The 57,816-nt window shown below is 39.3% G+C and overlaps 1 protein-coding gene and 1 pseudogene across 2 annotated transcripts; both read right to left on the bottom strand.

The window, feature by feature from the left end:
• Nucleotides 1-818: 818 nt before the first annotated feature.
• Nucleotides 819-56,999, bottom strand: NUP107 (nucleoporin 107). 2 transcript variants are annotated; one of them, XM_015152173.3, is made up of 28 exons: nucleotides 56,904-56,999; nucleotides 54,895-54,986; nucleotides 54,328-54,414; nucleotides 53,279-53,422; nucleotides 51,593-51,737; nucleotides 46,334-46,437; nucleotides 42,413-42,540; nucleotides 40,484-40,532; nucleotides 34,299-34,370; nucleotides 33,519-33,607; nucleotides 30,738-30,816; nucleotides 28,787-28,900; nucleotides 24,752-24,842; nucleotides 24,529-24,605; nucleotides 23,022-23,081; nucleotides 22,205-22,350; nucleotides 22,039-22,087; nucleotides 18,416-18,485; nucleotides 17,598-17,716; nucleotides 16,832-16,870; nucleotides 12,273-12,423; nucleotides 11,815-11,927; nucleotides 10,454-10,556; nucleotides 9,597-9,757; nucleotides 8,376-8,501; nucleotides 7,867-7,980; nucleotides 1,492-1,659; nucleotides 819-1,137 (listed from the first exon to the last, which is right to left on the bottom strand). In XM_015152173.3, the coding sequence occupies exons 3-28, from the start codon at nucleotides 54,397-54,399 to the stop codon at nucleotides 1,030-1,032; spliced, it is 2,691 nt and encodes an 896-aa protein (XP_015007659.1). In that variant the 5' UTR covers nucleotides 54,400-54,414; nucleotides 54,895-54,986; nucleotides 56,904-56,999; the 3' UTR covers nucleotides 819-1,029.
• Nucleotides 36,421-37,433, bottom strand: LOC114670889 (keratin, type II cytoskeletal 8 pseudogene; annotated as a pseudogene).
• Nucleotides 57,000-57,816: the final 817 nt, after the last annotated feature.

The raw sequence follows: 57,816 nt of genomic DNA, 5'->3' as shown, positions 1-57,816 counted from the left end.
CTCCTGACAACAGATGATCCGCCTGCCTTGGCCTCCCGAAGTGCTGGGGTTACAGACGTGAGCCACTGCACCCAGCCACTACTTGTATTTTTTAATGACACCTTTTAAATGTACTTATGGTATTTCCCCTATTAGAAGAGCTGGATTTGTAATCTCCAATGTATTCAGTGCTTACTATGTGCCAGGTACTATGCTAAGTCTTTATATGCTCTTGTTTTGATAGGAAGTTTGCTAAATGAAAGCTAAACTAGAAATGTCTTCAAAATAACTAAAATAATAATAGCATGTTATGTTAGAAAACATTCTTGTTATAGTCTTACTTTTAATATTCAAAAAATACTACATTTTATAAAAAATTACTTACCTGGCTTAAAAATAAATCTACTTTCCATCATCTTTATGATTTTATTTTATTTTTTATTTTTTTGAGACGGAGTCTGGCTCTGTCGCCCAGGCTGGAGTGCAGTGGCCAGATCTCAGCTCACTGTAAGCTCCGCCTCCTGGGTTTACCCCATTCTCCTTCCTCAGCCTCCCGAGTAGCTGGGACTACAGGCGCCCACCACCTCGCCTGGCTAGTTTTTTGTATTTTTTAGTAGAGACGGGGTTTCACCGTGTTAGCCAGGATGGTCTTGATCTCCTGACCTCATGATCGGCCCGTCTCGGCCTCCCAAAGTGCTGGGATTACAGGCTTGAGCCACCACGCCTGGCCCATCTTTATGATTTTAAAATATCAGAATGCTTATGATTACAGAAAAAACTAGAATAGAAAATTTAATTTTCTCATAAAGAGACAATCCTCGAATTTGTAAAAACAAAAATTTTAGTTTTTATATAGTTTTATTAATAAGCATACAGAGAAACGCTGATATATATACATTACATGTTCAAAGTGTCACGATAATATTCTGAAACGTACAAAATTCAAATGTCTAAATTTTATATGGCAATGCAAAAGAAAAAATTAATAACAAGTATATTTTATTAAAAACTTCATTTATCATGAAAATTAGTGAGATTACAAAGATTAAACTATAACTGAATTTCATACCCTAATGGGTCAAGTCCCTGGTCTAGGAGCATTAGAGAGGACTCTCTTAGCTTCTGCAGCAACTTCCTTAGCTCTTCCTTAGAAAATACCTGATTTTTAAAAAGAGAAATAAGAATGAGAACAAAGACAAGTATGAACTTAGTTAGCTAATCAATCTGATTAGCTTCATATAAGAAGAAATTCCTCTTTAAGATTTATGTAGCCAAAGGCTAGTAAATTAGAGTGGTTCAGGAATTTCAAGGCGAATTCTCAGAGTCAGTCTATATATTTCTAACTGCTTACAAATATATACACATTTTGGGAAAAAAGCACAAACATTAAAACAGGACTATTACTTTAAGAAAATCCAAGAACAATTACAAATGTAAACACATCTTCACAAAATATTACTACAGCGCATATCAAATCATTAAAATTTAAAACTACAATGCTCTAGAACTTACCAGGTACAGTTTGTGGCGCTCAGAGGATACCATATCTGCTAACTGTAGGCATTCCTGATACTGACCAGTACTGTGCAATATTGTATGAAGCAGAAAACACAACATTGGCAGACAAAGCTTTCTCAGTAAAACCATTTGATGTGTTCTTTCATGGTCTTCTTCAGCATCCTACAAACAGACATCAATAAATCATTTTAACAATTTAAGCTAAAGATCCTTACAAAAAGAAAAGCTAAGTACTGAATCAAATCCAGAATGTAATTGGTAGATAAGATTTAACAGCAAAAAAGTATGAAGATGAATAAAGTAGACTACAGAGAGGTCAGAGGTATGACAGTGAAAATAAAATGCTTCTGCATTTGTATTTCTAATAAACTTACTGTGTCCTGAATAAAAACATGCATAAAAAGAATGAGTTAGAAACTGAATATCATTAGAGCAAAAATCAGAACAGAAAACAATCACCACTCCCTTGGATGTTCACACAGATAAATCAAGATAGCTCTAAGGAGGCCTGAGAGGACACACCAGACTGACAGCAATGACTGTTGCTGGAAAAAAGAGGATATGGGGAGGGGCACACAGGGAGGGTCAACTTCACTGCAGACTACTTTTCTTATAAACAAGGAAAATGGAATTTACGATTTCTTCATATAGTTTTTAAAAACAGAAAAACAGAACCTATAGACTTGAATAATACAATTAATGAGTCAGAACAGATATATGAGGAAAACAAGTAGGAAAAACAATTGTCATTCCTTTATACATACATGGATCTTTCTTAAAATCGATGTGAACAGTAAAAGTACAGAAAAAAGAGTAAACCTCTTATGCCCACTACATTTACTTACAACAAATTTGAAAATTAAAATAATTAAAAAGTAACCAAACACATAATTTCTTTTTTTTTTTTTCTTTTCTTTTTTTACCTTTTTCTTCTTTTTTGAGACAGTGTCTCTCTCTCTGTTGCCCAGTCTGGAATGCAGTGGTACAATCATGGCTCTCTGAAGCCTTGATCTCCGCGCTCAAGCGATCCTCCTACTTCAGCCTCCCAAGTAGCTAAGAACCACAGGCATGTGCCACCATGCCTGGCTAATTTTTTTATTTTAAAAAAATAATAATTTTATTATTTGCAGAGATGGGGTCTCCCTATGTTGCCCAAGCTGGTATCAAACTCTTGGGCTCAACTGATTCTCCTGCCTGAGCCTCCCAAAGTGCTGGGATTACAGGAATGACACACTACAATTTCTGAAATAATCTTAAAAACAGAAAGGAAATCAATAGCACTAATAGTGCAGAAAAAACAAAAAACATAAAAACAGGATAAGCTAAAATAATAACTGCTCCTTTGAAAAGCCTAATGGAATATCTAAAAATATCTTCATGTGAGAGGCTATATTAAATTGCTAAAACATTTTTCAAATGAAGATGTAAGTGGAGGGGTTAATCAACAACAAAATATAATCTGGTAATTAATACCAAGGAGTAATTGTACTAATTTGGGCTAATTTAAGTCAGGTTTCCACACATAGGAAAAATTACTATTGATATTTTGATCCTGTTTGAAGCATAAATACATAAAAGCAAATATTAAAGTGCTTCTTTACAAGGGAAGCACCTGTATTTCTTTCCTCAAATAGATACTTGCTACCTTCAGAGGTGGATTTTAAATACTTCAAGGTTTTATTTGTAAATCATATTAGTGATCCCAACCTAGAACCCAGTAAGAATAAGAGGACTGCTTCTTTCTGGACCTTTCCATTTGTGCTCCAATATAGTCTTTCTGTCTATGTTAAAGAGGCCGGGTGCCCCTGGCTTCTGACTCCTTGTTGCCTGAAAAGCAGCAGGTTACTTTTTCATCTCATAGGATGGACACAGACTTGCTTTTCCTAAATCGTGTTGCTGCCATAATATCAGAGTGTGCTGCAGGTAATCTCTTCTGCTAATTATAATGAATTCTGATACTAGCGGGCAGGATGCCAGCAACCATCCAGGGTAATGGCTGACAGACCCAGCAATTTGCTACAGGGAAAAGTAAATAAACAGCTCTGCTAAAACTGAAGACATTTTTCTCATCTGAATGAACAAAACCTTTGAAATAGCCCGTAAATATGTAAAACAGACAGATTATTTCCACTAGGGATATATAGTGTCTTGTATGTGAGAAAAACTCATTACCTAATATGTGTTGATAGCAAGAGTTGATTGGTACTGTTATTACAGCTATTCCTAATCTGAAGACAGTACATTAACCTCAGTAACACAATTATCATTCATTTACCAAGTACCACTGAAAGCCTCTCATGTGCTCAGCATTATTTAAAGTGCCAGAGTCAAAGAAATAAAGAAAACAAGGTTACTCCCTTCATGAAGGTTATATTCTAATGAGGGTAGACATAAAAAAGCAAATAAATTAATACGTATTATATCAGATTGTGCTAAGTGCTATAAAGAAAACCACTGCAGGATATGGAGATTAAAAGGGACAGGTGTGTGTGTTATTTGTGTGTGTGTGTGTGTGTGTGTGTATACACATGCATACATGCTATTTTAAATAGGGTGGCTGGGTTGGGGAGAGGTTCTTGAAAGAGATGACATTGGAGCAGACTGCTGAAAGAAGTACAAAGTCATCCATGCACATATCTTGGCGAAGGAGCATTCTAGGCAGAGCGGAACCAGTGAAGAGGCCCAGAAGGCTAGGATATAGTGACGGGAGAGCAGTAGGCCACAAGATTAGGGGGTTAGTTTAAAAAAAAGAACAAAACAAAACAAAAGTATGTATACTCTTGTACATCAAGAAAAGAAAGATTTTATTCCAAGTGCAATAAGGCGGCATCAGAAAGTTCTGAGTAAGAGAGTCGCATATATTCCATTCTGAAAGGGTCACTAGTCCATCTGCGTAAGGAACAGGTTGTATAAAGAACAGTGAGAAGCCAGGGAAGACAGCAGAGGCTTGGACTAGAATGTACTAGAGGTAGAGGTAGTGAAAGGTAGGTAAAGATGACCTGCCTGCTCCATTTTCTCTGCCATCCCTCTGTGCCACCAGCCCCAACACTAAGGGGACTATTCCAGTTATTTAAAAACTTGAGGGGTAGCTATATAAAAAAGCACATAATGCTTGGGCTATTGCATACAGCCATGCCTTGTACAAGGGTGGCTGGCCAAGCAAGTCAGTGGGGCTGAAATCTAGCCTGTGTTCTGTTCTATATGCTGTGTGCACTTGCCATGGAATCTATCTATGTAAGGGAAGGGAATTAAAATTTTTTTTTTTTTTGGGACGGAGTCTCCCTCTGTTGCCCAGGCTGGAGTGCAGTGGTGCAATCTTGGCTCACTGAAACCTCCGCCTCCCTGGATTCAATCGATTCTCCTGCCTCAGCCTGCCTAGTAGCTGGGATTACAGGTGCGAGCCACCATACCCGGCTAATTTTTTTGTATTTTTATTTTATTTTTTTGAGACAGGCTCGCTCCGTCACCAGGCTGGAGTGCAGTGGCACGATCTCAGCTCACTGCAACCTCCGCCTCCCAGGTTCAAGCGATTCTTCTGCCTCAGCCTCCCAAGTAGCTGGGACTACAGGCACGTGCCACCATGCCTGGCTAGTTTTCTGTATTTTTAGTAGAGACAGGGTTTCACCATGTTGGCCAGGATGATCTCAATCTCCTGACCTTGTGGTCCGCCCACCTTGGCCTTCCAAAGTGCTGGGATTACGGGCATGAGCCACTGTGCCCAGCCAATTTTTTGTATTTTTAGTAGAAACGGGGTTTCACCATATTGGTCAGGCTGGCCTCAAATTCCTGGCCTCATGTGACCCACCCTCCTCGGCCTCCCAAAGTGCTGGGATTACAGGCATGAGCCACCGCTCCCGGCTAGAATTACAATTTTCTAATTCACATACAAGTGACATGTGTTAGCAGAAGCCTTGAACAGTACCCTACGTCATCGACCATATAGGAGTATTAGGCTCAACAAAGGTGATTAAAATGTTATTAATCATTTAACTGTTCAACAAACCTCTTTTCTGGATTAGTTTTAAAGAAATAATTGAGACTGAATATTGATTTTTAAATCCCTGATGAAACAAAATGGCATATCATTCATTGCCTTCCATCTCAACTCCTTTTTTTTTTTTCTGAGACAGTGTCTCACTCTGTCACGTAGGCTGAAGTGCAGTGGCACGATCTCGGCTCACTGCAACCTCTGCCTCCTGGGTTCAGGCCATTCTCCTGCCTCAGCCTCCCCAGTGGCTGGGACTACAGGCATGCATCAACATACTGGGCTATTTTTTTTGTATTTTTAGTAGAAATGGGGTTTTGCCATGTTGTCCAGGCTGGTCTGAAGCTCCTGACCTCAGGTGATCCACCCGCCTCAGCCTCTCAAAGTGCTCGGAATACAGGCGTGAGCCACCACGCTTGACCTCAACTCCAATTTTACGAGACCCCAGACTATTTTGTGGCTTTCACTACCTAATCTACTTAATTAATAATTAGAATAGCAAAGATTTATATATAAGTAAAGCACTGAAGTCTTTTCAAAATTTAAGTGACACTTAATTAGCATTTTACAACATTACAATTTTATCTTCAAAAGAATCAGCACGAATCAGATGAGAAAGGTTTTGCCAGAGGAACCTGTGGAAGGTTTAAAACAAGTCAAGGGAGTTCTATTATGAACGTTAGGATAAAAAGTGGAGACTCGGCTGGGCACAGTGGCGCACACCTGTAATCCCGGCACTTTGGGAGGCCAAGGAAGGTGGGTCACCTGAGGTCAGGAGTTCAAGACCAGCCTGGCCAACATGGTGAGATCCCATCTCTAATAAAAATACAAAAATTAGCTGGGCATGGTGGCAGATGCCTGTAATCCCAGGTACTTGGGAGGCTGAGGCAAGAGAATCTGGGAGGCAGAGGTTGCAGTGAGCCAAGGTTGTGCCATTGCACTCCAGCCTGGGCGACAAGAGCAAAACTCTTTCTCAAAAAAAAAAAAAAAAAAAAAAAAAAAAGGTGGAGACACAGTGACTCATGCCTGTAATCCCAGCACTTTGGGAGGCCAAGGGGGGAGGACAGCTTGAGGCTAGGAATTCAAGACCAGCTTGGGCAACACAGCAAGATACAGTCTCAAAAAAAAAAAAAAAAAAAAAACAGTCAGGCATGATGGCGTGTGCCTGTTGTCCTAGCTACTGGGGAGGCTGATGCAGAAGGACTGCTTGAGCCCAAAGGTTTGAGGCTGCAGTGAGCTATGATCAAGCCACTGTCCTCCAGCCTGGGTGGCAGAGCAAGATGTTGTCTCTAAAACAACAACAAAAAAATAAAGTGGAGACATTTGAGATAATTACTCCCTCAGTAATAGTGGCAAATAGGGGCTCAAATTTAGTTCACTGTCCCGCCTCTATTCTTTTTCCTTCTGGTCAGAGAGGCTAAAAAAAAAAAAAAAAAAAAAAAAAAGCAGCAGCTAAAATTAAAGAAAAAGTATTAAATAGATGAGAGTATGAAGAATAGCAAAAGGAAAGATATCAAGAACACTCCTATCATTTTCTTTGTTCAAAATAATACATCGAATATCCAAGAAGCCAGCATTTCCAGTTCTCAGACAGCTCATCAGGTCTACAAAGGATAAACTAAGCTACTCATTGTTTCTGTCATGCACCAGGGTCAGGCTGCAATGTCTTTCCCTTATATGACTATTATCTCAGTATCCTTCCTTTCCCCATCTCAGCTCATCCAAATTCTACCAGTATGTTCAAGATTCAGTTAAATGTTATACATTTCAAGCATACTTTCCAGTTCCCTTTCAGGTGGAAACAATCTTTTCTTTTCTGGTACTCAGAAAATACTTAACTTGTGCCTTTCTTATGGCACTTAATACTTCTGTAACTGGTTCTCAACACAGGCTATATATTACATTAAAGCACTCCAGGTGATTAAAAAAACAAAAACAAACCCCTGCCCTACCTCAGACCAATTACACCAGAATCTCTGGGAGTAGAACCCTGTAGTATTTTTTAAAAGTTTGCCAAGTCATTAAAATGGACAGCCCAGAGGTGAGAGCCCCTACCTTAGCTATGCCTTACTGATACTACTCGAGTTATCTTTATATCTGTAAATGGAGTCACATACATGTATAATTAAATTTTTAGCTCCAGAATTTTTAAAAATTAGATTTTTGTATCCTGTGTGAACACAGTAAATGTGAACTAACACTTTATCCAAGAATCAAATATTCCCATTCCCTAGCTAGTATTTTCAGTTTAGCTTAAAATATGGGATTTAGCTATATCTACAATTATGTAAAATCTGTAGATGCTTCCATTTAGAGACAGAACATTTTAAAAAAAACATGGTGACTGTTTCGGTTTTTGGCTATAAACAATGCACACAGCTTACCTCTCTAACATCCACCATCCACCCTCCATCAACAAACAACAAGACGTTATACATTTTCTCCTTCACATCAGCAGTTAGGGCATCCAAATGCCCTTTCCAAATACCAAAATCCATCTGCAAAACAAACACAAGGCAGCATATAATGTATAAAACCCAATAAATAATGTATTTGTAAAGTACAGACAGGAACATACATATAGAACATCATTCTAAAGAGTTGACGTTTCAGTCTGCCAAATACAAAAATAAGTATCAACAGACTGCAGTTAAATAAAATGCTAAAATGTTAACTTTGTAAATGAATGTTCATGTCACCTGAAGGCATTTTTCTTGTTTGGTTAATTACCTACAGAACAGTAACTAAACAGATTGTGTCTCCCAAAGCAGGACATTAACAGGAAGATTACCTGTTATGATAGAAAGATAGTGCTGAAGAAATGATCTATTTAAATATACAACATACATTTATAAGATGCAATAGGCACATCCCAGATCCATATTTAACTTACTTCATATTTCCTTTCTTTGTGTTCATGAGCCACTTTCTCAGTAAAAGTTGGTTGAGGTATCAAAGTAGGTTTTTGTGGAACTGAATTCATATGCTTAAACCACTCATTAAAGGTTTCATGGGCTTCCTAAAATGTAAAATAAAGAACCAAAATATAAAATAACAAAAGTTTTCACTTTTATCGTTTCACCAAAATTTTTAACATTTGATTCTTAGAAATAATTTTGCAGCATCAAGAAATAAAAACTGTTAAATATATATATTTTTTGCCTCCAAAAATTCATATCATGAATAAATGTTTTGTCAAGTGACAAACAAGGTATATATATTGTGTTTTCTGGCATCTTCTCCAATATCAGCACCCTGACTGTGTATGTATCTTGACATTTATCGCTCTGTAACATAGGCATGTGTACTTGTCTTCTTAACTAGCCTATTAGTTTTTAGAGGGCAAGGATAGGGTGCTATCCACAGATTTGGCCCTACTACCTAACCCACTATAATTACATAATTATTTATTGAATAAATTTTTTTTTTGTTTTTGAGACAGGACCTTGCTCTGTCACCCAGGCTGGAATGCATGATCTAATGAAGATAAGGCATGATTTCCGCTCACTGCAGCCTCAACTCCCTGGGCTCATGTGATCCTCCCACCTCGGCCTCTCAAGTAGCTGGGACTACAAGTACATGCTACTATGCCTGGCGAATTTCGTTTTTATTTTTTTGTAGAGATGGGGGGGATCTCACTGTGTTGCTCAGGCCAGTCTTGAACTCCCAGGCTCAAGCGATCCTCTTGCCTTGGCATCCAAAGTGTTGGGATTATAGGCGTGAGACACCGCATCTGGCCTTGAATGAATTTTGAATGAGTATGTTGCTATTTCAGTCATAACAAACCTACAGCATCTTGCTTTTTCTCAGTTATTGATAAAAGCAGAAATTTAAAGCTGAGACATGCGTTCACAAAATCTTAAGAAAACATAACTTCCAGACATCATAGACACTATCTACCATGTGAGATGATCTTGGTTGGTTAGCATCGATTAGAGAATCATGCTAATGAAGACAAGGTCATGTCAGTCCCCTTGTGGATGACTCAGCACTATAGTCACAAGAAAGGTAAGATGAACCAACACTACTTCTAGAAAAAAGTTCAAACTCTGAGAGTGAATCCGAAAAATCATCATGAAGATAGGCACATTTGTGGCTTTCTTTACAGTCTCACCAAATAAGCTCTGATGCACAAATGTTCTCTGATAGCATTATCATCTTCAGCAGGAAGTGGACTTTCCATTCCTTGTTCCTCCCACTGATTATAGATTTCTGCTATAGAATCCTGAGGAATTTTCACAAATACTTCTTTTGCAGCTTCGTGCTTTTTTGATGCTGTGAAAAAAGACACACAATTTTGAATACCCGTGGACTTCCCTGTAATGGTTTCTAAAGGAGTCAAATCACTGGTTTCCAAATTTTACAGTGACCTGTATCTATTTCAGGGCCCAAAGCACTCTGTTAAAAGTCTTGGTGATCTTTCTACCTGATAGACTGGCTTTTTCCTATCCCAATGTGATACTATCACAAAAGGATACACCAAATGCAGTTACTTTTACATACTTCTATGTCTTGAAGCAATTAAGTTTTCAAAGTCTGATAGCCTTGCGATTATTTGCAAAATTGATTAAGATAATGAAAATTCACCGTTAAAATGTTTTGTTTCATAATATCATGTTTGATAAAGAGTGGCTGGTTTTTCCCTCCCCATGGAAGGATCAAAAACAACTCCCCCAAATTCAAAAACACATGAATTTGAATAAAAACGTTTAAAAAAAGAATAAAAAGTCTGGGTGTGGTGGCTCACGCCTATAATCCCAGCACTTCAGGAGGCCAAGGTGGGAGGACTGCTTCAAGGCCAGGAGTTCGAGACCTGCCTAGGCAACATAGTGAGAACCCATCTCTAGAAAAAAATGTTTAAAAATTAGGTGGGTGTGGTGGCAGGTGCCTGTAGTCCCAGCTACTTGGGAGGCTGAGGTAGAAAGAAGAATGGCGCCCAGGAGTTTGAAGCTGCATAAAAATATAGCATACCTAAGAATTTTCTCATAATTGCATTGCCTTGTTTCAGTGCTTCTGCCCTCTGCGCTGGGTCAAATACCAACCAGTCAATTACATCAATTTTTAAACGATCCTCCTATTTATGAAATGGGAAAAAAAGAAAAAGTAACATCAGGGTTTTTTTTTTTTTTAAAGATATTCTACAAATTAGTAGAATTAACTTACACCTGTACTTCCAGTAAACATCATTTTCCCTCAAGTTATACAAAATTATGAAAGCATCTAACTTTCCTTAGTGTATTTTCATATTTAACAGCTCTCTATTAAATTATAGAAAATACTGCTGGGCATGCTGGCTCACATCCGTAATCCTAGCACATTGGGAGGCCAAGGAGAGCGGATCCCTTGAGCTCACGAGTTTGAGACCAGCCTGGGTAACATGGCAAAACCCCTTCGCTACAAGGAATACAAAAAATTAGCTGGGCATGGTGGCACATGCCTGTAATCCCAGCTACTCGGGAGACCGAGGGAGGGTGGCTTGAGCCTAGAAGGCAAAGGTTGCAGTGAGCAGAGATAGCGCCACTGCACTCCAGCCTTGGTAATAGAGCTAGACCTTGTTGTCTCAAAAAAATAAAAATAAGGCCGGGCGCAGTGGCTCAAGTCTGTAATCCCAGCACTTTGGGAGGCCAAGACGGGCGGATCATGAGGTCAGGAGATCGAGACCATCCTGGCTAACACAGTGAAACCCCGTCTCTACTAAAAAATACAAAAAACTAGCCGGGCGAGGTGGCGGGCGCCTGTAGTCCCAGCTACTCCGGAGGCTGAGGCAGGAGAATGGCGTAAACCCAGGAGGCGGAGCTTGCAGTGAGCTGAGATCCGGCCACTGCACTCCAGCCCGGGCGACAGAGCAAGACTCCGTCTCAAAAATAAATAAATAAATAAATAAATAAAAATAAAAATAAAAATAAATTATAGAAAAAACTTATTGGATTATTAATCTGGAATTATATATTGTATGCTCACCAATTTAACCATGTGATTCTTTTAAATGCTACTCTAAGATAGTTTTCTTAGATATAACTTTCTATTTCTTTCTGAAAATATGAGTAAGCAAGCTACATAAGTTAGTGATTCAATCAAGTATTTAAAATAACCCGATGAGTAACAAGCCAAAGCTGAGATTTTTTTTCTATTAAAGAAGCTCCTTTAACATACTACTATAAGTAATCCTTTATGTAAGACTTTAAATTTAAAAGTTCTGGGCTGACAAAGAGACATTCTTAAAAAAGAAAAACTAATGTACTACTTCTTTTATGAAGGGAGAAGTTCAGCAAGGAATAACATAAAAGATTATTAGAAGTTACACAACACCTCTGCCCCCCATCCCAAATTACCTCAGTAGTGCCAGTATCTAGGGCTGGGGCCAGGTCATGATGACTAAATTCACCATTATCTTTCTTTCGAATATTCTCAACTACAGTTTTTGTTATTGTTGCAACATCCAAATCTAAATAATTTTTTGAAGCAACAAAAAACAGAGATTAATAATTGATAGTAATATTTTCTAAACAGTCACAATGATTCAGTAAATTTGGAACAATAATTCCTTAAAATAAAATATGTAAAATATGAAAGATATTTATACAAAAGAAAATGCCAAAATTAAAAGATATTTTACATATGAGTTACAGCATAAGTAACTTTAGTCCTAAAACAAAAATTCCCTGAAAATTTTATTCCTTTTTTCCCCTCAACAGAAATAAGATTTAAAACTAGAAGGATAAATGTTACTACAGCCAAAATGAATATTTGCCTACAAAGGCCAAAAGACAAACTTTTCAACCATTTTTACCTGCTTCTTTAGCCAACTCCAGGCAATGGTGGCGCTGTTCAAATTCTGTAACACTTTCCAAAAACAATGCATACTGGGCAACAGCTAGGTCTTGAGGCAAATGACAGGTATAAAATGCTATGAGATTTGTATGTTTTTCTCTTATTAAAAGCTAAAAAATAGAAAAAGATCAAAGTATGTCATAATAAAATAAAAAGTTTACTTTAAAATTTCAAATGTATTCAGGAAAGGTTCATACAGATGTGGATTTGTGTTGCTAACAGAATAATTTTATTTTATATTTATTTATTTGTTTGAGACAGAGTCTCACTCTGTCACCCAGGCTGGGGTATAGTGGCACGATCATGGCTCACTGCAACCTGTCTCCCGGGCTCAGGTGATCCTCCCACCGCAGCCTCCCCAGTCGGTGGGACTACAGGTGCATGCCACCACGCCCTGCTAATTTTTTGTATTTTTTAAGTAGAGACGGCTTTTCGCTATGCTGCCCAGGCTGGTCTCAAACTCCTGGGCTCAAGTGATCTGCCCACCTTGGCCTCCTAAAGTACTGGGATTACAGGAATGGGCCCCTGTGTCCAGCCTAGAATAATTTTAAATTCCAAAAAGTGAGTACAGTTGGCTCTTAAACAGCACAAGTTTGAACTGTGTGGGTCCACTTATAAGTGGATTTTTTCCAATAAATGTATTGGAAAGGCCGGGCGCGGTGGCTCAATCCTGTAATCCCAGCACTTTGGGAGGCCGAGATGGGCGGATCACGAGGTCAGGAGATCGAGACCATCCTGGCTAACACGGTGAAACCCCGTCTCTACTAAAAATACAAAAAACTAGCCGGGTGAGGTGGCAGGCGCCTGTAGTCCCAGCTACTCAGGAGGCTGAGGCAGGAGAATGGCGTGAACCCGGGAGGCGGAGCTTGCAGTGAGCTGAGATCCGGCCACAGCACTCCAGCCTGGGTGACAGAGCGAGACTCCATCTCAAAAAAAAAAAAAAAAAAAAAAAAAAAAAAAATATATATATATATATATATATATATATATAGGAAAATTGGCTGGGTATGGTGGCTCGCGCCTGTAATTCCAGTACTTTGGGAGGCTGAGGCAGAAGTATCACTTGAGACCAGGCCTGGTAGCTCCTGCCTGTAATCCTGGCACTTTGGGAGGCTGAGGCAGGCGGATCATCTAAGGCCAGGAGTTTGAGACCAGCCTGGTCAACAAGACGAAACCCCGTCTCTACTAAAAATACAAAAATTAGCCAGGCGTGGTGTCACAGGCCTGTAATCTCAGCTACTCAGGAGGCTGAGGCAGGAGAATCACTTGAACCTGGAAGGTGGGTTGCAGTGAGCTGAGATCATGCCACTGCACTCCACATTCCAGCCTCGGTGACAGTGAGACTCACTCTCTCAAAAAAAAAAGGTAGTATCACCTAAGGCCAGGAGTTTGAGATTAGCCTGGCCAACATAGTGAGACCCAGTCTCTAAAAAGAAAAATAAAAAATAAGTTTGCGCCGGGCGCGGTGGCTCAAGCCTGTAATCCCAGCACTTTGGGAGGCCGAGATGGGCGGATCACGAGGTCAGGAGATCGAGACCATCCTGGCTAACACAGTGAAACCCCGTCTCTACTAAAAAATACAAAAAACTAGCCAGGCGAGGTGGTGGGCGCCTGTAGTCCCAGCTACTCGGGAGGCTGAGGCAGGAGAATGGCGCAAACCCGGGAGGCGGAGCTTGCAGTGAGCTGAGATCCGACCACTGCACTCCAGCCTGGGAGACAGCGCGAGACTCCGTCTCAAAATAAATAAATAAATAAATAAATAAATAAATAAATAAATAAGTTTGCTGGCCATGGTGGCGGCATGTGTCTATAATACCAGCTACTTGGGAGGTTGAGGGGAGAAGACTGTTTGAGCCCACGAGTCTGAGGTTACAATAGGCTATGATCTAGCCAGTCAACTCTAGCCTGGGTGACAGAACAATACCCTATCTCTAAATAAATAAACATATTAATTTAAATATATATATATTAGAACATTTTTTGGAGATTTGTGATAATCTGAAAAAAATTCACGCTTGAATCCGAGAGGCGGAGGGTACAGTGAGCTAACATTGCACCATTGCACTCCAGCATGGGCAAGAGAGTGAGACTCCGTTTCAAAAAAAAAAAAAAAAAGACTCACAAACAAATTAATAGCCTAGAAATACTGAGTAAATTAAGAAAAAGCTAGGTAGGCCGGGCGAGGTGGCTCACACCTGTAATCCCAGCACTTTGGAAGGCTGAGGCTGGAGGATCACCTGAGGTCAGGAGTTTGAGACCAGTCTGGCCAACGTGGTGAAACCCTGTCCCTACTAAAAATACTAAATTAGCCAGGCACGGTGGTGCACGCCTGTAATACCAGCTACTTGGGAGGCTAGGCCAGAGAATCGCTTGACCCCTGGGAGGCAGAGGTTGCAGTGACAGTGAGCCAAGATCATGCCACTGCACTCCAGCTTGGGCATCAAAGTGAGACTCCGTCTCAAAAAAAAAAACACACACACACACACAAAACAAAACAAAACAAAACAAAAACAAAAAAAACTAGGTATGTCATAAATCCATTATATGTAGATTCTGGTTTACTTTATCACTTACTACTATAAAATATATATGAATCTATTATAAAAAGTTAAAATTTATCAAAACATACATACACATTTGCAGACCATACATTGTGGTCTAGAGAAATGTAAACAAGCATACAGATGCCGTATTAAATCATAACTGCATAAAACTAACTGTAGTAGGTACTATACTACTGTAATAATTTTATAGCTACTTCCTGCCACTACTGGGGTGAGTTCAAGTGCTGTGAGTATCCATTTAAAATGCCGTGTGATGCTAATCATCTCTGAAGAGCAGTTGGTCTCTTCAGTTGCACACTGCAATAAAAAGTAATCTTTCCCAGGTCTCCTATTTTTTGAGTGCAATACTAAAAACCCTTAATAACACCATGGGAGCCATACAAAGTGCCAGTACTGATACTGGAAGTTCTCCCAAGAAGCAGAGAAAAGTCATGAGATTACAAGAAAAAGGTGAATTGCTTGATATACTGTAGATTGAGGTCTGTAACTGTGGTTGTCCATTTCAAACAGACAATTCATCTTGTAAACAGACAACATAAACTTACAGTATTAACAGGTACAGTATAGTACTATAAATGTAGTTTCTCTTATGATTTTTATTATTTATTCTTTTTTTAACTTAGGAAAAAAAAAAAAAAAAAGACAGGTCCAGGCCAGGTGTGGTGGTTCATGCCTGTAATCCCAGCACTTTGGGAGACCGAGGAGGGTGGATCATGAGGTCAGGCGTTCAAGATCAGCCTGGCCAACATAATGAAACCCCATCTCTACTAAAAATACAATTAGCCAGGCATGGTGGTGGACACCTAGATACTCAGGAGGCTGAGGCAGGAGAACCACTTGAACCTGGCAGGTGGAGGCTGCAGTGAGCCAAGATCGTGCCATTGCACTCCAGCCCAGTTGACAGTGCGACACTCCCTCTCAAAAAAATAAAAAGACAGGTTTTCACTGTTGCCCAGGCTAGTCTCGAACTCCTAGGCTCAAGTGATCCAACCACCTCAGATTCCCAAAGTGCTGGGATTACAGGCACAAGCCACCATGCCCAGCCTGATTGGTTTTTTTTTTTGAGATGTTCTCACTGTCACCCAGCTGGAGGGCAGTGTTGAGATCATAGCTCACTGCAACCTCCAACTCCTAGGCTCACTCAATCTTCCTGCCTCAGCCTCCCGAGTAGCTGGGTTTACAGATATGAACCACTGTGCCCGGCTAATTTTAAAACATTTTTCGTAGTAGAGAGAGGGGTCTCCCTATGTTGCCCAAGCTGATCTCAAACTTCTGGACTCAAGCAATCCTCCCGCCTCTGCCTCCCAAAGTGTTGGGATTACAGGTATGAGCCACCTCGCTGAGCCCCTTATGATTTTCTTAGTAATGTTTTCTTTTCTCTAGCTTACATTATTGTAAGAATACAGTACAGTTCAGCTTTTGAAACGGGATTGAACTGTGCAGGTCCACTTATGCACAAATTTTTTTCAACTCAACTTAGAAAATACAGTATTATCCGGATGTGAAATCTGCAAATATGGAAGGCAGATTTTTCATATATGCAGGTTCTGCAGGGCCAACTGTGGGACATGAGTACACAAAGATTTTGTTATATATGGGGGTCCTGGAGCCAATCCCCCAAGTATACTGAGGGGATGACTGTATATAATACATGTAATATACAAAATGTGTTAATTGTGTGTTTATGTTATTGGTATGATTTCTGGTCAGCAGTAGGGTATCAGTAGTTAAGTTTTTGGGGAGTCAAAAGTTATAGTGAATTTTTTATTGTGCAGGGCAGGTGGGTTGTTTTCCTAATCCCTGCATTGCTCAAAGGTCAACTGTGCTGATAATTAAAAGATCACTTATGGATTCTGATGCTTTCTTACCATTGAGAATTAAAATAGTATCATTCTGAGTTTTGTTTTCATTAAAATAGTAAAAAACAATCAGGTTGTAGGTTCTCAAAGTTTACCTGTATGTATGTCTTTAAAACTTCAATAGAAACTTCTTCCTTCGTAGGAAAAAAAGACATAATTATAAATACAACTGCTTATATGAAAGAGTAATAGAATTTTTAATACAAATTCCACTATTAAATAATTCAATAATTGTAATGTTTACCACTGAGCAGTAAGTATACACCAAGCTAAGTGCTTACCAAAATTCATCTACTGCCTGATTTAACCTTATCATAACTCTTTTTGGGTAGTTACTATTATTGTTCACATTTTACAGAGGATGAAATAAGACAAGGGAAGTTTTATTTACCCAGAGTTACACAGATCGAAGCTGCTGAATAAGGGTATAAACTCAGGACTCTTACTCCAAAGCCCAAGCTTTCAACTACTTTATCATTCACTTTCTATATGTACTCTGACCAAAATGTTATCTTCCTTTTTAGAAAAAAAGCAACAAAACAACAACCAACAAAGTTTTAAAATCTCACATAGCACTCACTTTGTTTAGTTAGCTTAGCTGGTTGATTTAAAGTTGGTACAGACAAGGATAAAGTTATGAATCTATTAAAAACCAGTTAGCCAACAGCATTCTGTGGCCACAGACTAGAACCCTAAAGGGCCACTCCCAGTGAGTTATCATTGAGTGACTATACAAGACTATATAAGACTTTTGATTCCTTATCACCATTTCTAGAAAACAATAACAAAAAAGTAGTGTTTTCTTGACAATAGGTATATAGCATCAACATTACAGAGAAGAAATCGTTCATTTTTATATACCTTGGTCTGTAGTCCCAGAGTACGGAAAAACAAAATGAGGTGAGTCATAAAGCGAAGGAGGTGTCCAGGTAGATTGTTTCTGCTTTTGGAAAGCCATTTGCTAAACTCATCCATCAAACCTACAAGCCATCAAAGTGAAGATTCAACGATAGGAATAAAATCAAAAGAAAAAAATAAACATTACCAAGAATATTTACTTCACTCCTATAGTGCTTTAAAGTCACTGTCTCATAATTAATAGCCATGATATAACTCTACACCCTCTTAAACAGAGTCTGGGTTCAATCCAAACTTTATTTTATAAAAACCAAATGAAAGGTCACCTCTGACATAAAGTAAATAGTTGCATTCAAATAGGTTAATATTTAGCAAGATTAAAAGATATGGGAAGTCATATGCATTGTTTGGATAAATTTTAAAAATTACTGTAAGACAATGAAGAACTCATAAAGAGTAAAATAAAACTGGCTGGGTGCAGTCGCTCATGCCTGTAATACAATGTCTATAACATATAGCACTTTGGGAGGCCAAGGGGGGCAGATCACCTGAGGTCAGGAGTTGGAGACCAGCCTGGCCAACATGGTGAAACCCCATCTCTACTAAAATACAAAAATTAGCCAGGCATAGCAGTGCATACCTGTAACCCCGGCTATTCAGGAGGCTGAGACTGGAGGATCTTGTGAACCCAAGAGACAGAGGTTGCAGTAAGCTGAGATTGCGCTACTGCACTCCAGTCTGGGTGACAGAGTGAGACTTTGTCTCAAAAAAAAATAAAACAAAACAAAAAAAACACAAAGTAAAATAAAACCATATCTTACCATCAATGTCTCCCAGGATAAGAAACTTTTGAACTATATGATAATGTTCTTGATTCTCTTCCAGAACTCTCTGAAAAAAAAGTTTTTAATTTTCCATAAATCTTCTAGTAGTCATTCTGTAGTATATATTCATTGTTAAACTAAAAATGTTAGAACTTTTGAAGGAACATATAGAAAGAAAAAGCTGGAAATGAAGGGCCTTAGAAAGATCAAAACAAAATAAAACATGGAAAGGATACTGCCTTTGGAATATACTCATAGCTTACAAATCCAGAACTGAAAAGCATCTTTGAAAGTAGAGACTTATGTTATAACAATTTAATCTCTCAATGGTATTAAACTTTTGTTCTTATATTTTATTCCTGTTTACCTTGGCACTACACATAGTGGACCAGAAAGGAAGAACTCATGTGATCTAAGCAAAATAAACTATTAAGATTTCTTTCAACATGAGCAGCAGTACTTGAAAGCATTCTTTGAGTATTCTCTTCTGTACATGGCACCAAGGGTGAAAAAAGACAAAATAGTGATCAGGTACAGAGTAGAGAAAACCTTTTCTAACTTATTTGCAGCTTGATTTTTTTGAAGAATATAGTTCATTTTTTGTTGTCAAACATATTTCAATTTTTATTTAGTTGGATGTCTAAATTTTCTTTCAGCATTTATTCATTTTTACATTCAAACCTTTGCTCTACCTGTAATTTATTTTAGTTACATGGCATGAGGTAGGATCTAGCTTTGTTTTCTTTGGATGGAAATCCAATTATGCCAGCACCATTTATTTAAATAAACCACCCCTTTCCCTCTGAAATGAAAGGTCACCTCTGACATCTGTTAAGTTGTCATATATACTTGGATCTAGTTTGGACTTTGTGTTCCACTCATCTATTTATTTTCATGTCAGTTCTATACTGTTTTGTTGTATCTTCATATTAAGTTTTATTATTGAGTAAGGCAAGTACCCTCTATTTTTTTTCCTTTTGAGTGTGGTTTTTTGTTTGTTTGTTTGTTTTTGAGACAGAGTCTCACTCTGTTGCCCAGGCTGGAGTGCAGTGGTGCAATCACGGCTCATTGGAGCCTCTACCTCCCTGGGTTCAGGTGATCCTCCCACCTCAGCCTCCTGAGAAGCTAGGACTACAGAAGCATGCCACCACACCTGGCTAATTTTTAAAATTCTTTTGTAGAGATGGGTTTTGTCATGTTGTCCAGGCTGGTCTTGAACTCCTGAGCTCAAGTGATCCTCCGCTTCAGCCTCCAAAACTGCTGGGATTAGAGGTGTGAGTCACCAAACCCAGCCTATTGTTCTTTTTCAAAATGCTCTTGCCATTCTCAATTATTCTTTTACTTGACAATTTTCTGTCCAGAAGTAATACCCCACAGCATTAGGTTTTTATGCTAATTCTGGAATGAGTAACATTTATATTAAATGCTCTCATCCAGGAACATGATATATCTATTTATGTCTTATTTTATGTCCTTCAGTAAGATTCTATAGTTTTTTAAATGAAGGGCTTGAAACCCTGGATTAATTTTTTATTCCTAGATCTCTTTAATTTAAATGGAACTTTTGGGGAGGGGGTACTAAATCCTTTTCTAAATAGTTATAACAAGTAAGAAAGACTGACTTAAAAAAAAAAACTTTGTCTTGTATCTAGCTACTTTAACAAATTCTCTTATTAATTCTAGTAACTTACTGAGCTTTAAGTTTCTAGACTAATATTTTTATCATATGTAAATGTTCTTCCCTTTCTAGTATTTATATCTGTTCCTTAATTTTCTTATTTTATTTCATTAGCTAGAATCTCCAAAATAATAGACTGGTAATAAACACTTGACAGAAAAAGCATTAATTTCCTTACTATATCAAGTGCTCCCATATAATAATAAGAAAAATATAAAATCCCAAAGAAAAATAGCTAAAAGATATGAACAAAAAATTCGCAAATGGTCAATAAACATAAGGAAACATGCTTGGCCTTATGAACAGACAAGAAAATGTGAGTAGAATAGCAAGATTACTTCCCACCTATTCTGACGGACTGGCAAAACATAAAAAGTGTGACATTTAAGGCTGATGAGAATGTATAATTCAATAAATTACTTGTGGAAGTATGAATTAACTGCCACAACTAGGTAATACATTATTTTTCCATTTCAATTTTCTTTTTCTTTCTTTTTTTTTTTTTTGAGACAGAGTTTCGCTCTTGCTGCCCAGGCTGAAGTGCAATGTTGCGATCTTGGCTCACTGCAACCTCCACTTCCTAGGTTCAAGCGATTCTCCTGCCTCAGGCTCCCAAGTAGCTGGGATTACAGGCATGCGGCATCCATTTCAAAATGTTTCTTTACTTACCAACCCACCTATCTATTTAATTTTTCTTTTTTCTTTGAGACAGGACCTTGCTCTGTTGCCCAGGCTGAAGTGCAGTAGTGCAATGAGGGCTCACCGAAGCCATGACCTCCTGGGCAGTAGTACAATCACAGCTCACTGAAGCCATGATCCTCCCACTTCAGCCTCTGGAGGAACTGGGACTACAAGTGGGTTCACCACCATACCCAGCTAATTTTTGTTTTAGAGACGAAGTTTTGCTATGCTGCCCAGGCTGGTCTAAACTCCTGGCTTCAAGTGATCCTCCCATCTTGGCCTCCCAAGTGCTGGGATTACAGACATGAGCCACCATACCTGGCCTTTTTATTTATTTTTATTGTATATATTTTTAAGGTATCAAACGTGATGTCTTCAGAGAATTCATTCAGAAACACTGTATATACGTATATACAATGTATAAAGCATATACTTATTTATACTCCTTAACCCGGTAACCCTGCTTTCAGGAAACTTATCCCAAAGAAATAGAAGGACTAGTAGCTAAGTATGCACACACGTAAGTTCATTACAGCACTAGAAATAACCTAAATATTACCCAAAGGGGAATAATTGAAATAAATCATACATTATTCTAAAGAACATTATTTATTAAGAAGAATAAGGTTAAGTGAAAATGAATAAACTAATTTGGAGATTATCATTAAATGAAAAAAAAAATCAAGCTATAGAGTAATATATGTAGTACAATGTGAAAAACACAAAAATCAAAATTCTAAATTGGAATATCTACGTTATTTACACATAGTTGTAAGATCATGGAGAGAAATATAGAAGGATACATATCAGTATGTTTTATCATATCAGGGGAATAACCATAAAGGGGTAGATAGTACTATAAAGGTTTTATTTATACATTCTTAAATTATTTTACTGTTACAAGTACATACAATATTACTATAGTTGTTTAAGCATTTTTAAAAGAATATAATTTTTAGAAAATTAGATTTTAAGATCTAGGAAAATAAAGTCTTAATAATTTTTCAAAATGTGTTTTAAATTTTAAAAAAGGAATAAATATAGCTTATGTGCATATATGTAGATGAAATTAATCCTAAACAAAAAACTAAAAATGATGTATCATTTATGTAATTGAGTTTCTTCCTTTCAAAGAATGATTCTTATTTTAATAGGTGAGAAAAAGGGAGAAAGTTCCACCTTTTTCCTTTCAGCTACAGTGCCCAACAGAATAACACTGTTTCCTATTCCAGATGTCTAACATATTCCTATTAACATTTACCTTTTTATCTGTAGCTTGAAGTTCCTCAAAAACCTTTTCTAAGGTCCAGCTTCAAAAGAAACAACGGGAAAAGAATAATATTAATAATATGAAAAAGGGCTGTAAAATGAAACATCAAAGAGCATGCTACAAATCACCATGACTCAAAACAATCCAACAAACTCACTTTGCTTCCAGATATTCTCTAGGGAGTTCTTCAGTTTCATCCAGAGTTACTACTGATGTCTGGATCTCCTGTTCTACCAGACTATCCACCATCACCCGGAAGTAGGCCCAAACTGTGTCTTCCCAGGTGTCACAGACAGGAAGCAGCTTTTTCCCCATTACAAAACAGAAACATATAGACATATTCAACAGAAAAGAAAGGAAAATCAATTACATCCAATGATACAGACTATAAAATCACTTTATAATGATATAAAACATGGCGGATTTAAAAAAAAATTATGCCAAATAAGCTTTCCCCTGCCAACTACATCTTGTAAGATGTTTGAACTGTTCAGATTTTTTCATACTGTTAACAACAACATGTTTTCCAGGCTCATATGACATTTCAACTGATTAGTGTAGTATCCCTAAAGATAGCTATAATATGTGGGGAGTATTGGGTTGTGAGAAAAACATGCGTATGTAAGACAACCCAAGGACTCACTGTGCCTTTCTGGCACATTTCTGCATACAGCTATGAGTATTTTAAGTCATCAATAAATGTGTGTTGGAGTTAAGTTTACAATTCTTAGTTAAAAACTGAAATCTGATTTCATTCATTAAAACACCATGTATGTTATGGGATACATCAAATTAAGCACAACGAGTCACTATCTGATTCATGATTATCTCTATCATTGCTACACTTAAGTATGTACATACATACTTAAGTATATACACTTAAGTTTATATTTGTTAAATACAATTGTTAGAATATTTTATCTATTTAATTTTATTCCACAGAAAAAATTTAAACATTAAAACAGATTGCATACCTGCTTAAGATTCCCACTTAAAGCTGCATAAATTGCTCTCTCGTATCTATTAAAAAGCTCCTAAAACACAATGAACATAAACAAATTTGAAATACTGTTTTTCTTAGTATGTCAATTTTCCTCATAATGTGGAGTCTTGCAATCTCTTCTAGACTGAACCTATTCACCTGATAGTTTTTAAACTTTAGTGAAAGATCTAGTGGGGTAATAACAAGGAAGAACTTCAGTGTGATGAAATAATCAATGCTGAGATCTGGAGAAAAAAAGTAAAACATTTAAATGCCAAATATCGGGTGAAAGCAAATCCAACTCTAGTGGATGCTTTGAATATTTAAAATCAAATTTTATTCCAGAAACAACCTATATATTATTTTCTCCTAGAATGTTTCTCAATACCTGATACTCTCTGATATTGACCTGATACTCTCTGATACTGACCTATGTACAACATCAAAACAAGGCATGCATTAGTTTGCATCTAATTTCTATGTAGAACTAATTCCCCATTTTACTTTTGGTATTTCCAGTTTTCTTATCATCCAAACAAGAGACTTCAGAGACTCTTACTGCATAACTGAGTCCACCTCTGCCTTCTGTTTCTAATCACTGCTCCTAACCAGTGTCTCTTCCTTCCTTTCCATTCCCATCAATACTATCCTAGGTCAGACCCTTATGACTTAGTGTCCAAATAATTCTGACAGGCTCCTAACTACTTTCTCAGCCTTTTGTCCATCTAATTTTAAGTATATTTTTCCATTGCCAGGCTGATCTTCTCAAAAACACTTCTGCTATCTGCGCTAAAGCTTCTACCACCCTGACAGCCAATTCCACAAGCAAACTTTGGGCCTTTTTCAAGGTAAAGTGCCATATTTATTGTAGTATTTATGTATTTTTTAAACTGTTTGACAGATGTAAAACTGTGCTACCATTTTTATTAACTTTTTATTATTTTACGTATCACTAATGAAGTTTTTGAGTATTTTTGTCTTAACTCCATTTTCCTGTTAAGTCCTATGGGGTTTTCGTACAATGCTGCACATTGTGGTGACTTTGAATACCTATGTCATGTTACAACAGAACTGACAGTATTTCCTTTATGAGCATTCTTCTCCAACCTGGTAGACCTACCTTACTTTGAGTTTCCCAATCTATGTATCCTACCTAGAATTCCTTCCTCTTGTTTTTCATTCCCCAAAACGCAAATCCTACTAAGTTTTAAAAGTTCAATTCAATTCTTTCCTTAGGGAAGCCAGCTTTAAGCTTTAGTCCAATACTTTTTCTCTAAATTCATTTGGTACCTCCTTTACATTTCTGCCTTATATCAATGCTTAATTCTTAGTACATAGTGTTTTAATAATTCTGATAAGTTGTTAAGCCTATTCCTCAATTTAATTGGAAGTTCTTTGAAAACCAGTTTTACACTACTTTCAACGTTTCATAGCCCCTGAATAGGCTTTCAATTAATTGGAGTTAAAAACAGTATCACTGAATATTTTATTTATCTTACATCTTCTGCCATTCTCCAGCAACTTATTTTCCAAATGCGTCTATATGGATTCCCTTCAACAGGTTCTAATTCTGTTCCTATAAAACAGTAAAAGAAAATTTCTGGTTTAAAATGAAACCTTATTACAATCCTTTCTAAAAAGAGAAGCTATAGTTCACAAAGATTGGCATTTAGAGCGAAATGCCTTTGTCCTCAACTGTCAATATAAAATCTACTAAAATACCTCCATTAACATTAGGGTCATGGTACAGTTTCCAGCCTTCAAGTGTTGCAGCTCTCCATGCTTGACCACAGCGTTTACAGAGTCGTTGTGCCTTAAGAAACAAGAAAAAGCAGTCAGTACAATAACCAGGGTACTTTAGAGTAAAGTATAACCAATATATGACAAGTTTAGATAACTTATGGAACAAATGTTACAAGGGATGGATGTAGGCAGTTAATAATGGCATTCTGGCTGGGTGCGGTGGCTCACGCCTGTAATCCCAACACTTTGGGAGGCCAAGGCAAGTGCATCACCTGAGGTCAGGAGTTCCAGGTCAGCCTGGCCAACATGGTGAAACCCCGTCTCTACTGAAAATAGAAAAACTAGCCCGGCGTAGTGGCGGGCACCTGTAATCCCAGCTACTTGGGAGGCTGAGGCAGGAGCATCACTTGAACCCAGGAGGCAGAGGTTGCAGTGAGCCAAGATTGCGCCACTGCACTCCAGCCTGGGTGACAGAGTGAGACCCTGTCTCAAAAAAAAAAATAAATTAAATAAATAAATAAATAATAAATAATGGTATTCTATTTTTAAAACATATGTATGTCTTTCTGTGGCTTCTGCCTTTATTTTTCTTTCTTTTTAAAAATTTTTTGCAGAGACAGAGTCTCATTATATTGCCCAGGCTGGTCTCGAACTTCTGGACTGAAGGGATCCCCCCCACCTCAACCTCCCAACGTGTTGGGATTACAGGTGTGAGCCACCATACCTGGCCCTGTTTTTATTTCTAAAAAATCCCTTTTCTATTTGACTTTAGGCTTAACAATAGGTTCCCACGGCACCCACTGGCATTTAATTCTGCTAGAAACAAATGGGGTTAAAAGAGGTTGATGACCTCTGATTTATGAAAAACTACTACAAAAACAGTCTCTAATGACAAGGCTGTTACTGCTCATTTACTCCCCTGATAATATTGCATGTTCAACTTGACCAGTAAGTCAGTAAGTAAATGTGTTTATATACCAGTAAGGTAAATACATGTTTGTTGTTCCATCATCCCTTTAGGGAATCACCTTTTCCCCATTCTTAGCTCCTATGTTTTGGATAGGCCTGATCCCATTCCAGAACTCTGAGTTTAGGGATGTGAGCTATAGCAAGATTCACCATCAGGACTCTTGCTGGAGATACTGGGAAAGAAAATATACTCCTTTTACTGAGATTGCTAGCTGGCAGGAGGATGTAAGCTTGGAGCGTCTCATATCCATCTCTGATACAACATGGGGAGTAGCTTCCTGGGAATGAAGGCACAGAGAGTAGGGTAGAGCTATGGGTCTTGGAAACAGATAGTATCCTAGTGATATCTTTGGGGTCCCTGGATCCTGCTGAAAGCCAGCTATACCTTCTATACTTACCACTTCCATGAGCCAATGAATTCTCCTCTTGTAAGCATAAAGTAACTTAGGTTGGCTTTCTATCACTTGAACCCAGAAAGCCTGATTAATACAACCAGTTAAAGAATATCATACCCCTAACATCATTCTAAACTTGCAGCCTTTAAAATCTAAGAGAGCTATGTAGGAATTAACATGGAAAAATGTTTTGATAGGGTATCTTAAAAAGGCAGGATAAAAACTCAATATATAATATTGAAAACATTATGCTAAGTGAAATAAGATAGTCACAAAAGCACATTGTATGATTCCACCTATACATCATAGAGATAAGTAGATTAAAGGTTACAGGGGCTGAGGGAAGAAGAGAATGAGGCGTTACTGCATATAATGGTTACAGTTTGTATTTGGGTTGACGAAAAAGTTTTAGAAACAGACAGTGGTGATGGTTTCCCAATACTGTTAATGTAATGAATGCCACTGAACTGCACACTTAAATGATTAAAATGGCAAATTTTGTTATATAATTCATTATACAATGATACACTTAAATGATTAAAATGGCAAATTTTGTTATATAATTCAATATATATTATACAATTCACAAAATGAATGGTGTCACTTGAAATGGGTGAATTATATGGTATGTAAATTTTATCTCAAATTACTATTAAAAAGAGGGAAAAAACTTGAATGTATACCATGACTGCAACTATCTTAAAAAGGAAGACAAAAGAAAAAGCTCTATAATTAAAAACAAAAAGCTCACTATCTGTGGTTTTTATAAAGCTAGTGAGACCTTGAGAATTTCTGTTTTTTGAGCCTTCAATAATATGACTGTATTTTTGTTTTTTAAAATAAATCCCATGGCCAGGTGCGGTGGCTCACGCCTGTAATCCTAGCACTTTGGGAGGCTGAGGTAGGCGGATTGCCTGAGCTCAGGAGTTCGAGACCAGCCTGGGCAACACATGAAAACCCGTCTTTACTAAAATGCAAAAAATTAGCCGGGTGTGGAGGCGTGTGCCTGTAGTCCAAGTTACTTGGGAGGCTGAGGCAGGAGAATTGCTTGAACCCGGGAGGTGGAGGTTGCAGTGAGCCGAGATCACGCCACTGCACTCCAGCCTGGGCGACAGAGCAAGACTCCGTCTCTACCAAAAAAAAAAAAAATAATAAATAAATAAATAAAATAAATCCCTCGTTTACTATAGCAATTTCTAGCATCTTGCACACTGTCTAGCAGAGTGGCTGGGATTTATATATTTTCTGAATAAACAAATACATGGTATCAACTTTTTAAATTTAAAATATTTTAATAATAGAGACAGGGTCTTGCTATGGTGCCCAGGCTGGTCTCAAACTCCTGGCATCAAGTGATCCTCCTGCCTTGGTCTCCCAAAAATGCTGAAATTACAGGCATGAGTCACTGAGCCTGGCCAACTTCTTTTCTTAATAAAAACAGTAAGAATGATGCTTAATAAACCAATATTTATTACTGTAAGAAATTACTGTAAGAAATTACATAAGAAATTAATATATGCTTATGGTTGATAACATAGAAGAGAATAAACAACACTTTGAACTAACATAGAATCTATCTAAAGACCATTGCAAAAAGTACTGTAAACCAAGTACAACATAATACTGAAGCCTGAAACTCCTACACATCACACTATCTCACCTAAAGAGCCATCTGGTAAACTGTCCAATTAGATACTTATCATTCTACATATAAGATATTAACTATCACACACATTTTTAAAAGGTAAGGTTAAAAGGAAGGAGTTTGAGAGCCACTGTAGCCTTCAAGTGCCTAAATAGTATCACCTAGAATTAGGGTTAGGTTTATTCTAAACTCTGAAAAATCAGCATTAGAAATAATGAAGATTGGGTCAGGTGCAGTGGCTCATGCCTGCAATCCCAGCACTTTGGGAGGCCAACGCAGGAAGATCACTTGAGCCCAGGTGTTCATGATCAGCCTGGACGAACATAGTGAGACTCCATCTCTACAAAAAATAAAAAAGTTAGTTGGGCATAGTGGCATGTACCTGTAGTCCCAGTTACTCAGGAGGCTGAGGCAGGGCTTGAGCCTGGGACGTAAGGACTGCAGTGGGCCGTGATTATGTCACTGCATTCCAGTCTAGGTGACAGTGAGATCCCATCTCAAAAAAAAAAAAAAAAAAGAAAGAAAGAAAGAAAAAGAAAAAAAATTAATGGAGATTGGGCCAGGTGCAGTGTCTCATGCCTATAATCCCAACACTTTTTAAAGTCAAGGCAGGAGGATCACTTAAGGCCTGAAGTTCGAGATGAGGCTGGGCAACATGGCAATACACGGTCTCAAACAAAACAAAAACAAAAACAAAAATCCCAAACGGAACAAAAAAATACATAATGGGGATATACTTAAGAGTATGCAGTGCAATATGGGGAAGAAAAGTATGACTTGTTATAAATAATTTTCTATTAATTAGAGTTGTACAAACTAGATTACATTGTTTTCACAAGTTACGTGTGCCTTATCACCGGAAATATTCTAACAGGAAGTTAGATCTAGAAATACCACGAATGGAATTACTACATTAAGAAGGCATACTAGGCAGCCACAAAAATCTCTTCCAACTCAGAGTCTATGACTTTTTGAAATTAAACAAGAAGGGTATACATGACTGACCTCTTCTGTCATTCCAGCACGGATTAGAGTGAAGAGATATTTGAGTAATCTAACTTCATCTTCTCTATCCAGATCATCAAGTGGCATTTTCTGTCTTATGGGAGCATCAGGATCCTGTAAGAAAAAAAAAGTCATCATCAACCATAAATCCTTTATACTTACATACGTTTTACACATCATCAAGAGATGATAAACCCATCCTGAGTTTATATACAAATAAATTCATTTTTTCTTTTTTCTTTTCTGAGACGGAGTCTTATTCTGTCACCCAGGCTGGAGTGCAGTGGCATGATCTCAGCACACCACAACCTCCACCACCCAGGTTCAAGCAATTCTCCTGCCTCAGCCTCCTGAGTAGCTGGGATTATAGGTGCACACCACCACGCCCAGCTAATTTTTGTATTTTTTATATAGACGGGGTTTCACCATGTTGGCCAGGTTGGTCTCAAACTCCTGACCTCATGATCTGCCCACCTCGGCCACCCAAAGTGCTGGGACTATAGGTCTGAACCACTGCGCCTGGCTGAAACAAATTCAGTTTCAATTTAGTTAAGTAACAAAGGGAATGAAATTGTCACAAGATTACAAGTGTTCCAAATAGCCACACAGTTGTCTGCTTCCCCACTTAAAACATACTCAGTTGGCCCACAAAGGGCATGCCTCAGTCAGGCAAGGCAGAACTACTACAAGCCTATCCCAGCCCAGGTTACACTAGAAGATGACTTGAGTTTCACTGTCATAGCAGCTACATGGTCAAGTCTAAACAGAATTAGACCTAGATGGAACATGAACACAAAGCAAAAACCTTCTGTTCTGTGACTATGAAGTGTTTACCTGGTACTTTTTGAGAACGTGTGGGAAGAGGGCCCATTAAGACCTATTTTGGGATTAATGCCATATAAAACACACCAATGCCTAATAATAAAAATTTAAACAGATTTCTAATAAGTGCAAATCCCCCAAAACAGTTATTTCTACCTACCTTTTTTTCATGTGCCTCTAAGCATTTAGGATAATATGTTGTTCTCACTTTAGCAGCAAAGAGCACACGTGATCTACATGATGGATTTCCAATTGAAAACAATTTCAATGTGACTCAAGAAAGGAAGTAATCCTTACTCCACATGTTACTTAGTGTATGGTAATATGAATATCAATTCAGAAAATGGAATACATAATAGATCAGTTGGCTACTTTCAAAAATATTTTGCAAACATATAATTCAATTTTGGAACATGGTCTCTTTCTGGCAAAAGGAAATCACCACTTTCCAGCTGGTAAGATTAAATGATTTTCAGCTGTTGCCTGCTACAATGTAATTTAGCTACAATCAATTTTAAGCTGTTAAGAGTAGTTTCCAAACAATTTTCTTTTTCTTTTTCCCAATTTTCATCAAAACCATTTTGTTACTAAACAGAATTCTAGAAGTTTTTTTTCAATTGTTACTTATTTCTCTCACTTTTCACTATAAACATTTCACATGCCCTACCTGTCATAAAGCTTCATTCCTTTGTTTCTAGAATAATTCAGCTTCAGTTCTTTTCAAATCCACTGTTATTCCTACTACTCATATCCTATAATAACCATTCTAACCTCAAACTAATAAGGCTTTAGTTTTTTTTTCACTTGCTTTCAACATAAAAGAGCTTTCATAGGTCAGTCACTACCTTACATAGGCAGAGTCAAATCTTAAGATAAGACCAAAATTAATTTGTTTTTAATGCTGGCAAGTTAAGTACACTTTCCACAACTTATTATTTACAATTCAAAGGTCACGGACATGTTTCAATGTATTCCATCAGATTCCAATGCAACTTAGTCGTTTTACAGTAAAATGTTAGTGTGTGCAAACCTTTAGAAAACCAAAACAAAGATCCACGAGAAAAAATTCTCAGTCTGAAAAAAAAATCAGTTAACTCTGAAGGCAACTTTCATTTCAAAGAACATTTACCAATTCAGTGACAAGCGGACGAACACTTCCAACGTAAGAAGTAAGCTGCCGTTGTTTTAAGGTATGCAGAGTATTTTCCCTGAAAGAAATAATAAGTACCAAATTTTTTAAAGGGGTAATTTTAATAGGTCTATTTTTAAAAAACCAAATTAAGTCAAAGGAAGAAAGACTACAATCCGAGAAAAAACATGCAAAAATCCTTAATACAGAAGTACATTTTAGCTCAGATGACTAATGACGTTGAGGGCTTTTTCATGTCCTTACTGGCCATTCATCTATCTGGTTTTGTGAGGTATCAGTTCAAATTTTTGCCCTTTTTACTAGGATTTACTAGGATTATATGAGTTATAGTTCTTTATGAACTACACATCCCAGTCTATGGCTTGCTCCCATTTATTTTCTTAATGGTGTTTTTTTTTTTTTTTTTTTTTTTGAGATAGGGTCTTGCTCTGTCGCCGAGGCTAAAGTGCAGTGGCACAATCACGGCTCACTGCAGCCTCAACCTCTCAGGATCGAGTGATCCTCCCATTTCAGTCTCCTGAGTAGCTGGGACTACAGACAGGCACCACTATGCCCACCTAACATTTTAATTTTTTTGTAGAGATGGGGGTATCACTATGTTCCCCTGGCTGGTCTTGAACTCCTGGCCTCAAGTAATCCTTCTGCCTCGGCCTCCCAAAGTGCTAGGATTACAGGTGTGAGCTACCACGCCTGGCCAATGGTGTTTTTTTAATGATACATTTTTAATTTTGATAAAGTCAAACCAATTTTTTTCCCTGATTATTGCTTTCTATGAGCTAAGAAACATCTATTCTCAAGTTACTAGGATATCTTCCTATGTTTTTCTTTAAAAGCCTTATGGTTTTTAGCTTCTACATTTAGGACTACGACACATCTTGAATTAATTGTTGGGTATGGAGTGAGGGAGCCATCAAGGTTAATCTTCTTTCTCATAGATAATATTTTTCTGCAGTTTGTAAAAAAGGCATTCCATTTCCTGCTGGATTGCTTTGATGTCTTTGTTGAAAACCAAACGACCATATCAGTGTGAATCTGTTTTGGGGTTCTCTGTTCTGTTCCACTGATCAGCAAAAAAAAAAGGAGATTAACTCATTAAAAATTATAAAAACCCAACAGGGCATTTTAAATAAAAAAACAAAAACCAACCAAAAAAAACCAAAAAACTTACTTTCTGAAAATGAAAACTTCCTTTCAGAAATAAATCACATCCACTTAAGATTTAATTTTTAACAAATGCTTAGCAGCAGTAATTTCCTAGTTAAGCAGAGAAAATATATAATTGACTTACAGACTTTGCACACACGTTACTGAATTCAAAGGCAATCTGACCTCTTTTTTTTTTTTGAGATGGAGTTTTGCTCTTTTTACCCAGGCTGGAGTGCAATGGTGCGATCTTGGCTCACTGCAACCTCCACCCACCGGGTTCAAACGATTCTCCTACCTCAGCCTCCTGAGTAGCGGGGCTTACAGGTGCCTGCCACCATGCCTAACTAATTTTTGTATTTTTAGTAGAGACGTGGTTTAACATGTTGGCCAGACTGCTCTTGAACTCCTGATCTCAGGTGATCCACCTGCCTCGGCCTCCCAAAGTGCTAGGATTACAGGCATGAGCCATCATGCCCAGCCGCAATCTGACCTTTTAAAAATCTTTTGCAAGTCTTACAATAAACTGTCCCTTTAACTTAGGGGAGCTTTCTAGCTTCAAGGGTCTATAATAATTTAGAAGTACTGAAGAGTGTAAGCAAAAGCAAGACAAAACAAAACAAACCCACACAAGTAGCTAAAAACAGGACAGAAGTGATCTTCTTGACAGAAGATCATCTTCTGATATGTTCAATAATCTTACTAAGAAAAAAGCAGGCAGGTGATTGTTTGAAAACATAAATTGGACCATGTCATTCTTCTATTCTCAAGGTTTTCCATCACATTTAGAATAAAGTCCAGAATAGTCACACTGGCCTGCCTGTAAAAGCCCTATATCTGGCTTCCTCCAATTTTGTTTTCTACCATTCTTTTCCTTGCTGTGTTCCCACTGGCTTCTTTTTGCCAACACTTTATGTTCTCTGGGTCATTACAGTTTGTTTTCCTGCTCAGAATAGTTATCCCCCAGATTTTTGCATGGCTTGCCGCCTTTATTTCTTAAAAGTTTCTTACTAACTTAGAAAAGCCTTCTCTGGCCACCTCTTCAATTTAAAGTAGGACTCCCTGTCCTATCTATCCATTAACTCTAATTCTTTTTTTTTTTTTTTTTTGGCTGGAGTGCAGTGGTGCGATCTCGGCTCACTGCAAGCTCCGCCTCCCGGGTTCATGCCATTCTCCTGCCTCAGCCTCCCAAGTAGCTGGGATTACAGGCACCTGCCACCACGCCCCGGCTAATTTTTTGTATTTTTAGTAGAGACGGGGTTTCACCGCGTTAGCCAGGATGGTCCTGATCTCCTGACCTCGTGATCCACCTGCCTCAGCCTCCCAAAGTGCTGGGATTACAGGCGTGAGCCACCACGTCCGGCTTGTTTTATTCCAATTATTTCTGATCTGCGGTTTGTTCAATCCATGGATGTGAAACCCACAAATACAGAGAGCCAACTGTATATTTGCAAATTAGCTATCTAACTCTCTTAAACAATTATAAATTCCATAAAGGTGAAGACTTTATTTGTTTTGCTCACACTGAACAAAGTAAAAACTGAGTAATACTTATTGAAAGATGAATGAACAATATCAACATTGAGTGACCTCAAGAATAAAAGTTTGGTAACTTACCAATATACTGATTTTGCATAAAACTCAATATTATCAGAAAATTCTCCAATTTCATCTTTAGCAATACTCTCTAACCAATCTACCACCAGCTAAGAAAGAAAGAAAAAAATAGTGTTAACTACCAAATCTATTCGTGTTTTATTTGTAGTGGCACTACTACCCTTAATTCAAACAGTGTCAGATTTTTTTTTTTTTTTGAGACAGAGTCTTGCTCTGTTGCCCAGGCTGGAGTGCAGTGGCATGATATAGGCTCACTGCAAGCTCCGCCTTCTGGGTTCACGCCATTCTCCTGCCTCAGCCTCCCGAGCAGCTGGGACTACAGGTGTCCGCCACCAAGCCCGGCTAGTTTTTTTTGTATTTTTAGTAGAGACAGGGTTTCACTATGTTAGCCAGGATGGTCTCAATCTCCTGACCTCGTGATCCACCCACCTCGGCCTCCCAAAGTGCTGGGATTACAGGCGTGAAGTTTCTGATTTTAAAAATTCCAAGTAACAATTTTTCCAAACACTATTTTTACTTTTTTAAGATAAATAAATATTATGGCAAAAGAATAAAATTTTCTACAGGAATAATCGTTTATAACAGGCTATTCCTGAAAATACTAGGGCTATTACTTAAAAATCAAAGAATAAGGTTTCTAATTCCTTTTAATTGCAAATAAAAAGATCAAGTAGAAAAAAATTCAGAAAAGTTTTAAGTTAAAAAAAAACTTCAGTACTTTGTATGTCATTAACCTTTTCTCCAAGTTTCATAAAAAAAATTTTAACATTCTAGTCATACCTGACTTTGTCGAACAAGTGAATCCCTCTGAAATAACGCTTCCACAACTGTTTTTTCACTGGCATTAAGAGGCTATTATGAAAAATATTTAAAGGATAAACAGAACAAAAAGAAGATGCTGTAAGAAATATTTTTTTAACAGAAAGATAAAAAGCCAGTAAGAAACAAGTACAGTTAATCATTTATACATAAACATTTTACCACATAGTAAATCTGTATATTCATCATTGAAAAGTATCTATTGTATAAATTCCAAACTGCTACATCAATTGTAGCTGCTCTTGCCCGGTATTTTGATTCTTTACACTTGAAATTTAAAATTCCATTTTCCCAGAGATGGTGTTTTGGGGAAAAATAAACACAAAATAAAACAAACAAAAAACTTTAATAGGCCAGGCATGGTGGTTCACACCTGTAATCCCAGCACTTTGGGAGGCTGAGGTGGGCGGATCACTTGAGGTCAGGAGTTCGAGACCAGTTTGGCCAAAATGGTGAATCCCCATCTCTACTGAAAATACAAAAATTAGCTGGGCATGGTGATGCAAGCCTGTAATCCCAGCTACTCGGAGGCTAAGGCACGAGAATCACTTGAACCTAGGAGGCGGAGGTTGCAGTGAGCTGAGATCACGCCATTGCACTCCAGCCTGGGTGACAGAGCGAGACTCCATCTCAAAAAAAAACCAAAAAACAAAAAAAAACTGTAATAAAGGGCTGAATACAGCCATGTCACATGCTAGAAACTAAACATTTAAAAACTTTAACATTCTTTATAGTCTATACAGAAGTTGATAATAAAAGCTAAGAGCAATTCAAGGCTCTTATAACCAACTTTAAAAGACAATTTAATGCAATATTAGCAAGTAATACTAAGCAGTATATTAAAAGGATAATATATTGTGAGCAGTTCAAGAATGGGTCAAATTAATTAATCCATTTTATCCATGGGTTAAAGGAGAAAAGCTACATGGACTTCTTAACAGGTACCAGAATATTTCATAAAAATATCCTCATAAATTTTACCTTGTCATTTTGATGTGAAAAAATATATATATCTTCGTAAGTTAGAAGTAGACTAACTGAAACCTCTAGTAAACATATAGTCATCCCTTGGTATCCATGGGGGATTGGTTCCAGGAGGACCCCTTGTGGATACCAAAATCTGTGGATGTTCAAGTCCCTTATATAAAATATTGTAGTATATTTTATTTAATTATTTATTTTTTGAGACAGTGTCTTACTCTGTCACCCAGGCTGGAGTGCAATGGGCCTGATCTCAACTCATTGCAACCTCTGCCTCCTGGGCTCACGCGATTCTCATATCTCAGCCTCCCAAGAAGATGGGATTACAGGTGCCTGCCACCACATCTGGGTAATTTTTGTATTTTTAGTAGAGATGGGTTTTACCATGTTAGCCAGGCTGATCTCAAACTACTGGCCTCAAGCAATCTACCCGCCTCGGCCTCCAAAAGTGCTGGGACTGCATGCATGAGCCACCTCATCCAGCCAAAATGCTGTAGTATATTTTAAATCATCTCTATTGGACCTGGCTGTGATAAAAAAATAATGAACAAAAACAACAACAAAATCATCTCTAGATTATGTATATCTAATATCTGATATAAAGTAAATGCTATATATGTAAATAGTTGTTGTATCACTTATGGAATAAAGATTAAAAACATCTGCACATATTCAGTACAAACCCAATGATCTTTTTTTTGAGACAGGGTCACGCTCTGTCACCCAGGCTGGAGTGCAGTAGCACAATTACAGCTCACTACATTTTTGACCTCTTAGGCACAAGCGATCCTCCCATATCAGCCTCACATGTAGCTGGGACTAGGTGTGCACCACCATGCCCAGCTAAGTTCGTCACTTTTTGCAGAGACAGGGTCTTGCTATCTTGCCCAGGCTCCTCTTGAACTCTAGGCTAAAGTGAGCCTTCTACATTGGCCTCCCAAAGTGTTGGGATTACTGGCATGAGCCTCCATACCTGGACTCTTTCTTTTTTTTTTTTGACAGTTGGCAGAGCTAGCTGAGGTTTTATTTTGGGAAAAAAAAAAAAATTGAATTGTTTTATAGCTGTAGGCATGGGCAACGGGGGTAACCCCAGGCAGTAAACTCCCCCCATGGGTGGGCAGAGGGCTAGGGCTGAGCCTCAGGTGGGTCTCCTGTTCCCTGTGCTCCTCTGCACAGCAGCCTCTCTGGGGCAGCTGCAGAAGGGTTAGGCTAGGAGAGGCTGTCGCGGCTGTTCACTTGGTCAGGACGTCAGAGGACTCGGACACCAGTCAATGGATAGCACCACAGATGTGTCCGAGATCTGGGACTGCAGCTCCCTAATCTCTTCATACAGTAGCCTGACAAAGTTGATCTCTTCAGTTAGCCCTTCCAGGCGAGACTACAGCTCTACCGTGTTCTTGTAAGCTTCATCCACATCCTTCTTGATGAGGAAAAATTCATTCTCCATCTCTGTACACTTTTTGATCTCATCCTCGTACTTGTTCTTGAAGTCCTCCACCAGCCCCTGCATGTTATCAAGCTCCACCTCCAGCTTCAGCTTCTCTTGGCCCAGAGTGTCCAGCTGCCAGCAGAAGGTTGTTGATGTAGCTCTCGAACATGTTGTCCATGTTGCTCCGAGCCACCTGCTGCTGCTGCAGGGGCCCCCACTTGGTCTCCAGCATCTTGTTCTGCTGCTCCAGGAACTGTACCTTGTTGATGAAGGAGGCAAACTTGTTGTTGAGGGTCTTGATCTGCTCCTTTACCTGGGTGCACACTGCTTGGATGTTGGGGTCCACCTCCAGGTTAAGGGGGCTCAACAGGCTCCGGTTGACTGTGACAGCAGTAATGCCTCCCATACCGCTGGCCCTGCCAAAGCCTCTACCCAGGCCACCCCGGAAGCTGCTGCTGCCCACTTGGGAGAAGCTTGAGGAGCTGATGTGGGCACCGGGCCCACTCATGTAGGAACGGCTACTGAAGTCCCAGGGGCCAGAGGTGGACAGCTTGTAGGACTTCTGGGTCACCCTGATGGACATGGTGGGGGCAGGAGTGAAGGCAGGCAGGCTGAGCCAGGCGGAGATTCAAGAAGGAGCAGAGAAGCCGCTTCTTGGTGATTCTTTATTTTTTTTTTATTTTTATTTATTTATTTATTTATTTATTTTTTTTGAGACGGAGTCTTGCTCTGTCGCCCAGGCTGGGGTGCAGTGGCCGGATCTCAGCTCACTGCAAGCTCCACCTCCCGGGTTTACGCCATTCTCCTGCCTCAGCCTCCTGAGTAGCTGGGACTACAGGCGCCCGCCACCTCGCCCGGCTAGTTTTTTTTTTTGTATTTTTTAGTAGAGATGGGGTTTCACTGTGTTAGCCAGGATGGTCTCGATCTGACCTCGTGATCCACCCGTCTCGGCCTCCCAAAGTGCTGGGATTACAGGCTTGAGCCACCGCGCCCGGCCTATTTTTTTTTTTAAAGAATACTTTTGATCTGTGGTTGGTTAAATTCATAGATGTGGAACCCACATATAAGGAAGGCTGACTATACTTAACTGTAAATTGAGATACTCCCTTTAAAATCCAGAAGATGAAGAGTAAGAGTTCATTATTATTCAACTTTGCTTTGAAAATTCTAGCTAACATAATAAAACCAGGAAAAGAATTAAGTTAGCAATAAGTATGGAAAAATAGTCAAAGTCATCACTACCTGTAGATAACAGAATTGCCTGGAAAATCAGAGGAAACCTATTAAAACTAGTAAGTGAGCTCAATAAATAGCCAAATATGACAGTCTTCCTAGATGTGCATGTTACTTTATTGGAATGAAGTATTTGTGGGACAAACAAATTAAAAGATTGGAAAGATATTAAAAAATATTTTAAGTGAAAAAGTAGCCTTGGAGTTTGAGACCAGCCTGGTCAACAGAGTAAGACCCCCCATCTCTATAAAATATAAAAAAGAAATTAGCCAGGCATGGTGGTACACACCTGTAGTCCTAGCTACTTGGGAGGCTGAGGCAGGAGGCCCACTTGAGCACGAGAGTTCGAGGCTGCAGTGAACTATGATCATGCCACTGCACTCTGGCCTGGGAGACAAAGTGAGACCATGTCCCCGCCGTGCTGGCCACCCCCCAAAAAAGAAAAAGAAACAAAAGAAAAAAAAAAGCAGTCTAACAGATACACATAAAATATTTATTATAAATATACATTATCTTTTTAAATTATATATACTTGCTTCAAATATGAATTACTTCTGGGCAAGGCATGGTGGCTCACGTCTGTAATCCCAGCACTTTGGTAGGCCAAGACAGGTGGATCACTTGAAGCTAGGAGTTCAAGACCGCCTGGACAACATAGTTAAAACCCTGTCTCTACTAAAAGTACAAAAATTAGCTGGGTGTGGTGATGCATGCCTGTAATCCCAGTTACTAGGGAAGCTGAGGCACGAGAATCGCTTGAACCCAGGAGGCAGAGGTTGGAGTGAGCTGAGATCACGCCACTGCACTCCAGCCTGGGCAACAGAGCAAGATCGTATCTCTTAAAAAAAAAAAAATTACTTTTAAAAATCAGAAAATATAAAGAAGTTAAACCCCAAAAAGGCATCTGGTCTTGGTGGTTTAATGGGCATATATGTGTACATATTTTTTCAAAACAGATATAGCTGGTTATTTTGGAAACAAGTCTTATCCAGAAACGTTATTTGCTGCATTTAAAAATCATCTGAGGCTATTTGCATGTTTCTTCCCCAAACCCTCAATCCAGCCAAGTCCAGTTTTACCACCCAAGGTCCTTTCAGGATCCCAGGCCTGGAGGCTGTAGAAGACAGCATTGAATCCTAAGGGCAAAAGGATGGTGTTTACTTGTCCAGACTTTCACGCACATACATATGTATGAAGAAAAACATTCACTGCATTTTTTTTTTTTTAGAGATGGGATCTCACTCTGTTGCCCAGGCTAGAGTGCAGTGGTGTGATCATAGCTCACTGTAGCCTTGAACTCCTGGGCTCAAGTGATCCTCTGAGCTTAGCCTGACAAGTTGCTGGGACCACAGGCATGTGCCTCTATACCAAACTATTTACTGCATTATTAATGGCTACAGTAAGAATACTAGTAACAACCTAAATATGCAGCTGAATATCTCAAAAAATTACAGTACATTTATACTCTGACATAGTATGAAAAAATATGGTAAAACCTAGATGAATTTTAAAAAATCTAACAAATATTAATTTTAAAACTCTCAGTATAAGCCGGGTACAGTGGCTCACACCTGTAATCCCAGCACTGTGGGAGGCTGAGGGGGCAGATCACGAGGTCAGGAGATAGAGACTAGCCTGGTCAATATGGTGAAACCTCATCTCTACTAAAAATACAAAAATTAGCAAGGCGTGGTAGCACAAGCCTGTAGTCCCAGCTACTTGGGAAGCTGAGGCACAAGAATTGCTTGAACCCGGAAGGCGGAGGTTATAGTGAGGCATGATCACTCCAGTCTGGGTGAGAGTGAAACTCCATTTCAAAAAAAAAAAAAAAAAAAAAAAACCTCTCAGTATAATGTATAAATGAAATCAATCATATTATGTTAAAAAACAAATACGTGTGTGTATACAAATATGTGCGTGTATGTTTGTATATATGTATGTATCCATAAAGATGCATAGAAAAATGTCTGGTAGGATATATACCAAAACTGTTACATTAGTCAGTGGGATAAAAAGGGACTTTTACCTTTAACTCTCTAATATAAATCAGTATTTGATTATTTTATGAGACTGAACCTTTTATTTACTTGTAAAATCTTTAAAATGAAGAAACTCAGCATGGAAGGTTGAAAATAAATCCTGGCTGGGCACAGTGGCTCATGCCTGTAATCCCACCACTTTGGGAGGCCGAGGTGGGTGGATCACCTGAGGTCAGGAGTTTGAGACCAGCTTGGCCAACATGATGAAACCCCATTTTCTATTAAAAATACAAAAAATTAACTGGGTGTGATGGGGCACGCCTGTAATCCCAGCTACTCAGGAAGCTGAGGCAGGAGAATCACTCGAACCCGGGAGGTGGAGGTTGCAGTGAGCCGAGATCGCACCATTGCACTCCAGCTTGGGCAACAAGAGCGAAACTCCATCTCAAAAAAAAAAAAAAATCCTATTAGTAGCATTTTAATTTTTATGTATTTATAAAGGAAAAAATTAATATAAAACTTACAGTAACTGCAAGTACACTTTCCTCTTCTAATGCAGACTGTATTCTGTCTCTGGGGAAAAACAACACAAAATAAAAAAGCCTTATTTCACACGAATATAATGAATTCACCACTGAGCATCTGACAGAAGGAAACTCTGGCTAACTTCTTTTAAAAATTTTTTTATTATTTATTTTTTCAAATATGTATACCTGTATTTTTGTAAACAAAAATAGGACAACATGCCAGGCACAGTGGCTCATATCTGTAATCCCAGCACTTTGGGAGGCTGAGACAGGCAGATCATTTGAGGTCAGGAGTTTGAGACCATCCTGGCCAACAACAGAGTGAAACCCCGTCTCTACTAAAAATACAAAAATTAGGCAGGGCACAGTGGGTCATGCTTGTAATCTCAGCACTTTGGGAGGCCGAGGCAGATGGATCACCTGAGGTCAGGTGTTCGAGACCAGCCTGGCCAACATAGTGAAATACTGTCTCTACTAAAAATATAAAAATTAGGCCAGGTACGGTGGCTCACATCTGTAATTCTAGCACTTTGGGAGGCCAAGGTGGGTGGATCACTTGAGGTCAGGAGTTTGAGACCAGCCTGGCCAACATGGCAAAACCCTGTCTCTACTAAAAATACAAAAATTAGCTGGGCGTGTTGGCATGCGCATCTAATCCCAGCTACTCGGGAGGCCAAGACAGGAGAATCACTTAAACCTGGGAGGCAGAGGTTGCAGTGAGCCAAGATCACACCACCGCACTCCAGCCTGGGCAACTGAACGAGACTCCATCTCAAAAATAAAAATAAAATAAAAATACAAAAATTAGCTAGGCATGGTGGCCAGCATCTGTAATGCCAGCTACTCAGGAGGCTGAGGCAGGAGAATCACTTGAACCTCAGAGGCGGAGGCTGCACTGAGCCAACGTTGTGCCACTGCACTCCAATCTGAGCGACAGAGTGAGACTCTTTTTCAAAAACAAAAACAAAAAATGGCGGAGGGGACATCATTTATATATTAATATGAAATTCCGTTTTCATATAACAATATGTCATGAATATCTTTCCATGTCAATGAATATACACAAATGGTAATTTATTTATTTAAATTATTATTTTTTTTGAGATGGAATCTCACTGTGTCACCCAGGCTGGAGTGCAGTAGCACAATCTCGGCTCACAACCTCTGCCTCCAAGGTTCAAGTGATTCTCCTGCCTCAGCCTCCCAAGTAGCTGGGATTATAGGTGCCCACCACCATGCCTGGCTAATTTTCATATTTTTAGTAGAGACAGGGTTCTACTATGTTGGCCAGGCTGGTTTTGAACTCCTGACCTCAAGTGATCCACCCGCCTTGGCCTCCCAAAGTGCTGGGATTACAGGCCTGAGCCACCGCGCCCAGCCCACAAGTGGTAATTTAAAATGGCTGCAAGTTATTCTGGTTGTAACAGAGCTGCTGTAATTCATTTAACCAATTCCTTAGTAGTAGTTTTTAATTTTTTGAGATTTAAAAGTTTTATTCATATGTGGTTATATATATTTCTCATTATTTCCTTAGGTTAAATTTCTAGGCATAAAATTCCTAGATTCAAGGATATGTACATGGTATAATCTTTGTCTTCTAGAAAATTTGGTTAACTTCTTTCAAACTTCCATATTACATGAAGTCTAACTTTCAGCTCTTTTCTTAATTTAGCCTAAGTATTGCACTATTTTTAGTACTTTCCTTCAGTCTTTACACACATCCAATTTTGGTAACTACCAGCTTTATGATCTGATATCTTCCTCTTCCCTCATAACTCACTCTTGACAACTAAGGTATTAGAAATGATAAGCATCAAAAATAGTAAAACCTATTTCCAAGCACGACCTACCCTAACTTTTAAATTAATCTGCCTTTTGGTTTATTACCTTATGTTTATTTCACTTAAGAATTGTAGACGCCATTACCTATACAAAGAAGCCAGCAGCCTCCATGTGACCATCTCCTGTTGAAGAAGCCAGAGCATACTGGCTGTTTTTGAAAATTTTTGAAGTCCAGGTGTTGCTCGACTCACTATTTTACTCAGTATATTCACCTGAATAAAAAACACAGACGTAAAGAGGTTAATTTTCTACAATTTTGAGTCACAGATAAGTTTGTATTTGAACAAAGTGCTAAAATAATTGTATTTAATAAGTGTATATTATAAAATTGCCTTCTCTATTGTGTCTTTTTAAATTAAATGTAATGTGATGTTTCCACTAGAAATGGATCTAATTTGGAACAAGGTGTGTTTATCTGAGTATATATATGTCTAACATACTCTTGATTTCAGATCCAACAGTGGCAGTGATGGGATATTTTTTTCTCCCTGTATATCTACCCAGAGGATAACTTAAATCAAACCTATACCTGAAAAAATCATAACATAAGCCAACATTTTAGCAATTGAAATTTTAAAAGTTATTTTAAAATTATGTTTGAAAAATTTGTATCAGGTAACTAATCAAGAAAGATATTTTCCTAAGATAGGCACCAAAAACATTATCATTTCTAAACAAAACTTCACCAAAGTCCTTCCTCATTCCAAAATAGTGGTCTTAAACCTTTTCAGAGGCTGGGCACAGTGACTCACACTTGTAATCCTAGCACTTTGGGAGGCCGAGGCAGGTGGACTGCTTGAGGTCAGAAGTTCGAGACCAGCCTGGCCAACATGGTGAAACCCCATCTCTACTAAAAATATAAAAAATTAGCCAGGCGTAGTGGTGCGTGCCTGTAATCCCAGTTACTCAGGAGGCTAAGGCAGGAGAATCACTTGAACCCAGGAGGCAAAGGTTGCAGTGAGCAGAGATCCTGCCACTGTACTCCAGCCAGGGCAACAGAGCGAGACTCTGTCTGGGGAGAAAAACAAAAACAAAAACACCTTTTCAGGACTGAGGCACATGTGAAAAGGCATGAATGGTCCCCCTAGAAACACACACACAATTGTTCACCAGGAGGTTTAATGACCCAGGGTAAAGAAAACCATTCTCAAAGGTTATTAACAGTACCTCATTATCTTATCAAGGGAATTAAGGAACAAGATTACTCTCATTCAGAACACCACAATGGGTTTTCCCACCCCTTAATAAGTATTTACAAAGTAATGTTACTACTGTCTTTAAGACTAGTACTTCATAAAAGTGTTATCTGCACTTCATTCATTACATTCTCAGTTGGAATCCTGACTCCAGTGATCCACTAAGTGATCATTATTGCTTTTGTTATTTAGTGAAGCTACTGCATTTATAATAGAACAATTCAGAGGTCAATTATGAAAACATGAAATGATAAAAAGTTGTCTATTACTATTATTTCAATTATTACTGAATGCAGTATTTTCTTGAAGTCTTTCCTCTTTCTAAAAACAGACTTCTTTAGTGTAGTTTTATTTTATTTTTTTTGAGACGGAGGAGTCTCACTCTGTTGCCTAGGCTGGAGTGCAGTGGCAGAATCTCAGCTCACTGCAACCTCCGCCTCCCAGGTTCAAGCGATTCTCCCACCTCAGCTTCCCGAGTAACTGGGATTACAGGTGCCCACCACCACACTTGACTAATTTTTTTGTATTTTTAGTACAGATGGGGTTTCACCATGTTGGCCAGACTGGTGATGAACTCCTGACCTCAGGTAATCCACCTAACTCGGCCTCCCAAAGTGCTGAGATTACAGGTGTGAGCCACTGCACCTGGCCTAGTTTTAGAGGCACAGCAAAATGGGGCAGAAAGCAGAGTACCCAAATATCTCTTCCTCCACACAATCACAGCCTCCCTCACCATCAATATCTAACAATAGAATGGTACATCTGTTACAACTGAGGAACCTATATTGATACATCATTATCCCCCGAAGTCCATAGTTTACATTAGGATTCATTCTTGGTGGTGTACATTCCATGAATTACGACAAATGTATACTGACATGTGTCTCCCATTATAGCATAAAGAGTAGTTTCAATGCCTTAAAAATCTTGTGTTCTACCTATTCATTGCTCCCTCCCCACTAACTCCTGGCAACCGATGATCTTATCACTGTTTCCAAGTTTTGCCTTTTCCAGAATGTCATATAGTTGTAATCATATAATACGTAGCCTTTTCAAATTGGCTTCTTTCACTTAGCTATATGCATTTAAGGTTCCTCCATGTTTTTTCATGGCTTGATAGCCAGTTTCTTTTCAGCACTGAATAATGTTTCACTGCTCAGATGTACCAGTTTATTCATTCACCTACTGAAGGATATCTTGGTTGCTTTCAAGTTGTTATGAATAAAACTAATAAACGTCTGTGTAGGTTTTTGTGTACACAGTTTTCAACTCACCTGGGTAAATATCAAGGAGTTTGCTGGATCATATGACAATAGTATGTTTAGTTTTGTATGAAACTGCAGACTGCCTTCCAAAGTAGCTATAGCTGTTTGCATTTCCACCAGCAATGAATGATAGTTCCCGTTGCTCCACATCCTCTCCAGCATTTGGTGGTGTCCTTTGGATCTTCATCATTCTATTTCTTCTTTTGTTTGTTTTTGCAGAGATGGGGTTTTGCTATGCTGCCCAGGCTGGTCTTGAACTCCTGGCCTCAAGTGATCCTCCTGCCTCGGCCTCCCAAAGTGTTGGGATTACTGGCGGAAGCCACAGCACTGGCCTGGATCTTCATCATTCTAACAGGTATGTTGTAGTATCTCTATTTTAATTTGCAATTCTCTAATGACATATGATGTGAAGCATCTTTTCTTTTTTTTTTTTTTTTTGAAATGGAGTCTCACTTTGTCGCCCAGGCTAGAGTGCAGTGGCTCAATCTTGGCTCACTGCAACTTCCACCTCCCAAGTTCAAGTGATTCTCCTGCCTCAGGCTCCCAAATAGCTGGGATTACAGGTGCCCACCACCACATCTGGCTAATTTTGTATTTTAGTAGAGACAGGGCTTCACCATGTTGGCCAGGCTGGTCTCAAAACTCCTGACCTGCAGTGATCTGCCCATCTCAGCCTCCCAAAGTGCTAGGATTACAGGCATGAGTCACTGCACCTGGTGGATGCATTTTTCATATGCTTATTTGCCATCTGTATATCTTCTTTGGTGAGGTACCTGTTCCCATCTTTTGTTCATTTTTTAACTAGATTGTTCATTTTCTTATTGTTGAGTTTTATTTTGTTTAAGTTCCAGGATAAATGTGCAGGAAGTGCAGGTTTGTTACATAGGTAAACGTGTGCCATGGTGGTTTGCTGTACCTGTCAACTCATCAACTAGGTATTAAAACCAGCTTGCATTAGCTATTCTTCCTGATGCTCTCCCTCCCCCGACCCCCCTTCTTATTGTTGAGTTCTACATATTCCTTGTATATTTTAGATTTTCCTTGAGACAGGGTCTACTCTGTCACCCTGGCTGGAGTGCAGTGGTGTGATCACAGCTCACTGTACCCTCAAACTCGGGCTCAGGCAATCCTCCCAACTGAGCCTTCCAAGTAGATAGAATCACAGGTACATAGCGCCATGCTTGGCAAATGTATTTCTTGTAGAGACAAGGCCTTCCCATGTTGCCCAGCTTGGTCTTGAACTGCTGGGCTCAAGTGATCCTTCTGCTTTGGCCTCCCAAAGCATTGGGATTACAGGTGTGAGCCATTGCATCAGGCTGGATTTTCCTTTTGTAAAGCAGCAGAATCCTTTTTTCTCCCAAAGGAATCTTATATGGGCCCTCAATATGTAAAATGTAGAGATGCTCTAGTTGACTTTCCCTCCATTCCTGCCACTGTTCCCCTAAGACATCTCCCTTAAACACTATGAAAATTAGGAGATTCGTGCTGTTTATAAAAACTAAAAATACTGAAGTTTGACTAATGATGGACTGAAATTAGCTTACCTGACTACCACAGATGTTTTCATACTCTTCCACAAGATCAAAAACTGTACTCGAAGAGTGCTTCAGAAAAGACTGCAGGAAATCAGAAAACATACTCATGGATGCTAGAATACATCAAAAAAAAAAAAAAAGGAATAAAGAAAAGTTAAGTGACATACTTCTAGGTAATTCTGTTTGTTTTAAAATTTATTTATGTTTATTTATTTATTTTTTGAGATGGAGTTTCACTCTTGTTGTCCAGGGTGGAATGCAATGGCATGGTCTCAGCTCACTGCAACCTCCACCTCCCAGGTTCAAGTGATCCTCCTGCCTCAGCCTCCCAATTAGCTGGGATTACAGGCATGCACCATCATGCCTGGCTAATTTTTGTATTTTTAGTAGAGATGGGGTTTCATCATATCGGCCAGGCTGGTCTCAAACTCCTGATCTCAGGTGATCTGCCCACCTCAGCCTCCCAAAGTGCTGGCATTACAGGTATGAGCCACCGCACCCAGCCTGTTTGAAAATCGAAATAGCTACAAGTCTTTTATAAATTCACTGCTATATTAAAAAAAAAAATTTTTTTTTTTGAGACAGTCTCATTCTATCACCCAGGCTGGAATGCAGTGGCATGATCTCAGCTCACTGCAACCTCCACCTCCCAGGTTCAAGCAATTCTCCTGCCTCAGCCTCCCGAGTAGCTGGGACTATAGGCGCATGCCACCACGCCTGGCCAATGTTTTGTATTTTTAGTAGAGATGAGGTTTCACTGTGTTAGCCAGGATGGTCTCCATTTCCTGACCTTGTTATCAGCCCACGTTGGCCTCCCAAAGTGCTGGGATTACCACACCTGGCCTTAAAATTTTTTTTAATTGGCAAGATACATATAATATAAAATTTATCTTAATCATTTTTCTTCTTTTTTTTTTTTAAGAGAGGGGGGCTCTTGCTCCGTCACCTAGGCTGGAGTACAGTGGCGCAATCATGGCTCACTATAGCCTCAAACTCCGAGGTTCAAGCGATCCTCCCACCTCAGCCTCCCCAGTAGCTGGGTCTATAGGTATATACCAGCCACCATGCCCAGCTAATTGTTTATTAGTTATTAGTCTGTAGAGAGAGTCTTGCTACCTCCTGTCTCAGCATCCCAAAGTGGTAGGACTAAAGGCATGAACCACTAACCCTGGCTTAATCATTTTTAAGTGTATAGTTCAGCGTCAGTAAGTACATTCACATTGTTGTGCTACCACCACCACTATGTATCCACAGAACTATTTTCATCTTGTAAAACTGAAACTCTGTACTTAATAAACATTAACTCCCCACTCCCCACTTACTGCAGCCCCTGACAACCATCTGTCTACTTTGTCTCTACACGTTTTGACTCTTCTAAATATCTCATGTAAGTGGAACCACAGAGTATTGCCCTTTTGTGATTGGCTTATTTCACTTAGCATAATGTTCTCAAGGTTCATACATGCTGTAGCATGTGTCAGAATGTCCTTTGTTTTTGGCTGAATAATATTCCATTACATGTATAGATCACATTTTGTTCCCCCCATTCATCTATCAACAGGTACTTGGCTTGCTTCCACCTTCTGGCTACTATGAATCATGCTATGAACATGCATATACAATTATCTCTGAGACTCTGCTTTCAAAGCAGATATATATATGTATTTTGGATATATACCCAGAGGCAGGTTTGTTGGATCATATGGTAATCGTATTTTTAATTTTTTGAGGAACTGCCATACTGTTTTCCATAGCAGCTGCACTATTTTACATTCCAACCAATAGTGCACAAGGATTTGAATTTCTCCACATTGTTGTCAATATTTGTTATTTTCTGGGTTTTTGTTGTTGTGTTGTTTGTTTTCTAGTAGCCATACTAATGGGTGTAAGGCAGTATCTCGTATCTCACTGTAGTTCTGATTTGGATTTTCCTAACGATTAGTGACATTTGAGTATATTTTCATGTGCTTATTGGTCATTTGTATATCTTCTTTAGAAAAGTGTCTACTCTATTTCTTTCCTTCTTTATGTATTTTTTGAGACGAAGTTTTGCTCTTGTTGCCCAGGCTGGAGTGCAATGGTGTGATCTTGGCTCACCACAACCTCCACCTCCTGGGCTCAAGCGAGTCTCCTGCCTCAGCCTCTCGAGTAGCTGGGATTACAGGCATTCGCCACCATGCCTGGCTAATTTTGTATTTTTAGTAGAGACAGGGTTTCTCCATGCTGGTCAGGCTGGTCTTGAACTCCCAACCTCAGGTGATCCACCCGCCTTAGCCTCCCAAATTGCTGGGATTACAGGCATCAGCCACTGCATCCAGCCTGTGCCTATTCTATTTCTTTGCTCATTTTTAAATTGGGTTGATTTTTTTGTTGTTGAGTTGTAGCAGTTTTCCATAGATTTTGTATATTAACCCCTAATCAGATATGATGTGCAAATATTTTCTCTCATTCTGTGGATTGCCTTTTCACTTTGCTGATTGTATCCTTTCATGCACAAAAGTTTAAAATTTTGATGTAGCCCAATTTATCTATTTTTTTCTTTTGGTAAAGGTCTTTTAAGATCTCAAAGATATACTACTTATTTTATAAACAATTACTTAAGAAATTGAGCCAGATTTTAAAATACCTGAATTATATTTTAAGCACACCATTACAAAGTAGTGGAGAAAGTTATAATACATACTAAATGGCATGTTCCACTCTGGGAAAATACAGGCACTTGGCCTAAGTAGAAAGTATTTTGAGTCACTTAATATGAGTACCTATTTTTAACAGACACTACAAGAAAGTAGTAGTTACCAAAGTGTTAAGAGCAGGGCTCTGGAGCTAAACTGCTTAGTTTCAAATCCTGATACCACCACTTCCTAGCCAGGTGGTTTGAGGTAAGTTACTTAACCACCTTGAGCAGTAGTTTCCTTTTCTCTAAAACGGGAATAATTATTGTACCTATTTAATGGACCACCATAAGGATTACATGAGTTAATGCTTGTACAGTGGTCATAACACTATCTGAAAAAAAATAACCGTATTAGGGTCCAGGACAAAACAAAACACATCAACAATGTTAGATTAAGAACTAAACCTAAAGAAAGAGATGCACTTTATTTTTTTTTTTTTTTTTGAGACGGAGTCTCGCGCTGTCGCCCAGGCTGGAGTGCAGTGGCCAGATCTCGGCTCACTGCAAGCTCCGCCTCCCGGGTTCACCCCATTCTCCTGCCTCAGCCTCCCGAGTAGCTGGGACTACAGGCACCTGCCACCTCGCCCAGCTAGTGTTTTTTTTTTTTGTATTTTTCAGTAGAGATGGGGTTTCACCGTGTTAGCCAGGATGGTCTCGATCTCCTGACCTCGTGATCCGCCCGTCTCAGCCTTCCAAAGTGCTGGGATTACAGGCTTGAGCCACCGTGCCCGACCTAACAGATGCACTTTCAACAGCACAAATAAGAAATAAATTACAATATGAGACTTGTCTAACTGGCTGCTATTTACATTAAAAGATAAAATGGCAAGATGTTGCTCTGATTGAGAACTAAGGTGAGGTTCTCAACCTTCTAGTGATACTGTATCAAACACCGTAGCCATAACCACAACTAATTAGCTTAATGAAAAATATATTATAGACAGCAGACCACGTGAAGACACAGGAGGAAGACAGTCATCTGTAAGCCAAAGAAGAGGCTTCAGAGAAAACCAATCCTGCCAAGACCTTTACCTCAGACATCTAGCCTCCAGAATTGTGAGAAATAAATTTCTGTTGTTGCCTATAATCCCAGCACTTTGAGAGGCTGAGGTGGTAGGATCACTTGTGTCCAGGAGTTTGAGAGCTGCCTGGGCAACATAGTGAGACCCTGTCTCTACAAAGAAATAAAAAATTAGGTTGGGCACAGTGGCTTACGCCTGTAATCCCAGCACTTTGGGAGGCTGAGGAGGGCGGATCACTCGAGGTCAGAGTTCGAGATCAGCCTGGCCAACATGGTGAAACCTCTCTCTACTAAAAATACAAAAATTAGCCAGGTGTGGTGGTGGGCACCTGTAATCTCAGCTACTCGGGAGACTGAGGCAGGAGACTGAGGTGGATCACCCATGGTCAGGGGTTTGAGACCAGTCTGGCCAACATGGCGAAACCCCATTTCTACTAAAAATACAAAAAATAGCCGGGTGTGGTAGCATGTGCCTATAATCCCAGCTACTCAGGAGACTGAGGCAGGAGAATCACTTAAATCACTTAAACCTGGGAGGCGGAGGTTGCAGTGAACCAAGATCCCATTACTGCACTCCAGCCTGGGTGACACAGTGAGACTCTGTCTCAAAAAAAAAAAAAAAAAAAAATTAGCTGGGCATGGTGGTAGATGCCTGCAGTCCCAACTACTTAGGAGGCTGAGGCTGCAGAATTGCTTAAGCCTGGGAAGTTAAGGCTGCAGGGAGCCATACTTATGCCACTGCAGGTAGCCTGGGTGACACAGTGAGTTTTTTGTTTTTTTTTTAGATGGAGTCTCGTTCTGTAGCCCAGGTTGGAGTGCAATGGTACAATCTCAGTTCACTGCGACCTCCGCCTCCCGGTTCAAGTGATTCTCCTGCCTCAGCCTCTCCAGTAGCTGGGATTACAGGCGTGCGCCACGATACCCAACTAATTTTTGTATTTTTAGTGGAGACGGGGTTTCACCATGTTGGCCAGGCTGGTCTTGAACTCCTGACCTCGTGATCCGCCCACCTCAGCCTCCCAAAGTGATAGGATTACAGGCATGAGCCACCACACCCGGCAACAGAGTGAGATTCTTGTCTCAAAAAACACACACAAAAATTTGTTGTTTAAGCTACTGTCTCAAGAAAAAAAGACAGAAAGAAAAGAAAGAGAAAAACAGACGGGCACGGTGGCTCACGCCTGTAATCCCAGCACTTTGGGAGGCCGAGACGGGCGGATCACGAGGTCAGGAGATCGAGACCATCCTGGCTAACACTGTGAAACTCCGTCTCTACTAAAAATACAAAAAAAAATTAGCTGGGTGTGGTGGCGGACGCCTGTAGTCCCAGCTACTCAGGAGGCTGGGGAGGCTGAGGCAGGAGAATGGCGTGAACCTGGGAGGCGGAGCTTGCAGCGAGGCGAGATCGCGCCACCGCACTCCAGCCTGGGCGACTGAGCAAGACTCCGTCTCAAAAAAAAAGAAAAAAAAAAAAGAAAGAGAAAAACATAATGATGTTCAGAAACAGGAAGAGACGATTTCCTTGATCTTAGTGAAAAGCTACTCGTTACAAAGCTCAATGCCATTTTACCAGCTTCTCCAGGATCATCCTCACGTAACATAACAGCACTGATAGTTACATCTTCTGTTACACTGTGAGGCTCTGTGTTTGTGAAGAGTCCAGAACGCTGTGATGAAAATGCAGCTGCCCAGTTACTGTCATCCAGATTGGTAACCTTAAAAAAAAAACAAAAAAGTAAAAATAGAGAAAAGTGATGGAGTTATTGTCACTGAGTGGATACTTTAAAAGCAAGTAAGATTTCTAAAAATTATATGTATGTATGTGGGTTTTTTTTTTTTCTTGAGATAAGGTCTGGATCTGTTGCCCAGGCTGGAGTGCAGTGGCACGATCACAGCTCAATGCAACCTTTGCCTCTCAGGCTTAAGCCATCCTCCCACTTCAGCCTCCCAAGTAGCTGGGACTACAGGCACGTGCTACCATGCCTGGCTAATTTTTGTATTTTTAGTAGGGACAGGGTTTCACCATGCTGGCCAGGCTGGTCTCAAACTCCCAGCCTCATGTGATCCATCTGCCTCAGCCTCCCAAAATGCTGGGATTACAGATGTGAGCTACCATGCCTGGCTACTATAGTGTATTTATTTATTTATTTATTTTTTGAGACAGAGTCTTGCTCTGTCTATCGCCCAGGCTTGAGTGCAGTGGTGCGATCTCCGCTCACTGCAAGCTCCACCGCCTCCTGGGTTCACTCCATTCTCCTGCCTCAGCCTCCCGAGAAGCTGGGACTACAGTCGCCTGCCACCACGCCCGGCTAATTTTTTTGTATTTTTAGTAGAGACGGGGTTTCACTTTGTTCGCCAGGATGGTCTGGATCTCCTGACGTCGTGATCCACCCGCCTTGGCCTCCCAAAGTGCTGGGATTACAGGCATGAGCCACCACGCCCAGCCTATAGTGTATTTTTAATACTTAGGTGAAGTCATTCTGAATCACAGCTTACATAACATTTATTTTGCTATTTTCAATACTGTTCCATAGTGATTCCTAAAGAGTATCTCATCTACCTTTTCCAATTTTCTCTTGTATCCTCTTTAATACATTTTATCTCTTCCTTATGATACTCTGCATCTATTACCCTCTGATTCCTACTCTTGTATGCTTCAAAACAGGGATCAGATTTTATAGCCATCAGCAACCAACCACAGCATGTATTTCTTCTGGTCAGCAAACTGACAGATTAAAACATCTTATCTGCATTTAAAGGTTGCTGGTGTCACAGTTTCCATCTGTGATATCAGATGCATAAGGTTTTCAGTTTTTTTAATGTCTAATTAATTATTTCAATCCATATAATCTAAAGTTACTTTTGTGATGATTCTGACTCAATATTCATTAAAAGGCTTTTACATCAAATGTTATACTTTTATAAAAAGGGAGAACTTCTTTTCTCTCTCTCTTTTTTTTTTTTCTTTTGCAATCACAGGTCACTGCAACCTCTGCCTCCTGGATTCAAGCAATTCTCACACCTCAGCCTCCCGAGTAGCTGGGATTACAGGCGTAAGCCACCACTCCTAGCTAATTTTTTTGTTTTTAGTAGAGACAGGGTTTCATCATGCTAGCCAGGCTGGTCTCAAACTCCTGACCTCTGGGAAGCCAAGGCGGGAGAATCACTTGAGGTCAGGAGTTCAGGGGGTGCTGAGATTACAGGTGTGAGCCACCACACTCGACCCAAAAGTTCTTAGTCCTATTTTTCTACATACCATGGAGAGATTTCCGAAGAACCCTGAAGACTGTGTAAGTCGGGGCGACCTCCCTCCTGTTCCAAGAATGCAGGAAATATCTGGCTGCCTTAGTAAGCTTCGGCTTGTTGGGGTAACTATAAACAAAAGGTTGGTAGAAAGAACCTAAAGTGCGTGAGCATTCATTATCAAAGCAAAGCAAACAAACAATGAAGAATAAATTTTTACTGTACTCTAACCAAATAAATACTTTAAATGCTAACATTTCCATGATACAAGGATTTAAATTATTTTTCTAAATTTGAGCTGTAAGTACTACTGAGCCTAACAGGAAAAATTTTACTGCAATTGCAGATGCTTTCATTATAGCCTAACTGAGCAGTTAAAGCCACTAATCAGTCAATGGATTCTTCATATTTTAATTTTATAAGGCATACCAAGGCAGTGTAGTACAGTGGGCATAAACTTTGGAGTAAACAGATCATTGTTTGAATCCCAGTTCCACTATTTACATACTAGTCTTGTTCTGTCACCCCAGCTGGAGTACAGTGGCACAATCTCAGCTCAGTGCAACCTCTGCCTCCTGGGTTCAAGCAATTCTCCTGCCTCAGCCTCCTGAGTAGCTAGGATTATGGGCATGCGCCACCACGCCAGCTAATTTTTGTATTTTTAGTAGAGACAGGGTTTCACATGTTGGCCAAGCTAGTCTTGAACTCCTGGCCTTAAGTGATCCGCCTACCTTGGCCTCCCAAAGTGTTGAGATTATAGGCATGGGCCACTGCATCCAGCCTATTTACATACTTACTGCCTATATTAGTTAACTTCTCTAAGTCTCGCGTTCAGTTTCGGTAAAATAGAGCTAACGATACCTATGTCATAGTTACTGTGTGTTTATGGAAAGTACAGTACCTTGTACATGGCAAGAGTTCAAACAAATAATAACTGCAATCATTATTATTAGTGTTTATTGATATTGTAACCAAATACTATACTTATCATGTTACAATAAATGTTAGTTGCTATTATAATTATCATTATTATTAAATGCTTTAAAAGCAAAAAAGTCTTACAAGGCTGTCGAAATGAGCTAGGAGTTCGAGGGATAACCTGGTTTCTTGGTGTAGTATTACCGAAACTTTCATCTTGAGATGCCTGAACTGTACAATGAGTTAAGAAAAGTTTTCCATGTAGAAAAGATTAAAATGAGAATTAACCATCTTTTTACTATACAAATTATGTGAATACATTTTTCAAGAACAAGGTATTTTACGGCTACCATTTTTCAATGCAAAGGGTAAATAACCCATTCCTTCTGCCATTTAAATTCTCAGACGTCAGTCTTAGATAACTACACACTGAACTAAATGTTTTTAGTCAGTTTTCAAATAATAAAAATCTCAGCAGAAGCTAACCACAATATGATAGTCAGCAGTAAGAAATATCTTTATTTTTAAGGAAATATAATCTTATTAAATTTTTGCATTATATTTACCTAATGACAGCTCTGTGGAGTGAAAAAAATTTCTACAGGATTTTATTATAGCTAACATTTAATACTCTTATAAAAAGAAAATTCTATAACACTGATTCCAAACATGTTACAATTTTTATAATGATGCTTAAATCGCAAAGGATACTTAAAACTCTTTTTTGAGCACTCTGTTTCCGTGCAGTCCGTGTCACCTCTGCCTCCCGGATTACAGGGGATGATATATCTCCAAAGCCACTCCTAAAGTAGTATAATCAAGCTTATATAAGTGAAACGAGAATATAGCATTTGTAAAGAATTTTATCATCACAGCTGGAGTAAAGGACCCTGAGTAAGTTAAGATATAGGTCATTCCAGTAGCCAAGTCTTGGATCTTTTGCTGAGAATGCACTCGTGGCTCCAAATCCTGCTTATTCTTCAAAGTCTTACTCAAATGTTACCTGCACAAAGATTTCTCTGACTTTCTAGTACTCACTATGTTATTTTCTCCTAAAGAATTATTTCAACACTTGGAATCTATATTATAACACTGTTTTAGGTAATTGCTTCATAAAAGTGAATCTTATTTCCCTGGTTGGATTGAGAAGTTACCTAATTGCAGGAATTCTCTCTTCAAAGATTTTCTGCAGAATCCAAAATGCTTTAAACCATGGGTACTATTAAAAAACAAACAACAACAACCAGACAACAACCACCACCAGACAACAACAACAACCAGAGCTTGTGAGATACAACCACAACAACAAACAGAGCTTGTGAGATAGAAGAGTAAGTAAAAAAATTCTGGTAAATTGTAGCAAAATGACCCTTCAAGTTATTTCAACCAAAGAGGTCTCCTGTCCCATCACAACACTCTGTCAGTTTCACTCAAAGGTCTAGAAACTAAATTGTGTGGACTAAAAGGCCTGTGTTTAAGACAAGAATCTAATATGCTTTTCCTCCACTTAAAACCTTCAGATATTCCTTCAGCAGGAAAGTATGGGAAACAACCCCATAGAAAAAATTTTAAATGTTTAATAATTAAAATTAAAAAACAAAACAAACAAAAAACCTACAGATAGCTCTCTCTGGTTTATAGAAGTGCAAATTTCCTAAAATGATATTTACAATGTGACCCCAGTTTAGGCGTTCAGTCTTCTATTCAGCCACAAACATCACTCTAAACATATACTGCATGTGACCACTGAGCTACATGTACTTTTGTTTTTCATATACTAGCACCTTTGAATATGTTTCTTTTACAAAGACCTACATTTGCCCCCTTGGGCACCTGGTCAACAACTAATTACTCCTCAAAGAGCCTCAGGTAGGCTGGAGACACACAGAGGCAGGTTGGCAATTTGGTTCTTGTATTTATTAGCTTCCTAACTTTCAGCAAATTCCTTAACCTCTTTTAGTCTCAGTATTATACATGAAAAAGGGATAACAGTACCTATCCTCATAGGATTGCTCTTGTTCTGAAGATTAAATAAACTGATAATATATATTCAAAGCCAACAATGGCAGTCATATAGTAGGTACTCAATGTTTGGAGTACGAATAATGTACTATTATTATGCAAAGACCAGCTAGAAAGTTACCGTCTTTGAGAGGTCTTTCTGATAGAGTGACAGGGAGACTTAATCGCCCCCAAACACTTATCACTTTATACCGCTTGGTTGTCTCCACTACACAACTAATTCCCCGAGGTGAAGGATCTTGAATAACTGATCTTTGTTGCAGGCGGCTAGCACAGTACCCAGATCACAGAGGGAACTCAGTATCTGATGCTAGCACTTGTAATCAGAAAGTCTGAGCTGAGATCCCAGTATCTTCACTGACTGGCTTTGTGATCACAGGCTGGTCACTTAGCATTTCGAACGCCGGGCTACCTACCCCGCCCACCCCAGGAGCGATCAGTGTTGCTGCCCCAAAGCGCCGAATAGATCGCAGAACGTAGTGGGAATGTAGGGGACCATTATGATCCGTACCCCACCCGACGCAGGCCAAGCGGCCTTTCCCCATTTGTAGCCAAATTTCCCGGCATGGGGAAGGAGTCTTAGGGGAAGCACCCGGGACCTCCTTGGCTTCTTCTGGGAGTCTAGTTTCACCTATTTCGTTTCGCCAACAGGCGAGAGGGGCAAGGCTTTGGGTTCAGCTGCCATCATCAGAACTGACCTGTCCATGGCTAAAGCCTTTTCCACACAGAATAAATGTCGACTCCAGTTTAGCTACCGCGTTTTACCCTTCCCGCTCTCCGGAAGCAAGCCCTTCGACCCGGAAGCAGTCTCTCCCTAAAATAGCCCCACAGAAAAGGGGTAGGGGAGAAGAAACGACGTTCCCATCTAGCGCATGGGCGACTTCAGCCTACAGGTGCCGGCCCGGTGGGCGCAGGCGCAAAAGCTTGCCAATGTGTGCCTGGCTGGACCAGACAGGGCCGGGGGCGGGACCTGGTTGCGTTTAGCCCAGACGCCTTGCGGCCGCTTTGCCTGACCAACGTCTGTGGGCGTGGAACAGGCCCTGGGTTCTCCTACTGGGAAAAATGAAGCATGTTGATAGTCTGGAAAGACGTGAAGTCATTTCCTGGTATTCTCTGTCAGAAAGCGCCTGTTCTTGGAATTCAGATGCGTGGGCTCTGCCCCACACCTCGGGAATCTCTTATCTCTCTCCCTACACTCAGTCCTTTGTTCTCTAGCCCCCTGCAGTTTTTGAAACTGTTTTCCATAACTGCTATTTGTTCTTTACTTGGTATTCTTTTCTATTAAGGAGAAACAGTTCACCTGTATTAAAAAGTAGAAAGGCAAGCGTAAAACATGATGGTATTGCCCTCTATTTCAAAGTGCCGTCTAGGCAAAAAGTGGTATATTTTGGTCTTGAGGGAGTCAGTCACATTTTTGTTTCGGTTTTTGTTTTTTCCAGTTTGAAAGTAGCGACTGGCTATTAACTGACCAGATTACAAAAATAACGTTAGATGCTTCAGTTTATCCGTTTAATAAGCCTGTTGATATGGTCTTTTCTGTTGCTGGCATTTGTACTTTTTAGTAATACAGAATAGGTAGTCATTCTCCCTCGTGGAGAAGATAATTTGAAG

This window comes from Macaca mulatta, chromosome 11 (assembly GCF_049350105.2).
Source record: "Macaca mulatta isolate MMU2019108-1 chromosome 11, T2T-MMU8v2.0, whole genome shotgun sequence".
Taxonomy (NCBI): Eukaryota; Metazoa; Chordata; class Mammalia; order Primates; family Cercopithecidae; genus Macaca; species Macaca mulatta.
This window is presented reverse-complemented; position numbering and strand designations above follow the sequence as displayed.

What these genes read in the sequence shown, in the direction of transcription:
- NUP107 (XM_015152173.3), bottom strand. Translation starts at nt 54,399, where the DNA reads ATGAAAGTTTCGGTAATACTACACCAAGAAACCAGGTTATCCCTCGAA. An exon ending in GCTGGAGAATGGCAGAAGAT is followed by an intron (nt 23,082 to 24,528) that starts GTAAGATAAATA and finishes ATTGTGTTTTAG; the next exon opens with GAGCTTTTTAATAGATACGA. An exon ending in AATTATGAGAAAATTCTTAG is followed by an intron (nt 9,758 to 10,453) that starts GTATGCTATATT and finishes CTTTTTTCACAG; the next exon opens with CATCAAAAAAGCACGAAGCT.